The sequence below is a fragment of the Propithecus coquereli genome, unplaced genomic scaffold (assembly GCF_000956105.1).
Source record: "Propithecus coquereli isolate 6110/MARCELLA unplaced genomic scaffold, Pcoq_1.0 Scaffold459, whole genome shotgun sequence".
Taxonomy (NCBI): Eukaryota; Metazoa; Chordata; class Mammalia; order Primates; family Indriidae; genus Propithecus; species Propithecus coquereli.
The window spans coordinates 1070579-1135713 of NW_012150385.1; the positions used below are offsets into that span (position 1 = coordinate 1070579).

General features: G+C 51.2%; 1 protein-coding gene across 1 annotated transcript; it reads right to left on the reverse strand.

The window, feature by feature from the left end:
* Positions 1 to 6784: 6784 nt before the first annotated feature.
* On the reverse strand, positions 6785 to 55106 carry ACSS1 (acyl-CoA synthetase short-chain family member 1). Its single transcript, XM_012655065.1, has 14 exons — positions 54733 to 55106; positions 44656 to 44752; positions 28981 to 29180; positions 21780 to 21955; positions 21237 to 21389; positions 20082 to 20229; positions 18639 to 18776; positions 14386 to 14478; positions 13170 to 13282; positions 12697 to 12823; positions 11851 to 11978; positions 11639 to 11702; positions 8356 to 8474; positions 6785 to 7139 (listed from the first exon to the last, which is right to left on the reverse strand). The coding sequence occupies exons 1-14, from the start codon at positions 55070 to 55072 to the stop codon at positions 6960 to 6962; spliced, it is 2076 nt and encodes a 691-aa protein (XP_012510519.1). The 5' UTR covers positions 55073 to 55106; the 3' UTR covers positions 6785 to 6959.
* Positions 55107 to 65135: the final 10029 nt, after the last annotated feature.

Sequence of the window (65135 nt, forward strand, 5' to 3'; positions counted from 1 at the left end):
CTTAACTGTAGCACCAAGCCCATTTCATTGGAGCTATTTGTATTTCATGCCCAGTGTTAAAGCCTACCGAAGGAAAATAGCTAGGAACACATCCATAAGAAAAATAATAATAAAAGATGGATTTATAGAACTTGCTTCAGCGTAGGAATGCACCAGAGCAGCTATGAGGCTCCTCAAAATTGGGAAGTTATGGAAAGGTCCTCTTGGGGTTTGGGGCTGGAGTTAGTCATAGATATCTTGGTGGGGATTAGTCAGAATTTGTAAATGGGAAGAGTCGCTAGAGGAGCTAGTGGTCTTATCTCTGGAACATGAGTCCATGCAGTCACTGGAGTTCTGCTGGTGGTCTTATCTTGAAGCACATGGGTTTGCATGAGCTGGTGTTAAAATGGCCTGAATTTAGGTCATTTGTGTTGCACAGCATGGTTTTTGTATAGTTCTTCTGTTTTCTAGTCATGCTGAAGTCCACTTTGCTTGTTATATTTTGTTTCAGTTCTTGGTCCTCCCACGCCACCCTCCAACCCAGCTGCCAACCAGGTCGACATCTTTTTCTCATCATGCCAAAACCAGCTGTTGGCAGAGGAATAGGACCACTAGATTGGTTAGATCAGGTTTCTCAGCACTATGGACACTTTGGACTAGATAATTCCTCATTAGCAGGTAGAGGGCCACCTGTCCTGTGCATTGTAGAATTTTTAGCAGCATCCCTGGCCTCCACCCACTTAGCTGCCTGTAGTATCCCACCAGGTCGTGATAATCAAAAATGTCTCCAGATACTGTCAAATGTCCCCTGGGGGACAAAATGACCCCTGGTTGAGCACCACTGGGTAAGACCAACCAGAACCCGCCCTCCACCCTGGGACTGGATGAAGCCTGCTTCCATCGAGTGCCCACATGGAAGGCATTTACTTCAAAAAATAAGGACTCTGCCAGCACAAAAGAAAAGGCACATGGTGCTGGGCAGGCAGCCAACAGTGTGCCTCACAGCCAAAACTGGAAACAAACTCTATTTCTAGTCCACTACTTTTTTTTCCAATCCCATGTTGCTTCAGTTCTTTCCACAGAGATGGCCTGAAAGCCTGCCAGGTGCCCAGTGCTGTGACAAAACAAAGATGAAATAAGGTGATCCAGCCTGCACGGGCGTTATAATCTGGGAGAACTGTAAAGCACTTCTGCAGAAGAACCACAGTGTGCCTTGAGGGCAAGTGCCATCAGGTGGGAGTGGCCAGAGAAACTTCTCGCAGGAAGTGGCCTGTGCACATGGATAAGCAAAATTATAATGGGCGGGTTGGGGGCCCAGGGAAGAACAAGAAATAGACTAAGAGGAAAGATAGGGTGCCCAGGGATCGTTAAACAGGGATGTAATGATCAGGGGTAGGCTTCAAGGTTACTGAACTAGGATCTACAGAGCAGGATAAAAACAAGTCTACAAAAAATAACATTACAAAAACCAAAGACAAGGAGAAATATTAAGAGCAGCCAGAGGGAAAGTGGTATATTACCTTTAAATGACCATTCATCAGTTTGACAGCTGACTTCTCAACAGAAATAAGGGAAAACAGATACCACTGGGAAGGAAATCTTCGAAGTGCTTATAAATAAATAAAAAGGCAGGCTAGAGCTATTTACCCAGTGAAAATATCTTTCAAGAGCAACAGTGAAGTAGATATTTTCAGATAGACAAAAACTGAATGAATTCTTTTTTACTAGCAGACCTGCTCTAAAGGAAATTACAAAGACCCTTTCATGCAGTAGGTAGATGATTCCAGATGGAAACTTGGAGATGGAAAAGATAGATGGAAAGGAAAGAGATACAGCAGAATGATAAATACCAGAGTGGTTTAAAAACCAAAGTGCAACTATATTCTGTTTCAAAGAGACACATCAAAAAATGTAAGAATATAAAAAGATCAAAATTAAAGGGATAGAATAAATATTGCATGCACACACTAACATTCTACCCAGTGACTACAGAGTGTATTTCTTTTCCATCTCGCATGAGATCATTATAAAAATTGGTGATAGGCTGAGTCACACAGCAAGACTCAAAGGATTTCAGAGGACGGAAATAATAGAGTAAGGTTCTGACCACAGTGCAATAAGCTAAACACCTTTGACAAAACTGGAAATAACAAAAACTATACGTTTGGAAATTTTAAAAATATTCTTCTAAACAACCCATGAGCCAAAGAAGTCACAATGCCAAGTAGAAAAGCCAGACCTGCATTCCCAAAAGGGCAGATTGCCTCTCCCGACCTGCCCTGCCAGAGGTCAGCTGGGGGCAGGTTAGACAGCTAGCCTGTTTGCTTTGCGGCAGTTTCTTTGTGGAGTAGCAGAAGGGTATTGCGTCAATACCAAGCACGTACAGGAAAGGAGTTCTGCAAGTGGGAAAAAGAGGCAGCCTTGCCCAGAAGACCTGGGCAGCCCTGTTTGCTAATTGTTTCTGTGGTACCCGAGAGAGCACTGGCGAGCGCCCCACAGAGTAACTGTAAGGAAGCATCAAAGCGGGTGAGGAGACAGCCCGACAGTTTTTCACAGCGTCTTTGTTTTTCTTCCCATATATGTAGTTTGAGGGAGGCAGCTCGTCCTCAAAATTCTGTCAGGAATGTATGACGCAGGACAGTCCGGCATCCCTTTCTTTTTTTTCACACTCTCTGTACATTGTGAAGGAGGAAAGCTTTTAAATTTGTGCTGCTGTAACAAGGTATCATGGACAGGTGGCTCAAACCTCAGAAATGTATTTCTCACAATTCTGGAGGCTGGGAAGTCCAAAAGCAAGGTGCTGGCAAGTCCAGTGTCTGTTGAGGGCTCCCTTCCTGGAGTGCGAATGGCCATCTTCTCACTGTGTCCAGACATGGTGGAAAGCAGAGAGAGGAAGCAAGCTCTCTCCTGTTCTTTTATAAGGGCACTAATTCCATTCATGAGGGCTCCACCCTCAGGACCTAATCATCTCCCAAAGGCCCCACCTTCTAATACCATCCTGTTGGGGGTTAGGATTTCAGCATATGAATGTTGGGCGTGGTGGGGGACACAAACCTTCAGACCATAGCAGAATTTGTTTCTACCTACATATGCTAACGTGGATACAAACCATCTGGTATTCATAGACCCAGAAATGACATATTTATTTGGTTTAATCCTGTTATGCAGCAAAATTCCCAAAGAATGATGAAGAGAAAAGTTGTGTAACTCAGATTAGAGGACACTAAAACTCAAAATTGTCACACCTCCTTCCAAAAAAAAAAAAAAAAAATCACCGTCTCCAGGAAGACTTCCTCTTGGCCTGGATTTAGGCTTCTCATTTACCCTACTCAAGATAACCAATTCACAGAACTATTCAAAGTTCAACAGTATGTTACGTTACAAAGTAAAGGGCTGTCGATATTCATCAACAGCTCTCTCAGGAAGGGGCAGGACATGTGGCTGAGCACAGGGGTCAAAGGTGCAGGCTCTGCAGTCAGACAAGCTCCATCCAAATCCTGGCTCTGCCAGTTTTCCCACCTTTTCTGCGAAGTGGGGAGAACACGGTCTACCTCAGAAGGTGACGTGAGGGCGCAATGGAGTCATGCAATGTAGAACCTGCCACAGGGCCTTTTTTGTGCACGGTGCTCAGTAAATGTGAGAGCCTCTACCACTGTTCCCTGATGTGGGGTGTCCTGAGGGCAGGTGATGCCGTACGTGGACTCCCAGGCCTCAAGCCAACCTCACCACATTCTGTGACTTAATCTCCATTCTTCAGTTGGGCAGAGAAAATGGGGAGAGAATTTGGGATACCTTTTCTTCACCATAAATTAGTTGCTGTGGGTGAACCAGGGATGAACACACACTTGACATCAGCTTTGAGACAAATGTGTGCTGTCAATTCATGAATATTAGCCATGATTTCTTTTTAAAATTTTAATATTTAGTAGTGATGTATTTCCCTTTGGGAATTAATCATGCTGAAAAGCCCAATTTTCCCTTTGAGTATGACAACTTCTGTTTTAGCCACTTTAATAGGAGTTTATTGTTGGAAGGTACTGTGTACTGCTCCTTTTTGAATCTGAATATAATTTTCCTTCATGATTTGGGTCATTACAAATGTAATCTTTCACGCTGGCCTGGAGAGGCACTTAGCGTTCAGATAGGCCATCTCTGAATCCGGTCTGATGGCCCCGCTCCACTGTGGCTGTAGCTACCTGCTCTTCTCTCTGCTTCTGGCCCTACTGGGGGTCTTGGTCACAACAGAAAACCAAAAGCAAAAAGTGAAGCCTGGGGGCAGGGCATGCCCCTCTGGGCTCCATTTCTTCTATGCTCCTCTGTTCTCAGGCCCTCCCTGCAGTGGCCATCTCCTACCTTGTCCAGTAGATGGAGAATCATAGTCCTTTTCCCAAAGGTGTCTCTATGCTTCTCAGTGGCCCTGACAGTGTCCCTTGGCCAGGCCTGAACCTGTCACTTAAGCTGGGGACTAGGATGCCAGGAAGGACCGTCACACCCACCCTTGCAGCCAGGGGTGGGGTCGCTGACAAGAGGTGGGGAGGATGGTTTCCAAGAGAAATGAGGGTGGCTTTCCCAGAAGAGGGGAAGCAGGACAACCTGACTTGTTAAAATTACACATGGAACCCTGTCATGATGCCCTTCCCCTGGGGAACGGTGTACAGCTAAGATAGCAAATTCTGGTAAGACAGCAAATCCTGCTGTGAATTCCATCAGGATGCGGAGCTGCAAAAATGTGTCTTTTCCCAGTGAGTTGCTCTTTGTGCATTCAGAATCTATCTCAGATGGGCACCTGGGTTCCCCAGCCTTCCTCCCCTTCATCCCTGTGCTCACCCAAGTTAGTGGAACAAGATAACATTGCCCCCTGGGGACAGCCATGCCTGGATCCCACTTTGGAGGCAGCAGCTGGCCCCGAAGGAGTGGGTTCCACCTCTCGCAGCACCAGTTCAGTGTGTTCTCCTGGTAAAGACCAGCCCACAGCTAGGAAGAGGACGGCCTGGGGTCCGGCTGGGCTCCCCCGGCACATGGGCTGAGACCACCTGTGGCCACCTAGCAGGTGTTTGCTGCCTCGTGCTATCTGGCTCTAGACAGGCACGTCCACTGGACCTCTGTGTGGTGCTGGCAACGCCTTTATCTGTGCTGTCCAGTCTGGTAGCCACTGGCCATGTGTAGCGACTTGAGTATATGAAATGTGGCCACTGCACCCAAGGAACTGATTTTTAAATTAATTTAATTTATAGCTACATGGCCACATGTGGCTAGTGTGTTGGACAGTGTAGTAATCTAGACACAGGTAAGTTTACCAAATAACAGTCTGAGAACTGCTAGTGCACATTCCCTCCCTGCGAGAAGGCAGGTTTTCTCACGAACAGGCCCCTTCCAGTTTCGTCCCTAGGATTGTATTTAGCAAAAAAGAGTACTATTATTTGATCAAAAAAAAAAAATCACCACAAATAGAGTAAATGAACAAAATAAAGCTTTATTTGACCTCCCCTGCAGATCGTTCTGAGGCCCTGGACCATTGTTCAAGTTTCTATCAGCACTGGGGGACCTAAGCCATTTCGTAAATAGCGCCATAACTACAGTTGGCTAAGTCCGGGCCATGGCTCTTTGTTGTTAAGCCCATGACAAAGAACACTACTCAGTATGTGTGCGTGTTGCAGCCAATGCCACATCCCAGGTGTCACAGGTGTACTCACCTGGTCACCCAAGAGGCCAGCACAGCCCTGTCCCAGAGTTGGTGCTCAGTACCCCAGGCAGCCCTTGAACACCGACACGGCCGCGAGGCCGTGTGGGGTAACCTGCAGCAGAGAGGAGGAAGGCCTCTCCCTGCCCTCAAGCACCGAGCTTGCAGGGCCACCTACCCCTGTGGCCACACCACCAGCCCCCACATTTTTAGCTGAGAAGTAAGCACTTGGTGGCCTCACAGTTTATGTCCTCTTGTTCAGAGGACTTAAGGCACATTTAAAAAGAGAAAGAGACTGGATTCAGAGCTCCAAGTTTCATCGTTGGACCTCAATGGTTCTTACTGCCCCAACCACAGGATGAAGGATGGGCAGAGTTTCCAAGGACCCGGTTCTAGCCAAATTTGTGCTCTGGCAAGTCACCTGAGTTTTCACGGGCTTCCCTGAACGACCCCACCTACTGGAGTGTGTTAACTGCCCACCAAGAGGCACTGGGGGTAAAAATCTTTCCAGATCACAGCTTAAAGAAACAGAACATGACTGTAGTAGCTTCAGAACTAAAAGGTGAGCACGTTCACCCCATCACTTAGGAGTTAGCTCCATTACACAAGAGTCAGGCACGGGAGAAACAGACACCAGGAAAGAATGCTGCAGGCCTGGAAGTTCTCAAGACAGCTGTTTAGACAGAGGCACAAACATCTCCAGTTCAGATTTCCAAATACTCTAACAATAATTAAAAGTGCACTCTCTGATCCTCAACACGTTTCCCTGCAGTAGAGGCGAAAAAGGAGATTTTCCTAACGCCAAGTGTTACAAAGACCATGTATGAGTCAATCCATACGTTACACTGGAGTTCCTGCACATTAGACTTCTAAAATATAAAAGTATAAAAATAAAATCTCTGCCATTTGCATCTAGAAACATCTGGAGAAAACACGATTGCTTCTAGTTCTAAGTTATCTGAGCAGCGCACTTTACCAGGTGTCTCTTCTTCCTGTGCTGTCTCAAGAGGGTACAGAAACGGAGATGACCGTAACTTTTCATCCCAGGAAACCAAATTCAGGACAAGTGGAGCAACTCTAACCATGGCTGGCAGTGCCTCTTCATGGGCTGCGCTTCTGCGTCTCCAAGGGAAGGGAGAACGGGCTCTCGGCTCAATTTCACATTAGGGCGGTGTGGGTTACTGCTGGGCCAGCGCGCTTCTGGGACACAGGACGAAGCCAAACCTCAAAGCCACCTCTGAGAAGGACAGGCCGGGGCATGGCGCTCAGTCTCTCTGAGAGCCCAGGCGGAGGCACCTTGTTACTTTGCGGCGGCCTGCTTGTCTTTGCACTTCTGATAGGCACTCTGGATCTCTGTGATGACGCTCGGGTCCTCCAGGGTGGTGGTGTCCCCCAGGTCCTGAGCTTCACTAGTGATTATCTTCTTCAGGAGCCGCCGCATGACTTTTCCAGACCGGGTTTTTGGAAGACGTTTCACCACCTGGCAAGGAACAGACACAGCATTAGTGTGGGGTGGCACCCGTGTGGACTGTGCTGAGGCAGGGACGGCTCTGCTCCAGGATGACGTCCCTCACTGGGGACTACATAGTGGCTGACATGGAGGCCCCACCCCAAGAATGGTGGGGGTCTGTGGCCTCTGGCTTTATCCTTCTACAATCTGGACCTAAAGCTGGAATCAACCCAGAGGGCAGGACCAACCACGAGTCAGGGACGTTGCTGAACCTTCCGTCGGCCAGGGTCCGCGCCGCCAGGTTCACCCCATGCTGACACCTCTGCCTGTCCCATCAGCTATACCACGTGCAGGTGCCCAGGTAGCAACAGGTCCAAGCACGTGCCATGGCACCTCATCTCCATCCCCTGGCCTGGGACTTAGTTGGTTTTGTCTTACATAAGAGGTGAGAGCAACTTAAGAGAAAAATTTTGTCTTACTTGGTGTTCGCAAATTTAACACTTCCACCAACCATGGCCCATTCAGTGCAAATGGCAATGCGCTGGTTCAGAGCTGTGTCTGTGATCTTTGATAGTGACTCTGTCTTTTGAAATAGTTCAGTTCATCTAAGGGGAGTGCGGGTCTCCTAAAGCTCTGGTCAGCAGGCAACAGTGTGAACTTGTACAATCCCAAGTGAAGCTGGGGCCCCTCCTGCCTCAGAGGACCACCAAACCCAGGACTCGCTGTGGGAAATGTTAACAAAGGAAGGAATAAAAAAGCCAAAGGTGCTGCAATGGTGGCCCAACCCTCTCCCAGAACTGACACCCTCAGAGGGGGGTCTGGGGGTCTCCCACACTGGTACCAGGAATGTGCTCAGAAACCACATGGGGGCTAGAGAACTCTAGTACTTCCCATGTGTCTCTAGTTAAAATCCCTAATTTTCTGCACCACCCAGCCTGTCCCTGTAACTAGCCTCCATGTGCCAAAGTATGAGAGCATCTAATCTGGCCTAGAACCACCTTCCAAACAGGCCAGTGGTGTCAGCTTTTGGTGCCCCATCTCCCATCCTCTCTGCCCCTCTCTCCAACACATGGTGACCCCCCATCCTCACCTGCCACCCAGGAAAAACCAAACAGCTGATGTCAGTTTTGATGTCGATGGGGAAAGAGCAATATGCCCATCAAAGATCTCTGCCATGTGATAATCGTGGGAGGCGGGGAAGGCGGCTTACGGAGGGCTGCTCAGTCCCACCTGCAGGGCCACTCACCAGGACCTGGTCAGGCACGGCGTACTTGGCGATCTTGGTCGCTACTGCCGACTTCAGCTCCTTCACCACCGTGTCTGAGTCGCTGGTGTCATCTTTTAACACGATGAAAGCAAACGCAGCTGGAAGGAAAGCAGAGGTTTGGGATGGGTCAGACCACAAAGCATCTCCCAAGGCAGAGTGTTGTGCACAAATTGCCATAAAGGAAAAGGGTTTTTAATCATGTTAGTGACATTGCAGCAGCTGGTTTCTTTGGCCGCAGCCCCAAAAATGCACTTCCGTTTTGTGCAAAATGGAAGCAATTCTAACAGCTCCACAAGTGTCCCTGGTGGGTGGTCGATATGGTTGAGGGGTTGGCACAGCACCTCTGGTGCTGACTGGCCACGTGTGGCCTGAACACAAGACTGCCCCTGTTTCCTCATCTGTGAAATCACCCAAAATGTGGGCTGACAGGAGACATACGTGAGACAGTGCACAGACACGCGGCCGGTGGGCACCAGCCGCACAGGCGCGTGTGTCCAAGGCAGTAGCCACAAGCCACGGCGACTATTTAAATTAAATTAAACTGCAGCTCCTCAGCTACATGAGCCACGTTTCAAGTGCTGCTCAACCCCACAGCGGCCAGCGGCTGCTGTGTCAGAGTAGAGTTCTGTTGGCCGGTCCACATTTTAGCACAAGTACCCTGGTGTTCCAGAAAGGGCTTATGGTGTGTCCTGCTGTGACACAGGGATCTCATTTATCGTTCTCCACGTGAGCAGTCACTTGTCCCTGCACCATTTCTGACCGCCGGCCCCTCCCCACTGGCCTGTAGCGCACACGGATTCTGCGTACCTGCAGCTCTCCGAGCGTCCGTCTGCACCAGTTCCACCCACCTTCACTCACCCGTCCACAGGCACACGTTGCCTAGCACACGGTGCAGCTTCCTCAGTGGTCATGCTCTCCCTCTACCCCGACCCCTCCAGCACGACAGCTCCTCGGGGGCAGGGACTTTTGTCTATTTTACTCATTGCTGTGTCTCCGGCACCTAGAACCGTGCCTGGAACACAGTTGGTGCTCAACAAATGTCTGTTAAATTCATCAATGGATGATTGTTTCCTGAACAAGCTATAAAGACCTATAGCTTTTGCCTAAAAAGTTCTCCCCTCCAGTGTCCACCCGGAAAACTCCTATGTATCCCTCAAAACCCAGTTCAGCCACTTTCCACTCTGTGAAGCCTTTCCTAGTTACAAATCTAGCTATGGCACGTGCTGTGTGGGAACGGTTGTCAGTGCCCCCACTGCCACCTCGCCAGGCTGTGGGGTGTCTGAGAGAAAGAACCACATTTCTCTCTTTGGTAGTTGAGATGGGATCAGAAGTGGGCCTGGACTGTTGAGTTCTGAGAGCAGAGGAGGGAGGAAACCCTCCACGTGGGAGGAGGAGCGGTTAAGAGCCAGGAGAGGCACATGAGGCCCAGATGTTGGAGACAAGAAAGACAGAGCCTGGCCAGAGGCGCCAGAGGCTCACTGGGTCCAAGAGGCAGGGGCTCCCCTTACTCGGATCTAACGCAGAACAGAGAGGGAGCGCGGCCAAATGCACAACAGCACTTCCACGCAGCTTTAGGGCTAACCGAGAACTGTAATGGGATACTCATGAATTACAAGTGAATAGATGCTCAAATTTGTTAGAAATCAGGAAAATGCACATCATCCTACCCATGATGGACAAATTTTCCCCACCAGCCTGGCAGACGGTAAGAGGCCCGGCGATACCAGACTTGCTTAGGTTGCAGGGAGAACTGCTGAGAGCGGCCGACGGGAGCGGGAACGGCCTGAGGCCTCTGGGAGCACTGGTGTCCACTGCCCTGCGGTCAGCACCCTCACCTCTCAGGAGACCCCAGAGAGCCCTATGCACACAGAGCGCATCCTGGGCAGCACTGCCCACAGCAGACCACATCCCAACACGCCCCACCCCAACCTGAGGCTGCCCTGCAGAACACAGTCATGGTGATGTCCCTCGCATTCTGTTTAAAGTTCACTTACCAGTGCGCCTTCCTTGATCTTGCACTTATTTCCTGGGGTTGATCCAGGGGCTGACAAGCCCCCAGACAGGGTGAAACATGCCTGGGGTCACAGGCCCCAGCCCCAGGCCCTGAGCAGGAGGCACCGGCTTGGCCACAGGCTCAGACACAGGCAGGGCTTCCAAACCCGACCAGAGCTGTGAGACACAGAGGTCCCCAACGGAGGGGCCCAGACTCCTCCCAGTGCGAGATGCCTTCAGGGGGACACTAAGTCATCCCCAGTCACAGGTGAGGAACTGCTCCTATGTCCACCCTCTTCGGATCCTCCTGATCTTGTCCAGACACCCCCGAGGGACACTGGCCCCTAACAGCTCTCCCACACCCCAGCCTCCTGTTACGTGGCCGGCGGCCCCACCGGCACACCCTTTTTCAGGGCAACTGAAAATTCAGTTTTTAAAGCAGTTAAATTCTAAACTTGACAATGGGTCAATTTAAAGAAAGTGTTTGAGTAAATAATGGAATAGTGGCACAGACATGGCAGGGCGGCAGGTGACATCTGGGACACAGGATGTTCCTGGCAGCAGGAGGGCAGGCCCAATCCCATGTTGCTGGCAGCAGAAGGGTAGGTCCAACCCCAGGCCACCAGCAGGGCAGAAGAGGCCAGGCTGCCCGGCAGCACCCTTGCCTAGGGTCAGCGAAAAAGTGTGTCTAGGTCACGCCAGGCCAGCATGGTGGCTGTGGACCTGGCATTGCAACGCTTGGGTGCTCCTGCCCTTTCCCAGACCCAGCAGTGAGACACTGGTGGACTTTGGAACAAAGGGTGTCCATTGTAAGGAAGACCATTCCAATCACTCGTTCTGCATCCCCGGCATGTCGCTGAGCAACGGGAATCACAGGGCACACTGGTATGCAGGTGTGACGGCTTAGGTGCTATGACCCAGCCTGTGAGCAGGGAGGACACGTGTGCGGCTGGACATTTTGTTATAAACTCTCTGTAACAGGGCTGGACGGTGTCCCAGCCAGATGCACCCTGGACAGAGGAAGACACTCCCAGGCTCAGCTGGTGCCAAATGGGTCATGACTACTTGCGGGTGAGTGTCCTTAGTAGAGCCAGGGCATCTCAGAAACCTGACCTGACACATGTGCTGCTCAGCCTCCTACCCAAAATTTCCGCTTGAGAGAACCAACAGCTTGACCCATAGAAATTCCCAGCATCCCGCCTGCTCTCTGGAGTCTGTCCCTGGGCCTGGGATCAGGAAGCAGACAGGTGCTCCTCTCTTGGACGCTCACCTTCTCCTTTGATTTCGTGGGGGTAGCCGATGACGGCGGTTTCCGGCACTGCAGGGTGGTTAGCCTATGCATGACAGAGAACAAAAAGGCAAAACGTGGCAGGCTCCGGGGGTACTGGAGGTGACTCAGGGCAGGGATGCCCACCCCCAGCTGACCCCCACAGACGCATCACAGAAAAGTGGGGCAAAGGAGAAGGCCTGGCCTGTGCTCACCATGGCATCCTCGATCTCTGCTGTCCCCAGCCGGTGGCCACTGATGTTGATGACATCGTCCATCCTCCCTGTGATCTGGTAATAGCCACCCTCGGTTCGGTAAGCCCCATCTCCAGTGAAGTAATAGCCTGCACCACGGCGGGAAATTCAACACTGGAAACTCTGAGCCCAGACTCCCAGGCCCTGTCCTTCCATGAGGGACACATGGGACCCACGACCCTCCTCGCTCTCAGCACCCACTCAATTCCTGGCTGGGGTTCCCCTGCAGCTCCCAATGGAGACGCTTCTCTACAGAGCACTATCTGGCTACATTCTAGCGGTTCCAAGACAACAGAAGACATCAAGATGGTGAGCAGAAGGTACAAGCCCCACATTCGAGACACTCAAAAGTGAGTCTTATCTACTGGCTTCAGACTGAAAACTGCCAGTTCTAACAAGGCAGAGGAGACGGCGTCTACGTAAACTTCCAGCCAACGACACAAAGCAGACCGGGAAAAATAAAAGTGAACTGGAAGAACTCCCAGCCTTCGTGACAGCTGTCCAAGGTGGCTTTGTGGCCCTTCCTTCCTAACAGCTAACAGGACGCCCAGCTGGGCCGGGCGCTGTGCTGAAGAGCTTCACCCTCATGCCCATGCCCCAAGGAGGGCGCCAAGGTGGGACGAGCTCCCACGTCAGAGACAAGGAGAGTCAAGGAGGGGTAGGGAGAGGGAGGGGAGCCGGAGGCAGACTCGGGCCTCCACAGTGCCACACTGCACTCACAGCTGCCGGAAAGTTGGAAACATTTTCTGAGAATGTGATTCCAGCAGTCAAGGAAAAGGCTGAGAGGATCCATGCTAGCCCGCTCACCTGGATATGCCTTGAAGTAGGCGTCCACGAATCTCTGGTGGTCACCATAGATGGTCCTGGCCATGCCTGGCCAGGCCTGGGAGATGCACAGGGCCCCAGAGACATTGCCGCCCTGCACGACATTTCCCTACGGAGCAGGGAGACATGTGAGCGAAGGGGCAGGTTCTGGGTAAGAATAGTCATTCTCCAAACTGCTTGACCTGAGGCCGGAAAGCAAGCAGCTGTGCCCTGAACTGAACTGTCTATGCCTTTGCCCTTGGGGAGGAGCCTCTCGAGGGCTCTTGCGGAGGGCCCTGGGCTCACCCCACACCAGCATGTTGCTCAAGGTGTTTCTCTGAGAGAGGCTGTGGGGAATGCTCGTGAGGACGCCACCGGGCCTCCCTCCAGGCCCCAGGGAGAGGGGCAGGGAGGGAGCAGGATGAGCATGCAGGGCCCGTGCAGGGAGCACCCCCTGTGAGGCCTGTGGCACACACCTCCTCATCCATGAGGACTGGGACGATGCCAAAGAAGGGCCTCATCGCCATGGCAGGGAGGATTTCCGCCCCTTCTTCGGAGGGCCGCGGTGCGATGCAGATGCCGCCGGTTTCTGTGGGGAGGATGAGGAGGAAACACTGATTGGCCTAGGAGCTAGTTACACGTTCATCCAGCCCTGCCGTCAGAGGGCACTGGCACCCTCCCAGAGTGGCCTGGGGGGGACTGTCCCTGTCTGGGGCACAAGGACCTTTGTCTGAGGCAAACCAGACGTGGGTCCTGTCCCCTCCACTGCAGAAACAAGAGGCGCCCATGGCAGGTTCAGTCCCAGAAGCTCTGGTGTCCCACAGTATGTGGAGGCAGCCCCTCGCAGTGTCGGGCCCTTGCTTGAGTGGGAAAGAGCAGAGTCCGCCCACTTACACAGGCACGTGCAGAAAAGAACTGCCCTGAGCCAGTGCCCATTCGACAGGGACCCGACGACGCAAAGACAGGCCCTCGCACACTGCCGCCGCGTTCTCTCCAGCATGCGCCTCTCCCGGCCTGTAGCACGCACATGTCTCGTGGGGCTCGGCTGTAGGGACTCCATCCTGTGCCTTCCCAAACAGACGGGAACTGCACCATCAGAACATCTCGCTTTCTGGCTTTTGTAAGGCTGAGACCTCAGACAGTTACATTTATTATACCACTGGTGGTCTCTTGCCCTAAACATCCTAGTTAGTCACATACCCAAGAGAAGGGGAGACAAACCCAAACAAAATGTTACAGAAAAAATTCCTTTCCCACTAAAATTTAAACTTAGGCTCATGGTCCCTTAGAAAATAGGGTCTGTCCTCATCAGATGCACCTGTGTCAGAAAGGGTCCCCTAAACAGGGAAGCGAACACCAAGCTCCTCCTGCATGCCAGCCCTTGAGCAACACGCCATAGCTGTAGCACCTCATTTCACCCTCTCCCAGACCCCGCAGGGGAACATTCCCACCTCACAAAGGAGGAAACCAAGGCTCACAGAAGTCGTGACACATCGTCTGACAGCTGGCAGTGGCAGCCAGGTGACCTTGGCACTCTCTCGCTCCAGATACCAGGTTTACTGCAGCCTCATGCCAACACGAGTGTATTCACTCGCACTTGCTGCTGAGAGCTCAGACCCCAGGCCCAGCCTCACACTCAACCCTCCGCACGTTCCCCAGGCATGTCTTGACTCCTCCCGCAGACGTTCTCACCTGTCTGCCACCAGGTGTCCACCAGCGTACATCTGCTGTCACCCACCACCCTGTAGAGCCACTCCCAGGCCTCGTAGTTGATGGGTTCTCCCACTGACATCACACAGGAAAGAAAAAAGATGTTAACAGACTTCAAATAAACCTGAAACAAAAGGAACAGATCTTAAGGGGAAAACATCTCTAAGATTTTTCTCAAGGACACACAAGGAGACCTGAAAGTGCAGTGAGACACACCATATTTACGGTCATCAAAGAAATACAAATCACAATAAGGTATTCTCACCATTAGGTGACCAAAAATCAAACAGTGGGCAAGAATGAAAAAAAGGATTTCATATACACAGTAGGAGTATAATTTGGTACACCAATTTGGGGGAGCAATTTGGATGCTTCTGTTAATATTTATAAGTAGATACACCCAATACAACTACTTTGGACAAGTGTTCAAGGCAGAATCTACTAAAGCCAAACATATGTTTACCTTGTTACCCAAAAATATGACTCCTGACATACACTCCACAGAAATGAGGCAGATACCACGGAAAGCAGACACGCACAAGGATGCTCACAGCTGCCCTGTTCGTGATGGCCAGAAACTACACACATCCCTCAAGAGTGGAATGGGCAAACGAATCATGCTGTGCTCATGCAATGGAATCCGCAGAGCAATGAAGAAAGCAAACCCCTGCTACCACAGCAGCACAGATGAGTCTCAGTCATGACACAGAGCAAGGGAAGCACATGCCGTGTGACCCCATCCATGAAGCAGTCCATGGTGAAGGAGGTCACAGGGGTCATGGCTGGGGTGACTGACTGGGAGGGGCGTGAGGGAGCCTCTGGGGACTGGCATTTCTACAGCTTGATCTGGTGGTGGCATTACATGTATGTAAATGTTCCTCAAGGTGAGTGCTTGACATTTGTACATTTTAGCATATTTTCTACCTTATTGAAAGGAAAAAGACGTGCTTATGTCCTAGGACTCTACATCCCAACTTCTCAGTGTGTACCCTAATGACAAACACACAGAGGGCTGGCATTCAGCCGGAACTCACCAGTGTAGACATACTGTTGCCAAAACAGTGAAATACTCTCGTGCTGGTGGCCTCTTGCTCAGGACCACTCACAATCCTACGCCTTTCCTACGCAGGGGCCTCCCGTGTCTGTGCTGCGTGGCCAGGGCTGTCACGCAGGTGGCTCAGTGTTTTGTGTGTTGCCCTGCACCTGTGAATCCATGAAGGGGCAAGACACCCACTGCAGCACTGGTGGACACGCTGCCAAAGAGCCGACAGCCACACATCCAACCTCAGGGACACGTCTACACAAACCAGGGAAATCCCCACAGTAAGGTATGAGCGAGTTTTCAAAAACCAGGGCTGATACATATGGAAAACTGCAGATTGTTGACTCAAAAGAAACATTACAGGATAATAGCACAGCGTGGTAACTTTCACTTGAAATCAAACATCTCTGAATAGACCCGTACCTAGCAAAGGAACATAACTGCATAGAAGAGGCCGGACGGTGTAGGAGCAATTAGGGTCCCCTGGAGTGGCCAAGGGGATGTCAGCTGGAATCGCGATGTCCTTATTCTTTTTACGACAAGGATGTATCTATGTGTTACTCATGAAATTGAAGGTTTAAAAACCTTGTCTGGGAATGACAAATCCTGTCTTGAGTGAGCTGGATTCTGACGACTGGTAGGACTAAACCAAGGCAGCGTACCAGAGCCTGGTGTGCGGTGAGGGCTGATCCAGCAGCCTGGAATCGGCCTGAGCTGCGGTCCTGTGGTAACAGACTAGTCAGGGCATGAGGCACGCTGATCCCCAGCACCGCTCCGCACCCACGTGTGAGATGTCTCGGGGCTCCACACCTGCCAGCCAGCGCCGTGTACTGGTAACAGTGAGACCGGTGATTTGCACCTGGTCTCCCACAGGGCTCTGCGGTTGGCGCTGGCCGTGCAGTTATAATGTCCCTATAGACCCGCTAACGATGCAAAACCCAGCTGAGCCTCTGTCTGGGGCTGGCTATCGGTTCAGAGGCATTCTGTGCACACATCAGTGGTCCCTGATCTAAGACAGACATGCATCTGGCCAAAGACCTTCCACAGGGAGGACAACAGGAGCCTGCACATGGTCTCTAGGGACCCCTGGGTGAGGAAGCAGCAGGGACGCACAACCCTACTCCAATGCAGTCACCAGAGCACATCCTTTCTGGAAATACACTTGTCATTGGACCCTGTGAGTTTCCTTAGCAACCAAATCCCGTGAGTACATCTGGAAAATCAAATCTCGCCCTTCACCCCTGTCCTCACCTAACTCCAGGTGACCTTGCAGATAACACCTGGAGGACCTGGGAGAGTTTCCATGGCCCTGGCCACCCCCATTTGTTCCTGGTCCCTGAACACAGTGTGGCCCGGAGTGCAAGGGCAGATCACTGTCCCCTGAGCCTGGCAGGGCAGTCAGAAACACAGGGGCCTTGCCATCCACGGCTCCAACATGCAGAGAGAGGCCTCAGACTCACCACCTGCTGTGGTGTGGACGTTCATCCCCTGAAATCTCATGTGGAAACCTGCCACTGCAACAGTATTCAGAGGTCATTAGGCCACAAGGGCTCCCCCTCATGGGTGGGATTAGTGCTGTTGTAAAAGGGGTGAGTTTGGTCCCCTCTTGCTCTGTCTCACCCTCTCTTTGCCCTTGTGCCATGGAATGATGCAGCAAGAAGGCCCTTGCCAGATGCCGAGCGACACCTTGACATTGGACTTCCCAGCCTCCAGAAGTTCACTACAAATGCCCAGTCTCAAATGCCGTTACAGCAGCACAAAACGGACTAAGACACCACCTTCTAGAAAGGAGCCCAGTGCCCTGGCTGAGCGGTCAAGGGCAGTGAGCCACTGCAGGCGGGAGAAGTGGTGCGGACCAGAGCCCCAAGACGCAATGGGGTGCTGGGGGTGGGGGCAGAGGTGAGTGAGGTTTACCGACTCTGGGGCCAGGCACTGGGCTCAACATAGGGCCCCCTACCTACTCGCTGAGTGACCTGGGTAAATCCGTTGACCTCCCTGTGCCTCAGTTTCCTCCTCTGTGATGTGGGGGCAACATTAGTGCTTAGCTCACAGGGTTGATGTGAAGACACAGGCATTTAGTAAATATTAGCTCTTATTAATGGTATTCAAACCCCTCCCCTTTTTTTAATCTAGAAAGTTCTTTGAGAAACAGAGAAGGTTTTTACTGTTAAGGCAAAAGTAAGAGGCCAAGAGGAGAAGGCGAGTCTCTGGGTGTCCCCATGTGCGGGGGCTCTCCCACTGATCCTCACTTCCACGCCTGCACCTTAATTCATGGCTACACGCAGATCCTCTGTGTCGTCCTCACCACCCCACAGGCCTGGTCCCAGCCCATCTCACGCTTGGGAGCAAGTGGTGGGCTGTGCGGGGCACGGCCGCAGCAGTGCTGCTTCTCAGCCCGCACCTGGACAGCCTTGCGATTGGTCACCCACTAGTAACGAAGCACACGCTCACCGCGCCCCCTTTCCTAAGGATGCATTAGGCAGAAACGGTCACCACCCTGCATGCTTCCCCTGTGGAAAAACACCAAGCAGGTGGTGCATTCTCCCAAGGAGCATGGAGGAGCCCCCACCCTTCTGTTCCCTGCTGACCACACACGATGTGTGTTAAGGCAGAAATGAAACATGGCAGGGAAAGGAGAGAGACAAACAGCAGCCCACGGAGCCCAGCCCCTCCCAGCAGGGGCCCGAAGAACATGTACATTCCACTCCCACCCTCACCTTTCCAAAACACTTCCACGTGACTTGGCACTATCTATCGAAATTACAGAACCTTTGAACTCTCTGCCTGGAGATGTCTACAGGAAGAGCTATGCACAAGTGCAGGATGGTGTTTATAACAAACCAGGGAAAAACCAGAACATCAGCAATGGGGGAATGTGTAGTAAGTTACAGCTACACAGTTAAATCCCACACAGCCATTGAACAAATGACTTGGCCCTGAACCTACCGAGTTGGGAAGTACTCACAATAAAGGTTAAGCTACAGAACGTGGGCACAGAAACACTGGCACAGAAAACATCTAGAATGATGTTCCCCTGACTGGTAACAGCTGCTGGCTCCAGGGTGGGGTTTACAGGTGGGAACATCTGCTTTCTACCAGCCCAGGTCTGGCGTTGTGTGAATTCTCCACCATGTACACGTGCTGGCCGACCACGGCAGGCATACCTCCTCCTGCCGCAGAGCGGGCCGCTCACCTGACCCCAGGGTCCGCAGGGAGGAGCGATCGTACTTCTTCACCCAGGCATCGCCGTATTTCAGCAACAGCCGGACAGCCGTCGGGGCACCATAGAACTGGTTGATCTTTAATCTCTGCACCGTCTCCCAATACCGACCTATGAAAAGGCCCAAATTCACTGTCAGCGGCAAAGCCCACCAACATGATCTACCTCAGACTTATCTGGAGATAAGCCAGGAGTTCCTGAGCGCTGGGTGTGTGCAGACATCTGTCCGTGTTCATAGAAAGGGGCTCCACCTGTCAGTGAAAGATGGAAGGTAGCCCCTGGCGCGGGGTTTCTGATGGCAGCTCTCCGCCCAGCGCTCCCCCAATCCATAGGCATCAGCACATTTGGGAGCAGTCTTCACCTGGCTTTGGATGACTGCATCTACATGGTGTGACCCACATGACCTAGCGAGGAATTAGTTCGGAGGGATATTACTGAATTTAAAAAATAACCCATGTGGCATTAACATTGAACTTTCACTCAAGTCACATTTAAACAACCTCTAAAGTGCTAATTGGTGCTTCCCCTGGTGACAGTGTCACCACCACTGTGCATGTCCCATGGAGCAGGGCCACATGCCCAGCATGCCTAGCCTTGATTCCCATAAACCCCCACACCTCACACCATTCCCTCTGCACAGGATGCTGACTTCCCCGTTGCTGAAGTGGTAGCTGAGACCACACCCGAGCTGTGGCCCTTAACTCCTAGCTTTGCCCCCACACCTTCTTCCTCAAGCACATCTAGCCACCAAATGGATGGATGGGGCAAGGGGAGGTGACCATGAAGCTCAGGCACAATTGTCAGTGATGTGGAATGCTCTAGCAAGAGCCCTTGGGCAGAGCCACTGTCATTCAATTACATTGAAACAAATATTTGGGAACACTGTGCTGTGTGGGATGAAGATGCCAAGGGAACAAGACATGCCCCTGTCCTCAGAATGATCTCAATTTAATGGAGGTGGCTCCAGGCCACACACAATGTGGTCCGGGGGGACAGCCCCAGAGGCGCAGGCAGCAGGGCTGGGGAAGTGGAGCAGGTGGGCGGCTGGCCCTGGCTTCAAGGAAAGGCTGGATCTGGTCAGGTGGCTCTATGGGTGAGACAGACAATGCTAAGGTGATGGCCCAAGGCAGGCAGCTTCAGTTAGAGGGACAGGAATGCTGGAAGAGGACAGGAATGCTTGAGATGTCTCCTGGCTCCAGGTCGGATTCCCTACTACTGCTCGTCTGACCTTCCTGCGGACGTGGCACCCCCCAGTCCACCCAGTAGCCGCAGCGTCAACTCAGCATCCAGTCAATGGACCACAAGAACCACACCCTCCCCAGAGCCCAGGCCGCCACCCTCCTGTGAACCTCTCAAGCCTCAATCTCCCTCCCCGACACCCAGCACAGGGTCCCAAACATGGTCCTGGGTCCTCACCAGCATCAGGGTAAACCGGTGTACTCTCAAAAAGGACGCTGGTAGCTCCGTTGCACAGGGGTCCGTACACCACATAGCTGTGTCCTGTGATCCAGCCGATGTCGGCCACACAGCCAAAGATGTCGCCTGGCTTGTGGTCAAACACAAGCTGTAGACACAGGAGGGAGTTGTGAGGAGCCTGTCCTCACGCCCCGCCACGCTCCCACACCTCACTAGGAAATGGGCAGGCATGTGTAGCCACCAGCAGCGGGGTGAGTGCGTGTGCCGCGGGGGCTTCATGCCACACGCTGCAGCGGAAAGGCAGGATGAACCAGACAAGAGAACGTGTGCTGGACGAGCCCACGGAGGGAAGCTCACAACCAGACACAGCCAATCTACACAAGGGAGCTCAAGCTGGGGTGAGCCTGCAAGGGGCAGGCAGAGCTTTCTGGGGCTGAAGACATGCAGGTGGGAAGTCACAGAGGTACATCGGAGGGAAACTTCATCTAGTTGTATGTTTAAGATATGGGCACTTTTCTGCATTACCTAATGCCACAATTAAAAAAAAAAAATCCCTTAAAAACTACAAAAAAAAAAAAGCCAAAAAGGGCAAGAATTGCATCAAACGTCATTAGCTTCAAAGAGCATGAGAAGAGAGACATCTGCATCTCCTGCATTCTTGCCACAGGGTCCAACCTGAGCCTGATTCCATCTCAGAATCCAACACAGCCTGTTAGCAGGAAACACAGAGGACAGGGGGACAACTGACTTGAGCCAGGACATGGGATACCAGGGACAAACAGCCAGACACTACAACAGCCAGGGTTAAGGCAATGAAAGGGAGGGAGGGGGCCCATAGGTTAAAAAAGACTTAACAGACATCGAAAATATTTTAACGTGCAACAGTAAGCTGTGACGTCCAAGGATGCACAGTTGAGTGACAAAACTATTAAAAAAAACAAAACTAAACAAGACAGGACGTGGAGGTGGGGGCTGTGGCCAGACAGCCACAGAGGGGGCTTCCGAGAGGCTGTGGCATTCCAATTCTTGACCAAAGTGGCATCTGCCTCATAATAACTCATTAAGCCATTCATTTGATTTGGGTGGTTTTCTGTATCTGCCCTGCCCCTGCCCAGAGCCCCATGGTGGCATGGCACCACCAACAGGATAGCGCACCTTGTGAGTCATGGCGGCATACAGCAGGTAGCCCGCCTGGGTGTGGACGAGCCCCTTGGGCATCCCGGTGCTCCCCGAAGTGTACAGCATGAAGAGCACGTCCTCACTGCCCATGCTCTCTGGGGCGCACACAGGGGCCTCTTTGTCCATTTCCTGGAAGCAAGAAACAAACGGCCCATCCAGGGCACTGAGCCTCCCCTCTTCAATCCCCAAACCCTGGGGACACCACTCCCCTAGCTGTTGCAGGATTCAACACACAGGATTCAGAGTTCGCCTTCTCTGGCCTGCCCACGTTCAATTCCAAATGTGGAAAAGATATCAAGGGATGGACACAATCGTTTGTTACATTAAGTGTCCCAATATTCTTGTGGTATTTGAGTTCTATCTTCCCAATCAGGACTTAAGCTTGTCAAATATCACAAGGGAACCCTGGGCACCTCTAGGGAACCCAGATTGAGAATCACAATACAACATGCCCCAGACCCAATTCACCTAATAATAATCTCTCTTTTTCAAACCGTACAAACGAGGTACAAAACCCACCTGCTCAAGAGGTATGTCCCGATCCCCCATGTAGACCCTGTTGTCCGTCCTTTGAGCCACCAGGACGTAACGGACGGAGGGGCAGCTCTTCACGGCTTCATCCACGATCCTCTTCAGTTCCAACACACGCCCTCCCCGCAGTGCTTGGTTGAAGGTGATGACCACCTTGCACTTGGCTGACAGAGACAACACATTTCTGATCAGTTTCCTCCCCATCTGACCCTCACACCTCGGACTTACAGCTGCATGTTCCAGGCCTAAGAGTGTGATAGAGAAAGTCCAATCTGGAGTAAAAGAGCCAACAATAAAAGTGAGGGTCTACCTGCTTTGCAGCCCTTGTGTGCTGTGCAGAAGCACCAGGCCTTTCCCCAGCTCTGAGGATAACGGGAGATAAATTACTTGGCTCAACTCTCCCTCCTGGGGCCAGCAGCACAAAGACAATTTCCCAGCCAAACTGCTACCTTTCCCTCCCATCTCCCGGGAGCCTTCCACAGGCGAGGGGCTATCACACCACCCACAGCAACCACAGTGGCAGAACAACACCAAGAAGCAGAGACCAAGAAAGCTGGACAACCAGAGGCCAAGCCCCAACAGTCCCATGTAGCCAGGCCCTTCCAGGGTGAGCTGTGTGGGCCAACAACCTTCACTATCCGGAGATCAGTGCATGCCCCAGGGGACACCCAGGAGCCACCTGCCTCATCCTAACCTTCAGGAAAGGGCACCCTGGCTCCATGCCGGCTCTTCAATGACCAGCCCAGGGTGGTCAAGCTGGGGGACCTGAGCTTCCGCGGCTAACCGTGGGTGAGGCCCAGAGCAGGGAATGAGGGGCACATACACACTGGACCTCAGGGCCACAGGCAAAGGGGCTACTGCCCACACTGTGCCCTAATGTGGATGACCCAGAGGGGTCAAGGCTATGGGGATTTTCAGAGTCAGCCTCCGGGAAGTGCCTGGGACAGATATCCAGCTGTAGCACTGAGTGGCAGGGCCTCACTCATGTCCCTTGGGCCTTTCAATCATTCTGCACCAAGAGCCTCTTCCAGAGCCATGGGAAGAGGTGCTGGAGTATTACCCAGAGGCTCTCAAGAGTCGGGGTATAAATACTCCTACTCCCTGCCCCTCGTGTGCAGTCACCTGAGCAGGTGTGCTACACTATCGCCCAGGTTCTCTGTGGACTAAGTTCTGGTCACTTCCTGTGGCCTCACTCCCCACTGCCCTCCAGAGCTTCCAAGATCATGCTCATCAGGGTCTCTCTGGGGTGGCCCTAACTAAGGCACCAGTCTCCCTCAGCCAGTCTCAAAGCACTTTTGAGCAACATGCCTACACTCCTTCTTCCTCTTAAGAGCCCCAGCGATGTCACGGCCTTGAGGGCCCCAGCACAGGCCTTTGCAGCTGGAGCACCAGCAGGGCCACAGAGATACCCTAGACCTGTCCAGGCACAGCCATCCCTGCCTGGGACATCAAGGACATCCCCAGGGGCCCTGGCCACACACACTCTTTGCCCTTCAGGACTTAGAGAAACCAAGTCAGTCGGGTGAAGCCCATCAGAGGCTCGCCAGGCCTCCATGCCCCCACTGGGTTTGGTCCCAGTGAGCTCCCTGCGGTCAAGGAAGGGGGATGATCCAGCAGGTAGAAATGAACCTTCCTCAAGGGGAGGAGATACAAAGGAAGCTCACAGGGGTCAGGACCCACCACAGAAAAAGCAGTGATCCCAGCATCATGTGCAACATGATGAAATCGCCTTACACAGGGGGCAGCGCCTTCCCCATCTCCATGGCACACACCTTGCTCCTGGCGCACATCTGTCCAAGGCCTCCCCACCCAAGAGGTTCTCCAGGGCAGGCCCCCAGGAGGTACTCTGGGAGCATCCAAGCACCATGAGCACATCTTACCCACTGGTGTCCTCCAAGGCTAGGCGACAGCATGGACGCAGGCAGGAACTGCGTGCCACTGCGCCTGGGAGGATATGATCTTCCCTCCCTGGTTTTGAGCAGGTACCAACATCTGAGTTTGTTTTCTGTTGCTTCCGTAATAAATGACCACAAACTCAGAGGCTCAGAGCACCTATCTTTAGCTCACAGTTCTGTAGTCCAGGTGGGCTCAGCAGGGGTTTCTTCCTGGAGTCTCACATGGCCAAAATTGAGGTGTCAGAGGGCTGGGCCCCATCTGGAGTTCTGGGGGAGCTGGTGGGTGGCCGAACTCAGGCCCACGAGACTGCAGGACCAAGGTCCTCCTTCCCTTGCTGTCAGCCAGTGCCGCTCTCAGCATCTAGAGTCACCGCTCCTGGTTTGTGGTCCCCTCTATCTTCAAAGCCAGCCACAGTGGGTCAAGTCCTTCCCATGCTTTGCATCTCTCTGACCTCCCCTTCTGCCTCATGTCCTCGTCTCCAGTCAGAGAAAGTTCTGTGCTTTTAAGGGCTATGTGATTAGATGGGGCCCACCTGGATGTCCAGGCTCCGCTCACCATTTTAAGGTCCATCTCTTTTCATCTGCAGAGTCCTTTCACCATGCAAGGCAACAGCCCACAGGTTCCAGGGGATTCGGGCATGGCCATCTGAGGGGGTCATTACCTGCCCCGAGAACATCTCTCAAAGCCACTCTCCTGACCTCTACCCTCCCCACCATGCCTCCCTCTCTCTCCACTCCTCACTCAGCCTAAAGCAAGAGGGAAGACAAAAGGAGGGTAGACGGTCAGAGCCCAGCAGCCAGGTCAGGGCTGGAATCCTGCAACAGCACATACTCACTGAGGTGGCCGCCAGCTCACAGTGACAGCCTGACGGTCATGTCCACACTGAAGGCAGCTGCACATTCTTTCACCTGCTCTCATGAAGCAGTGGGATCCAGGTCCCCTCCTCCTGAATGTGGAATGGCCAGGGACTGGTGTGACCAATGCAGCTTAGCAAAAGTGATGCTCTGGGTATTCTGGGCCTGGGCTTTAGGACAACTGGCAGTTTCTACTTCTTTCTCTTGGAACCATGAGCCACCACGCAACAGCCTGCCTGCAGGAGGCAGCCTTGCTGTAAGGAAGCCCAAGTTAGCTATATGGAGAAGCCACGTGAAGAGAGAGAGATGCCTCTCTAAGCCAGCCCTCAACCATTCAAGTCAACCCAGCTAAGGTCCCAGACGCCAGGGAGCAGCGAACAGCCATGCCCCTGTGCCCATCTGATTCCTGCCCCACAGAATCATGAAATATAATGATATAATTTACTGTTTTTAGCTGTTGTTTTATGCACTGAGTTTTGGAGTAGTTTTGTTACACAGCAACAGATACCCCAAACGGCCCCTCATTGACCCAAGAGGACACAGACCCCATCTCAACAGAGTCTTGCCCCCAGCAACTTGGCACCTGAAGAGTTGCAGATGGAGGCTGAAGGGTGTCAGGGCAAAGTCCTCTTCATGACCAAGTCTTAGAGATGCATTACACGTGTGTCCCTGCTGAGGTCCTCAGAGCTGGCCCAGCCCCTCCCAGGGCCTGGCTGTTTAGGAGCCCTGAGGTTCTGGGAGCTGCCGCAGCAACCAGCTACTAAACCCCATATGCCTGAGTCACCCAGAGTTAACTGCTGTTGCTTGTTTCAAAGAATCTTAACAGAAACACCTGGTAACCACGGCCATGCCAGCAAGAGAGAAGAGGGGCAGCCTAGAGTAATGCTAAAAGCATGAACGCAGAATGCCTGCGTTCAAATCCTGGCTCTCTCACCTACTAGCTCTGTGACCTTGGATGAGTCACTTAACCTCTCTGTACCTCAGTTTCCTCATCTTAACAAGGGAATGGTAACTTCCCAACAAAGAAAAGATCAGAACTAGATGGCTTCACTGGTGAATTCTACCAAACATTGGAAGAAGAATTAACATCAATTCCTTTGAAACTCTTGCAAAAAAATTAAAGGAGAAGATTCAAATTCATTTTATGAGGCCAGCAATTACCCTGATACTAAAGTCAGACAAAGATACTACAAGAAAAGAAAACTACAAACCAAAATCTTTTATACACAATGATGCAAAAATCCTCAACAAAATGCTAGCAAATTGTATCCAGCAGCACGTTAACAAGATCACACACTATGACAAAGTGGATTTACCCCAGGAAGCAAGGGTAGTTCAACATGCAAAATTCCATCACCATAATACACCATACTAACAGAATGAAGGGGAAAAAGTACATCTCAACTGGTGCAGAAAAAGTATTTAACAAAATTCAACACCCTTTCATGATAAAAACACTTAACAAACTAGGAATAGAAGGGAACTTAACCTGATCAAGGGCATCTATGAAAGTCCATAGCTAAAGTCATACTCAATGATGAAAGACTGATGCTTTCTCCCTAAGATCAGGGATGAGACAAGGATGCCCACTTTTACCACTGCAATTCAACATTGTTACAGAAGTTCTAGCCAGAGCAATTAGGCAAGAAAAAGAAATTGAAAGCATCCAAATTGAAAAGGAAGAAGCAAAACTATCTTTACTCACAGATGACATGACCTAATGCATACAAAATCTTAAGTGAACCACAAAAAAACCCTATTAAAACTAATAAATCATCCATCAAATTTGTAGGACCACCATGCAAAAATTAGTTGTATTTCTCTACACTAGCGATGAACAATTTGCAAAAGAAATGAAGAAAACAATTCCATTTACAAAAGCTTCAAAAAGAATGAAATATTTAGGAATAAATTTCAGGACATGTGAGACTTGTACACTAAATACTATAAAACACCACTGAAAGAAATTTCTGCAAGACCTAAATACATGGAAAGATATTCCATGTTCATGGATTAATATTAATATGGTAATATCATCCAAATTTTCTAAAGATTCAATGCAATCAAAATCCCAGCTGCCTGTTTTATTTTTTGAAGAATAGAAAAGCCCATCCTAAAATTCACATGAAAATGCAAGGGACCCAGAACAGCCAAAACAATCTTGAAAAAAGAGAACAAAGCTGGAAGACTCACACTTCTCCATTTCAAAACGTACTACAAAAGCTAGTGTCAAAACAGTTTGGCACTGAGGTGAGAGTAGACATACAGATAAACATATAGATAAATGGAACAGAATAGAGAGCACAGAAATAAGCCCTTACACATGTGGTCAAAGTATTTTCAACAAAGATGCCAAGATACTCAATGGGAGACTATTCAAAGTTGTTTCTTCAACAAATGGTGCTGGGACCACTGGGTATCCACAGGACAAGGAATGAAACTGGACCCTTACGTCACACACTATACAAAAATTAACTGGAAATGTATAATGTCAAAGACTAAATGTAATTTTTAAAAGCTAAAATTATAAAATCCTTAGAAGAAAATATAGGAGCAAATCTTCACAACATTGGATTTGGCAGTGCTTTCTCAAACAATACAGCAAAAGCACAGGAAATGAAAGAAAAAGTAGATAAATTGGACTTCATCAAAATTTAAAACTTTTGTGCACACAGGATACTACAGAGAAAGTGAAAAAACAATGTACAGAATGGGAGAAAATATCTGCAAATCATATATCTAGTAAAGTTCTAATTTTCAGAATATATAAGGAACTCTTACCTCTCATCAATGAAAAGGCAAACAACCAATCAAAAAATGAACAAAGAGCTTTAGTAGATACCTTTACAAAGAAAACGTACAAATGGCCAACAAGCACATTAAAGATGTTCAAGGATATTAGTCATTAGGGAAATGCAAATCAAAACCACAATAAGATACCACTTCATTCTCAATATGATAGCTGTAATTTTTTTTTAAATGAAAAATCACAAGTGCCGATGAGAATGCAGAGAAACTGGAGCCCTCATACTTTGCTAGTGGGAATGTAAAATGGTGCAACTCCTTTAAAAAACAGTTTTGCAGTTCCTCAGTAAGTTAAACATGGAATTGTCACATGAGCCAGCAATTCCACTTCTTAGGTATATACCAAAAAAATTGAAAGTGAGCGTCCCTGTAATAGCACCTCTACTTACAATAGCCAAAATGTGAAAATAACCCAAATGGCCATCAACTGATTAATGGGTAAACAAAATACAGCATATCCATGTAGTGCAATATTATTCAGCTATAAAAAATTAAGTGCTGATATATGGCACAACACGGATGAATGGGGAATGTCTGCTTAATGGGTATAAGGCATCCATCAGGGGTGATGAAAAAGTTCTGGAACTAGATAGTCATGATGGTTGCAAAACATTGTGAATGTACTTAATGCCACTGAACTATACACTTTAAAATGGTTACAGTGGTACCCTTAAAAGGGGGAGAGGAATAATATGAGTATTATCTCTCATAATACTTATAAGGACTAAAGCAAATTAAAGGAGATACAACCTTTGCAAAGTGCTTAGAACAGTGTCTGGCACACAGTAGATGTTACAAGGGTTTAAAGAGAGGAAGAGAGAGAAGGCATGGCAGCCTCAACCCTTCAAAGTGGAGGGAGAAACCCTGAAAGGGAGAGGAAGGGCTTTCTAGCCTTTTTTTCAGAGGGTGCTCACCAGGGGTCTGAGAACTCAGCCCATTAGCTGCTTACCACCCACAGGCAGTCTTCTATGAGACACAAGACCTCTCAATGGCCTCCAGAACCTGGCGCCTTCCTTGGGAAGCCAGTTCAGGGGGCTCTCTCTAGGAAAGAGTAGGAAGCTCTCTCTGCACGGATATGGGACCATCCACCAATAAGACACTTGGCCCTCTGGCATCAGCAAAAGCAAGAAGAGACTACCGTTCTACACACTGTCCAGGAGACACTGACCCGCCTGCAGACACAAATCCTTAAAGATATACCACACGTTCCCTTCACCTGACGCCAGGCCCCTGAAGATGGTCAACCTCTTAATTCCTCATAATAGAAGGATTCCAACTGCTAACCTATGGAACCTTCCATTCACCTCCAGCCTCATCACACCCTGCACACTCCTTTCCTCCTGCACTGCACCATGCCAGCCTCCTCCCTACCAGTTGGCCTGGACCTCTGCTGTTCCCTCCACCTAGAACCCTCCCCTCCCCTTTTTCACCTGGCTAAGTCCAATGCACTCAGATCTCAGCCCACAGAATAAACGTTCATTCAGCCACATGCCTGTCCCTAGTAGCATCTGTCATTTGTCTGTGTGACTTTTAATGTCTGTCTCCACTCTGACGGTCTCCACCCTAACGGCCAGGCCCCCAGCAACAAGGACCAGGGGACTCCCAGGTTCCTCCCTCCCCCATCCCCTGCTCACCATCATTGATTCTGCCAGCCAAGGACTGTGCACTGAAGCCAGCAAAGATGACTGTGTGGACAGCTCCGATCCTAGCACAGGCCAGCATTGATGCCACAGCCAGTGGGGACACAGGCATGTAGATGGCCACACGGTCCCCTCGGCGGATTCCATGCCTCTTCAGCGTGTTGGCCAGGCGGCATGTGGTCTCCAGCAGCTCCCTGCGGTACAGGGAAGAGAAGGCCATCAGAGACGGGGGAGGGCCAAAACGCAGAATAGTTTGGGGTGAACAATTCTGGAAACTGCATGTGCTGTACACCTAGCCCAGAGCAGGGAGGATAACAGACATTTGAATACTTGTTGCGTGGAAAGTTCTTTTGCAGAAAGAAATGTTTTTAACAGTTGTAGATTGGTATTGACAGAGATTCACTGTCACACTGCTCAGGTTATATGGCTGTACTGTGTCCATTTAGAGCAGGGTTTCAGAGAAACCACTCGTATTCGAAGCACCAGGTCATCGTATTCCCACAACCTCACAAAACGTTCACCACCGAAAGACAAATCTCAAAAGTAACACATTTAGTGGGGAAAGGGTAGGCCCAGTTTTCTGAACAAACACAGGCGAGAATCCCAGGCCCAGGTAGGACAGACCCCAACTCTTGGAAGCCACAGTGAATCCAGAGGAAAGGCGACAGCCGGGACAGCCACCTTCCTGCAGCCCCGAGGCAGCACTGGCGGGTAGAGCAAACACCCCAAGTTTCTCCCCAGGCTGAATGGACTCAGGGAACAGAAGGCAGGGTGCCCGCAGCTGCGGCCAGCCGCCCACACCCAAATCCACAACCACGTGGCATGGGCGTGGCCACCCCACTCACCACACTCGGACCTATCGCGAGGTTTGGTCCCCCAATCAGAGTGCAGCATCCCTCTGGGCAAGCTGATTGGCTTGGCGTTGACACATGATCCAACCCAGCCCAATCAGAGCTAATGATACTCAACTCTGAGAAAGCCCGAAGAACACAAGAGCTGCCCAGTTGTCCCTTTGGGGCTGGAAGTGGTGACAGTGGAGGCAATGCCAAGGTTGTTTGGCTGAATCCGGACTTAACAATTGCATTATCCAGTCATTTTCCCACGTTTGCTGTACGTGGTTTGATCTTCACTGTTTGCAATAAAAAGAACTAATACAGAACATAACAGTAGGGGAAACCAAGGCTCCTTCCCTGTGGGTTGGGGCGGGCCACCAGCCGGGCTCCACTGCCGGCTGCATTGCTCCAGGAGGCCCCACCAGGGCAGCCCTGCCCCGCAGGCGGCCAGCAATCAGACCCTCCTTTGCGCTCCTTGCTCTCGGCAAGGCCCCTTACAAGTGTGTTTGCATAGTTCCTCTGTGATCAAAGGGTAGTGAAGGAAAGAGCTCCCAAGAACAGCGAAGCTCAGCTAGAGGCCGCCCAAGAAACCACAGTGGAACGAAAATGAGCTCAGTTAGAGGCTGCCCAAGAAACCACAGTGGAATGAAAATGAACGATCCCCATCTCAGGCAGGGACCTCAAGAAGGCCTTTGTTTCTTCTCAGAGCCATTCTGCAAAAGAGACGAGTTGAGAACCAAATCACAAGTTCAGCCTGCAGTTCGCCCCGCCGCCAGAGACTCCTGCCCAGGCTGGCCCCAGCGTGCCTCTTCTGCTGGATTTCATCTTTTTTCCTTAAAGCTTTCAGAAGGAGGGGACAAAGGCGCCACCCTCACCCGTCGCTAAATTTAGGATAAAACAAAGAACTCCCTCTGACAGCCCCTAACACCAAACTCTAGAATCCAGGGCCGTATCTTTAAAAAATATTAATGAGAAGCAGGACGCACCAGAGCCTTTGCTGAAGATTCAGTAGGTATTCTCTTTCCTATTAGATGGAAACTCCCAGAAATCTTTGTTTGAAATCATTTTCTAAAATGACAAAAACTACCTAACTTCCATGAATTCCTAAGATGTTAAAAATCCCATTCTAGCCCATGGGGGTAAGTGGGGTGTTGGCATTGGACAAAGGAAGTGAGAGAGAAAGGGTTCTCCAGGAGCACAGCTCTGACTGGGGAAAAGGAGGCACGTGTGAAGGTGTGCAGGGCTTTGAGCACCTCCACTTGCTGGTATGGTCACTGAGGGTAGCAGGGAGAGCTTCCTGGACAAGTTGGCTGTGGGTAGGAGGATTGAGGCAGAAGGGAATGAGTGGGTTTTCTCTACGAGAGGAGAAGTCGCCCAGCCATTGGAACTGGACAGCTGAACTACAGCCTTGAGAGAGGGTCTAGAGACCAGGCCAAGGCTGACCATGTGTTCCCTGGAAGACCAAGGGTCCTCATCCAAGGGGCCTGGATCATGTGCCCAAGAGCTGGAGCAGGGTCTGGTGGGTCCCACACTCTTGCTGCTAAGTCCATAGGAGAGGCTTCTGATAAAGAATTTCATCCAGGTAAATCTCAGAGCTTGATCCCCTTCCTATTTACTCTGTCAAGGCCATAAACCTTGAGGTGGAAGGGATCTTCCAAGGTCAGGCAGTGCAGCCTCCCTGGGGTTCTGGAGTCGGCTGCCACATTCCAGCCCATAGCAGTCCTGCCACTGCTTAAACGTCACACTGCCAGAGGTCATCCATGGGGCTGCCTCTTTATTTGTCATTTAATAGGGAAAGAGTCTACCTAAAATTGGACCAAGATTTGCAGATCTTCAAATTCCACCCCTTAGTCCTAGCTCAGCCCTTTAAAGTGCCCAGAATAAATCTAGTTTGTCATTCAATGACAGCTCTTCAAATTCCCAAATACTCTCCCCATCCCCCCACCCCATCCTCTTTGAAGCCTTTCCCAGATTACCAAACGGACCCCCACATTCCCATGGTATCTGCCCAGAGCAGAATATGGGTATCCAGACCCTTGACCTCAACTCTATATTTAATCATGTAAATTAAGAGCATATTAATTTTTAAATACCTGACACAGGTGGCTCAAATTCAACATGAGGTCACTAACACAAGTGTTTTTTATAAAAACAGACATTCTATTTATCCATATCTCAATTTCTACCTATGTTTCCAGCTAACCCACTATTTTTTAAACTTGGATTTTTCATTTTAAACTCTCATTTTTCATTTACAATCTTCTTAAGACTTGTACAGTTGGAAAATATGGTCAGGAAACCTAGGTCCTCAAATCATTGAAAAATAAATGTTGTGCAAGTGATTCTGTCACTCCAAATACTCAGGAACGGTTCAAACACATGTTTTTAGATATTCATGACTTCTCAAAGACGTCCACAAACCAAAAGGCTACTGTTTCTGCATCAATAAGAAAATGCAGCCACTCAGTGAGGAGAGCTTTGAGCTGTAGCTGCAGAAAACACTGGCTTCCTCATTGCCTGCAGAATCTTACTTAGTAGCCCAGGGGACTTCCCAAAGCATGGGAACCTGCAGCTTTCTGAGTCATTAAATGATTTAGAGTTTTAAGTCCAAAGAGAAATATAACACTTCTTGTTCAGATACTAAGCAGAGTATTTAAGTTTGTCTGCAATGTTGACTCTTACAATGCTAAGCTTTCAGTGTGGATGTATGCAAATGAAGCACACAAAAACACAAATTTGGCCTTGTATTCCTGGTGCTTAATCCAGTAAAATGTTGCTGACTGGCCTTGAGGGAAGAAAGAAAACCTTCTATAGCCAACTCTTAACATCAGCGGAGAATAACTTTTATCTGATGCTAAAGATACAATTTAACCGCAAGCATTTGTAACCAACATGATACCTAAACTCAGATGATATAAATGGACCCCCTGCCCTCTAGCCTCAGAATTTAAGATTAGTCCAAAACAGGAAACAGCTGGAAACAGAGTTCAGAGAAAAGAGAGGAAGAAATAATACGCTACTATTTATTCATCTACCAATCAAAGCTGCTTTTTCATGGTTAATATTTGAAAATACTTTTCCCTCCTAGACATTTCCCAATGAGAGCTCAAGGAAGTAAGATGGTCATCTGTGTGTGTTGTGTTTAAGAAATAAATTGAGAATGCATGATTTCCTTGTGTCCTACAATGCCTCTGGCTCTTAGTGTTCATGAAGTACACACTAGCTAACAGACTTACCTTCCTTGACGTCCGTCTGCACTACTAGAGTGCAAGGTCTACTTGGGCAGAGATTTGGGTTTTGTTTATTGCCTTCCTAGCATCTAAACTAAGCCTACCTCATAAAAGATACTCCATAAGTATTTGTTGAGCTAATTGGCACAGCAGGTAAGTGTGAAATGAGAAGCCAGCAGGCACAGGGCAGCTAGAGCCCATGTTCTCAACTGAGCAAGGCCCACTCTGCAGACACCTTGCATCCTCCTGCCCCTGAGAGGGGCCAATGCTGCTGTCACCTGTGTCACACTGGCATGAAAATGTTCTGCACTTTTGAGAAGCAAATGGGTAGGACCACCTCCTCTGATAAACCAGCTCACAGATACTTTTCATTTTCTTCTGCCAATAAAGGAAGTAAACCCAGATAATCATGTCAATAGGTGAAGGCCTGTGAGAGACACAAAGCATTTCATGACACGGTCACTTCCGCCTCCAAGCTCATGTGTGATGAGGGTGTCAGCTCCAAGTTCTAGATGCAGAGCTTGAAATGACACTCCTATGCTGTCTCTAGAGTTTTGTATTTTCTTCAGTGTACTGTTTCTGGAAGGTAGAGGTGGTGAGAGAAGAAAGGGTCAGCTTTAGGGAAGGGACACATGGCGAGACAGACCCCTGCTCATACAGAAAGAGTGTGGAGGGCCACATGGCACAGACAGAACCAGGCCTGGGGAACAGACTCCTTCCCTCCTGGCAGGCTCCTCTGATGAAGACATAACATTACTATAGCCACTAAATCTGATTTAATAGTAATGAAATTTGCTCACTCTGCAACTTACTACCACTGAGGGAAGCCCAAGAAATCGGCTGGATAGACCCATAAACCAAGTCTGAAACTCCTCACATGTCACTATTGGATTTTATGATCATGACCTTTAGCAAAGAGAAGCTGCAGTGAAAATATAAGCAGAAAACCCACTTAAACACAAAACTCCCAAAGCTGCTAGTTGCCAGACACAGTGAGGGTTCCCAGGGGACAGGAGCTGGGTTGCCAGTGGTGATGCCAGGCCAATCAGTAAACTTTGGATCACTAGAGCTGTGTGTTTTCTAAATTTCTTACAGAAAATAAATATATTTTCCCTAAGGTTTTGCTACACTCCATGGAAAGTACTGAACTTGAGAGAGTTTATCACCCAGGAGAGTCTCACTGGAGGCCAAACAAGGACTGATCAGAGAGACGGTTCCTACCCAGCACCCCACACTCCTGGGGCCCCGATTGTCTCATCTGTGAAATGGCACAATAGACCCCACTACCAAGGTGGTTGTGGAGATCAAATACGAACTTCCAGAAACCTCTAAAGGCAGTCTGTAAACAGCAGCCATAATGACTACAGGAAATGACAGGATGAGAAATGGGAAAAAGAGGATTAGTCAACACTGACGGTTCCTTAAGAGAGGTGGTCACCTCAAGTGCCTCCTCGGGAGGGAGAATGCAAAATGCCAGTTTGCCTCGTGTAAGCCGCAGTATCTGTGTCACCAGTTCAGGGAGAATGTACCTCAGAGGTATGTGCAGATGCCTTGCATGAAGCCCTAACCTGCACAGCCCACCTGCTCTGTGCTCTCGAGGCAGGTCCTGATGGCAGAAGCAGGTTTGAGAAGGACGCAGATTCACCCACCGTCGGGGTTGCTGCCTGCCTGGAGGCTCTGGACACTTGGCCTGGGACCTGTGGGTCTAAGAGGCCAGAGGGAAGGCAGGCCCACCCCATGTGCTCTGCACAACCCACCCGTCACCCACTGTGTCACCCTGCTGTCTCCACCAGCTGCCCCACCCTCTCCAGCCGGCTTGCCCCACACTGTGAGCACAGGGAGCCTCCTCCTCAGGCCAGCCATGGCCACCACCACCCCCGCCTCCCGCCTCCTACCTCCTCAGCATCAAGGGGACTGGTTCCCTCCCTGAGCCCCTCCTCCTGCCTACCTTCTCCCCACCGCCCATTCATAGCTCCTTCCCATGGAATGACAACAGTAGCAGCTATTGAGCGAGGTCCAGCACCCAGCACCGTTCTGAATTCTTCACATAAAGAACCCATTTAACTCTCACAATGGCAGCCATGGGCTCCGAGCGGTCACTCCCTTCTTCATTTTCCAGATGAGGAAACCCAAGGCACAGAGAGGTTAAGCCACTTTCTCAAGGCTTTCTCAACTGTGTAGGTCAGGGTAGGATTCAAACCCAGGCCTGGGCTCCGGGGGCCTTGCTCTTACCCAGTTTCTCTGTGTCAGAACGACTCCTTTTCTATGGTAAGGATTCCCAAACTTCATAATTTTTGCCATCTGCCAGCTACCACTATTTATGTAACATTTTTCTTGGGTTAGTTTACTTTTTAAATATGAATTTATTTTAAGAATGAACCAAAGGCTCTGATCCTGAGGCTGACTCTGTTCAAAAGGGAAGATGGCAACACCAGTGCTAAAAGCGTGTTCGCCCTCCGGGGTTAAATGGATCCCGAGGAGAACAGGGGAGAGGGTGGGTAAGGGAGGCGCTTTCCTTCGTAATTCAGTAATACAGCAGTCAGGACAACCTGTACCAGGGGACAGTCTCCTCAGGTATGTCCAAGTTTCTTCTCCTCTGATGGGAGCCCAGCATGCAGTCAGCCTCTGAAGAAACCCTTGAAGCATCTTAGTAACAGGTCACACTCAGGACAAGCTCTGTCCTAGTTCCTAATAAACACCTGGTTTCCCCTTGGACCTCAGCACTTGGCCCGAGCCCTGTCTCCGGAAAAGAAGTTCTTTTCCTTCCAGACACAAAGCTCAGCTCCCAGCACTGAGGGAAGCGGGTGCCAATGCGTGAAGAGCCACGGAGGCTCCTGCAGGCCGGCAGCCCAGGCAAGGGCACGCTGGTGGACTCCAGCCCTGGAAGCCAGCCTCGCAAACAGCTGGTGCCCTGGCAGAACATTCACCACTGGCTGGACAGACTTGTTTACCTCCCAGGGAAAGCCACAGAAGTGAGTCCTTTTCCTGGTGGAATTTGGAAAAGGATGTGGGTTTTAACCTTCTAAAAGCATTCACTTTTCCCTGTGGTTAAAAAAAAAAAGTCACAGGATGTTTTTGAGGTTGTGCTCCAGGTCTACACATCCCATGTGCCATTTGTTTTGTCTCTCTAGATTACTCTACACAGAAACAACAAAATGCAGGGCCACTAACTTCACACAGAAAGTTCCAGACCCTAGATACAAGTTGGAGGTCATTCTATCTCTCATGCTTTCCTGTGAGTCCATAGAACATTCCAAATTAACACCTGGAGGAGAATAAGCCCTGGAGGGAAGGTTTGCTCCGGACAGGGTCACACGGTGGGGACCCAGAGGCCCCAGCCTGCAGAAGCATAAAACTCTTAAGAAGAGCAGGAGGCTCCTGCAGCCCTGTGTTGGGCTGGCAAATGTTTAACGACCAGTTTTCTTAGGAAAAAAGCCCTGATTGATAGCATTTACCAGTTATCATGGTGCAAATATTTCCACTGTGGCTGATTTCAGGCTACCATTATGACTCACTGGATGAGGCTTCAGGACAATAAGTTCACAGTGGCTCTGAGGAGCCCACTGGACACCGGCCCCAGCCCCAGGGACTGCAGCACCAATGCTCACGCCCACCCGCCCAAGGCAGCCTGCTCCTCCCTCCTTGTAGCCACATCCCCAAAACTGCCTGTAACCCTGACAGAGGCTGCCCTTAAAGTTCACTTGAACTGATTTTTCCTTTCATAAAAACAATAATTGTTGATAATTTATTTCCTTCCTTTTAATAACTCCATTTAATAATAATTCTAATTAAAATTTAAATAGCTAATTTGGAAGGAGGGGAGGAGCAAGCTCGGGCCTCTTTTTCATTCCACCCATGTTACGGCCACTTCTGGGCCTCAGTACCTCTGGGCCTGGCTTTAAGACGGCATCGAGGGTCACTGCAAGCTCAGGGGTTGGACTTCCATATACTACAGTGCTCTCCTGGGCATGGGGTGAAGGGCAGAGAGCACAGTCACATCCTCTCCCTGGGCAGCCCTTGTCCCAGGGCCACTGCACGTGGCTCTGCAGCTCATGCCAGCTCAAAGGCACTAGCCCAAGGACACTGGCATCCATGCCAGGCCGTGCACCCATTCGGACAGGGTGCCCTTCTGCAAGTCCGCAAAAGTGTCCCCTTTTGCACCAGTGAAAACCGTGCCAAAAAGCTCTTGCAAAACTTTAGACTGGAAAACTGTGCCACAATTTAGTCATCAAGTCCAGAAAACTAATAGGTTTATAATGTGAGAGAGAAGACTGTCCTTTTTGAACATGGCTGGCCTGCGATGAATCCCCACCTGGAGGAGCCCACCCTGGCTGGAATCCTAAGTTACGGGGTAAAGATCAGAGCCTACTAGTTATAACCCTGCACAGCCATGGTGGCCAAAGGCCTTTGCATACAGGAATGATTCTGAGGCTTCTGTCACCTGTATGAGGAGGAAGGCTCACCAGGCCGCATCCAGTGGCCTGGGATCTGGGAAGCTACAGGTGACTGCTCACGCTGTAGCAGGCAACTGCCCAGGCATCAACCCCAGTGGGGCTGCAAACACACCCCCTTCCCCATGACTGCACTGGACCTGCCTGTGGTTGCCATGGCGTCTTCTCACTTGGCATCCATACCAGCCTCCCTAGGGTGCATCCTCCACTTGAGACACCTTTGCATCTGGGGTTCTGCATGAGAACCAGCTTGCATTACTTAGCTGCACACAGGAGAGGATGCAAGGTGTGCCGCTGCTTTGCTGTTGCTCAGTGTGGCTGGGAGACGCTGGGTTCTTCTGGAGCAGTCCCACTAGCTGTGAGGGTGCAGCCAAACCAGCAATACGGTGGCTTCCTGACCCCAGGACCAAAGCCACAGCAGTGTGTTTGGAAACTCAACAGTGGCAGTGGGGTCTCTGGAGTCCCTTCTGATTATGCCAGAGGAGGGTGCTGAGGGTCCACCCAGAGGCTGCTCGTCCTGCCTTCCATAGCGTTGTAGGCACCCTGCCTAAATGCCCTTTCTGCTTAAAAGAGCGGCAGTAACTTCCCTTTTCTGCAACTGAATCCTGACAGATACATTTCCGATGGGGCACACAGCCACATTACCAAGGATGCATTTCAAATACAGATTCCCGGGGCCCACTCAGAGATCCTGACTCAGCAGGGCCCAAGCAGGGCCTGGGCACTGAACTGTTAGAAACCCTCCCCTGGGGACGCCGAGGCACAGCCTGTGTCTGGAAGTCACTGCTTTAGATTCCAGCCAGAGATACACATGGCTGAAGCTGCCTGGCCGATTTCTCTGGCCCGTCTAGAGACCACAAGGAAGCCCTGAACATATTTGCATCTGGTAAGATTCTATGTGACCTCTTCTAAATTCCATGTCCACGTTGCCTCATTACCTTGGTCAGGGCTTTTGTCTCCCAAAGCCTTCCTCCACGGAGAACCGGCAGGGAAAATGGGACTGTGTCGGCCCAAACAGGGGACAAAGGAACCCATAGTATCTGCCAATAGCCCAGAAACCTCTCTCCAGGCTTCTCAGAGGAGTTTGGCTGGACTTGTTGATGGGAAATTCTCAACCTCCTCACCCAGCCCGACCCCCTACTGTGACTGCATTCAGATGAGGTCAAGACAGCCGTGGGTGGAGGGATCAGGAGAAGAATGAAGGGGAGGCCCCCGTTCCAAGGAGCAGCCAGCACTGAGCTGTCACCCCATCCCCTGGCACCAATGACTCCACAGCCTTCGGCCCCACCTCCTGCAGCCAAAGTGCAACCCTCCATGAGGGGGCTTGAAGCCCCCTGGCACCAACAAGCCCCCTCCCCAGCTGGCATCAGTGCCTAATGAGTGTCTGCTCATCCTCTGGGGCCCGCAGACACGTGGGAGACATGGCCCTGGTCAGTGATGGTCAGCGACAGTGCATACAGCCCACCGAGATGATGTTTACTTAGAGGTTTGTGGAGGTCGGGAAGCCTGGGCTACAGCGAGGCAGGGTCCCTGCACACCTGCACCTCCTCCCTCTGATGGCACCTGACATCAGATTCCTCAATACCCCACTGAGCCAATTCCGGCCTTTCCAGCTGTGTGAACTCCCTAATTCCTGAAGGTCTCTGGGCGTCAGGGTCCTGGGCTTTAAAACCGAGGGTGACCAAGAATATGAACTGAGATCATCGGTGTCAGATCCTGCCCAGAGAGCTGGGGGTGAGGGCAGCAAGGCCAGAGACTGGACACAGAGGAGACACCACGTGGCTTCAGGAGGACAGGGGGCTGGCACAGGAACCCCCATCCAGCCCTGCATGCAGGCTGGTTACAGGGAACCAGGAGCTCTGGTGCCCAGTCAGGTCTGACCACCCTCACCCCACAGCCCCCAGCCCAGGGCTGCACTGGGCACCGGCCACAGGGCATGCTCGCTTCTGTCTGGGCTTTGGTTTTCATTCCATGTGTTGAACACCAAGTCTAACCCATGGTGATGCCTTCGCTCTGTGTCTGCCTAGCACGCAGGAGGAAGTGGAGGCGGAGGACAAGGGAACAGAAATGCAGCGCCCTGGGGGGAGGGCAGGGGGCGAGTGGGAGACAAGCCAGGCCAGAAACTTCCACCCACCGGCCTCTGTGCTGGCCGAACTGTCCTGATACGAACTGGTCACCACCAGGCCACGGGATGCCACAGCGCAGCCCACAGCAAAGCTGCAAGTCAGGCTTAGCTGCTGTCGAGCTAAGCCTGCTGCTCACAAAGGCCTGTCATCTCCACGCAGCAGCCAGCACCAGAGGTGGCACCACAGGCCTGTCCTTCCCCCTGGGGAGGCCTCCCCGCCCCCACTCCAAGCTTGCCCCTCCCCTCAGCCAGCTGCTCCTCGCTCCCCATCAGCCCTTGTGTGGCAGAAGGGGGCTCACAAATGCGAGGCTCCAGCTCCAAGGGAGGCGTTTGCTCACTGTGTGCTCCTGGGATTAAGCCTCTGTCACACTTTGCCCCAGAGAATGCTCAGAAAAGTCCCCATCAAAGAGATCTCCACGGACACAAAGACAAACTCGCTCAGCGTGGGCTGCTCGCTGCAGTCTGAAGATACGGCCATTCTAACGTGAAATTCCAAGACCCTTAGCTTGCCCAAAAGAATGACAGAGGAACATAAGCGCTCATATATAGAAAGACTTAAAACATTTCCCAGCTACAACATCTGGAGCCCAAGTCTTAAGGAGAGGTAGATTCTGGCTGAAAACCAGCATGTTCCAAGTAACCCGGGGTTTCTACCCCATTCCGGCTCCCGGGCACCAACTGCAGACCAGGTGTTGTAGCCTGAGCCACTCGGAGGGCTGCCCAGGGCTCCCTCCCCTCAGGTGGGCGCTGGGCAGCCCTGGGCCTGGACCCCCACAGGGCCCCTCCTCATCCCTGCTCCTCGGGGTCAGCCCAGCTGTTTCCCCCACAGGATCACCTGTCAGCCTCCTGGCAGTTAGTGCCCCCCCAACTGCCCTGATACTTTAACAGAGGAGTTTCCTCACTAAGGTATTAATTTGGGGGGAGCAGAAGAACAAGGTGCAAGGATCAGGCTCTCAGGATATGGGGCAGGGGTGCATTTTAGCTGCCACACTTGTCCCCCCAAGGTGACATCCTACTGAGTGTCATGGCCCCTGGAAACGCCACCCCACCCCTCCTGGACCCAGCAGCCACAGGGCCGCCCAGTGCCCTGCTCTTCTTCACTCTGAAATCTCTGCTGACCTTGCTTCACCTGCAGCTGAAACAGACCCTCATCCTTCCAGACACCGTTCCGGGCTTTCGCCCCTTGCATCCCTCTCAACACTCCATAGCACAGAGGAGAAGCGTGACTCCATTTTGCAGCTGAGCAAATCCTTCCTCTAGGTCCACAGCCAGGGGCCAGAGCAGCACGGAGCACGGCCTCCCTCCTCCACCATGTCTGCAGTGACCCTGCAGTGAGCTCACCCACCGGTCCCCATTCCTGCCTTCACCAGGTTTCCCCTCTTCTGCCTCTCAAAACTCAACTCTCCCTAAGCCTTCTCCTACCAGGTATCTATGGTGGGACTTCCCGCTTCCCATTGTCCCCCAGGGACCAGCCACTTCTGTGATCTTCATAAGTGCCAAGTAAAGACACCAAGGCCAAGGGCAGAAACAAACCTCCCAGGGAGGTGGCTCCCTCTTCCCAGATAAAGGGCCACGCCCATCTTGCACTTCCCTGAGGGCCTCCACACCAGGCTCCAGGCTGTATAGACTCAATAAGGCCCCGTGCTGGCCCAGCACGCCCACCTGGGGAGAAAGCCTTCTCTCCCCAATCCCCGGCACCCACCAAGGGGCTCTAAAGTGGGCAGGGTCAGGGGAGGCCTAACATCCCTTCTGCTCCTCTGGATAGGGGTTTCTCACTATGCACAACTCCACCCAATAAGAAGGCCAGGACGAAACAGCCACAGAAATCACCCCCTCCAGGAGTAGTTTCCACAGTGGAGACTGCAGTCAGCTCCCCAGGAGGGCACGTGATGCCTGTCCTTGCTGCTTCCTCACTGCATGCTGGGGGGCCCAGCTCTGTGCCACCCCACTGCATGCAGCCCTGCAGTGTTGGAGCAAGGCTGGGGCATCTCTCCTCTCTCTTACAGACAAGGACGCTGAGGCCCATAGTGACAGGCCTGAGGCTGAGGCCACAGGGCTGGCCAGAGCTAAAACCTGGTCTTCTGGCTTAATTAAGATGCTCTCGTTTGGCTCAGTTCAAGTTCAGACCCCTCTGCAGAGATCCTTGGACAGGAGATGTGCTTGGTTCAGAGCCTTGGCAGACACCCTCAGCCTGGTACCCACAGCCTGCTCTCTCCTCTGTTTGGGGCTCACCCCATGGGCTGAGAGCATCTGGGACAAGCTCAGGGCCTCCAGCTGCTCCCCATGCCCTGGGTCCATCCCCAGCCTGGAAATCTCTGGCCCAGACTCCCAGGCTCCAGGCAGGGAGAGGCACCCCAGGATCTGGGCAGGCGAGGTCTTGAAGCCTCATTAATCTGCTGAGGCCCACCACCATCTTCCGGAAAGACAGGAATTTGCTCCTCCGCGTGCCCACCCCCAAGGGTCTCTAGAATCTGCCCACTTGAACTAAGGTATGAAAGACAATCTTCTAAAATAGGCACCTGCTGGAGAAGCTCACGTGGACAGTCAGAGGGAGCTGCTGCCCAGGATGCTGTCTGGCCACACAGCCTCAGGGGCCCCAGATTATCTGCACCCATCTCTCACCCTCCAGAGTCCCTGCCCTGCCCAGGGCTTGCCGGCCCACTGGTTCACTAGGGAGGAACAGTTGCCTTAGGTGGCTCTGGGCAGAGGAAGGCTGGAAATGGAGCTGTGGCCCTGGCCTCGGGTCACAGACTGCCCTCTTCCTGGGAGATGGGCACAGACATCCCAGGCTGAACCCCTGCAAGGCCAAGGGCTCTTGCCCCTTCACCTCCCAGTGGGGAGTGAGCACCGCACTTACGAAGGAGGCAGCTGGACAAAACCACAGTTGAAGAGGTTCTCCTCCTTCCAGAGTCCCGCAGCCAGCACCGGCACGAGGTCCAGCCTCACTGCCCAGTTATGATGCCTAACACAACACTGGAATCTGATAAGTAATGAACAGTAGCTACGGCACAATCATCACAATCCCTCCTCTCCTTGTGCCAACACTCTAGAGTCATTTCAGTTATGATAATCACCCCCATTGTACAGCTGGGCAAATCATGCCCTGGGAGATCACGTGCTTCCCAAGGTCACCAGCCAGGAGGATGGCGCCCAACCAGAATGTGCCTCCTTCTGCTGACCCGGCGCCGTGAAGACCTGAGGAAGTGCAGGCTGCAAATCCACCACGCACAGGGCAAAGGCTGCCAGCGCCGTCCCAGGGGTGCAGCTGCCCCTACTGACCAGCCACCTGTGAGGCTGAGAGTCGGGAGTTTCTTTCTCCAGGTCACCGGAGACTCTCCTGGGGTCTTGTTGACATACAGACTTCCTGGCCGCTCGCAAGCATCCTGGTACCCAGGAAACTGCGTTGGCATCAGCATCCCAACCTTTGTCAGTCCATAGGGTTTAACTGTGGGTCTGGACTTTGATCTTCCAGCTGTGACTGTCCTGAGGTACCCTGGGTGCCACTACAGGAGGTGCCTGGGAAGGAAAGCACTTTGCTTGGTGGCAGTGTGTGTGTCTGCTGGCAGGACAACCAGTGCCAGGGTCTGGGGGGCTTTCTTGGAGAGGAGAAGAAGAAAACCTCATGTCAAAACCTAAAATGACCAGGAAAATAACCTAAGTCCCTCAAATACTAGCTGTATGTACACTTTTCACTCAAACACCGAGCAGAAATATTCACCTGGTCTCAAGCCTGGCTAAGGTCTGCAAAACCATTTTGGACTATGTCTGTTTACTTTTAGAAAAAGAGAATAATAAATACTTTGCTGTACTTATAAATCTGTCTCTGGCCCAGGGCTGCTTTGGTGCACTGGCTGCAGGCCTGAGAACTCCCGCGTGGCTTGCATGTGACCGCACGTCTCAGCAGGCTGGCCCGTGCCCAGCTCTCACACGGCCTGAGGCTGCTTCACACTAACTCAGTGTGCACACGGCGGCGTCCAGCCCAGGGGCCGCCGCACACGGTCTGCCTGCCATGGGGTCCAGGCACACCTGAGACAGTGAGGGAAGGGAATTAGCCCTTGGGGAGCACCAGGACTGGACGTGCTCACTGTTGGGCCTCCGGGTGTCCAGGTAGCTCCTCAGGGTTTTCATCTTTTACTGAAGAACCACCCCCAAGGCAGCAGCCCCCAGTTTCTTTCCAGAGGTTTGTTCACGCACAGACGGAGGTGTGCCAGCGATAGGGAAGCAGCTGAACGCCTAGTGAACTCAATCAGCCACTTGATGACCTGAGTGGCTGGGGGTAGACGGAGAGATGTGGCAATAAAGCACATAGCTGGGGACATCGTGGGCCTGACATATCCAGGTAAGGGAAGTTGAGCCCTAAGTGAAGGGCGCTTTAATGGAGAACCAACAATCCTGCACTGAGTGACCCCAGAGCCTCTGAGCAAAGCCATCCGTCCCCTGCGGGAAGCAGCTCTGGGAAGGCCCGTCTAAGCCCCGCAGCGAATGCACAGTGTCCAGAAGGGTGCTTGGCACATGCGATCTGCTTAAGGAATCAAAGAATAGAAATATCAGCTTTTAATAAAAACTATTCAAAGACAATTGTATTTATTGTCCCACTCTCATAAGGGTGCTGAGAGGCAGGCTGAGTGGACTGGGATGGTTTTATTATTCCAGTACGTATTTTGTTCAGCTTGTGTAGTGTTTACTTTTCCTGGGATGAGAGAACATTTCCAAAGCTGAAACACGCTCCTTGGTACTCAGACAATCCCTCCCCCGGAGCCAGACACAGGCACGGGAGACTGGGCCAAACGCCTCCTCTATACCTTGGACATCATGACGTTTGTTTCAAAAGCCCCAGTTCCTTCTATGGGAATCTAAAGACATTAAGTGCTGCCAAGTGAACGCGAAGGCCGGGCCTCCTCCCAAGCTGGGGGATCCTGCCTGCTGCTAACTGGCCCAGCAAGGGTGTTTGGTGTGTTGTCCCAGCAAACAGACGGAGTGGCCCAGGTTGCCTGCTGGGCACTGAGACCCCACCAGGGAACACACAGTACCTGTAGGTGATCCTCACTTCGGTTCCAGGTTCGTCTCGTTCCCAGATCAAAGCCACACTCTCAGGGGACTTCTGGACATGCTGATCCAAGCAGTTGACTGTACAAAAACAGGTTTTGCAGACGTTACAATTGGCGCTTTCAGAGTGAGAATACAGTTAGGAGGTGGGGGGTTTCTAGTTTGCTGAGGAGCCTTGCTCTGCACCCGCTGAGAGGGACTCTACCCTTATCCAAGGAGAGGGTTCTGCCTCTTTGCCAGCAGAAGAGTGATTGTCAGAGCTGCGAAAACAAAGATGGTCACTGCACAAGCACGGTCCCAAAGGTACGAGGTGATCTCCCGCCAATATTCTGAAGTGCCAGTGGTCCCAGCCCTGGCTGCACGTTGGCCTCCCCTTGGCAACCCCTGGCCACCACCCCCCTGTGGGCCCTGGGCTTTCAAAGCTCCTGGATGGCTCTGATGTGTGGCCAGGGCGGGCACCACAGCAGAGCTGCTGGAAAGAGCACAGTGCAAACACGATGCTCCCGCTGCAGTGCACGGCTGCTGCGCCTGCTCCCCGGTACCCAGGGGATCTGCCCCAGGGTGGAGGTGCAAGCCCAGATTAGGGGCCGAGTCCCCTCTCATGTGTTTGACCAGCACCCTAGAAACCCGCCTCTGCTCCAAGAAGTGACTCAACAATAGGGAAATGCCATCCTGGTTTTCCAGAAGCCTCTGCTCCCCTGCCCTCCATTACTCAAGCTCAGATCACATGACTGTCCGCAGAAACAGAAGGTCAGTTCTGCCATTTACTGTAAACCTGGAGATTATTGGGTTGTGTGCATTGACACCCTGCTCGGTATTCACTGATCTCAAAGGTGCCTGACTCTGGCTGGCAAATGCACAGTCCTTCCCCACCCCAAAGCCAGGTGATCACGACTCAGTTTCCCACAGCGGGGCCCCAGGTGTGTGGAGAAAGTGAGTCCTGTGAATAGCTTTGGGGTCAGCAGCCACCCCACCTGGTCTCTCAGGGTCACCCCAGTGTCCCATATATAAATTATACCCCCAAACATTTGATAAATGAAGATAGATGCCAGGGAAAAAATTACTAATACTAGTAACTGATAGAGGAAAGTTCTTTGAACTACTAGAAAAATAGAAGAGAAGAAATGCCAAAAAAGTAGAAGAGAAGAAAACCAAGAAGACAAACCAAGAAGAAGGGGCTCAGTGGCAGACCTGGATTTACACAACAAATCCACCATCAGTGTGAATGTGTGAGTGTGTGTGCACGCACACGTGTACACATGCACACATGTAAACCCCACACGAAGCCCTCTCCAGGGTCTCCAGTGACGTTTGCAGCCACAGCCCACAGGTGCCCAGGCTCCGTGACCTCACTACCGTCAAGCAGGTGGCAGGCTGGTAGCTCTCTTCCAGCACAACATGGTTTATTACTTTAAAAACACTAGAATCTCCATCCCATCCGCTGGAAGCCCTCCCCATTTTCCCAAATGCTTTTCTGGGTGACAGGGGGTCTTTTAGGAGCACAGGGGAGAGGGCATATAAATCCCGCAATGGTTTGTTCAACCAGTCTCCTGGGCGCCACTTCTGCTCCAGGCACCCTGCGGAGTGCAAAGGGAAATGCAGGGACAGACGCTCAGCCCCTGCCGAGGGTGCAGGGGACAGAAGCAACTAAGAAACGAGAAAGTAACCCAAAAAGCACAAGGTAGCCTGCGGCAGGCATCGTGACCAAACAGGAGCACAGAGCTGAATCTACCCTGAGAAGGCAAACCCAAGGAAGAGCCACCGGACACTGAAACAATAATGACCACAAGCGTCTCCATGTAGACAGTGCCCGCTGTGGGCCAGAAGAAGGGACCATCGGTATCTCCTCTTAACAAATGGGAAAAGAGAGGCCCAGAGAGGTTAAGCAGCCTGCCCAAGGCCACACAGTGGCAGAGCTGGATTCAACGCAGGCAGATCAGCTCCAGAGTCTATGCCGACACCCTGCCCTCCACTCCAGCCTGTAACAGTCCAGCCAGGCAGTGAAGACTGCTCTAAGAACAGGTGGGAGAAGGATGAGCCCTGCCAGCAAGGCAAGGACAATTCAGGTAGGTGAGAGGAACAAGGAAACTATGACGGAGATGGAAAAACAGCAAGGCTGCCAGGGAGAAGGTTAGTGGCTGGAGTAGCAAACATTAGGCAGCCTGGTCCACAGGCTGAGTTCAGCTTAGAGTCAGATGTGCAGAGTCTCTGACCGGCGCGTGTATGTATGTGTGAGCATGCTACTTCAGTCCAATATTTTAAGATCAAGAGTTTTCACACTAAAACCATGGATTTCTGGCTTCTGAACACTCAGCAGAGAGGCCGCCTCTCAGTGGTGGCCCTGTCCCCTAGTTGCTGGTCTGTCCCCTCCAGTGACTCTGGGGAGGTTATGACAAGCCTGGCAAGGCCCGGCAGAGGAGGGACACTGCAGAGAGACTCGGAGGAGGACCACATATGGGGAGGGACATGCAGAAGCGGGCCCAGCAGGAGGAGGGTGCTGCTGGTTTATGCACAGGAGCCTGCTTCAGCCCTGGGCTGCTCCAGCCTTCGCCTGGGAGCTGGTCACAAATCCTGGTACTGGTACAAATCCTTAGCCCCACCCAGACCTGCTGAGTTACACCCTGCCTCATAAGAAGTCCCCAGTGTGTGCCTACGCTGGCATCTGGGAAGCTCTGCTCTGACACGCTCTCTGCACTCTGAATTTGACCTGGAGTCACAGTGAAGAGAGGCCTGACCGGGTGTAAATTAGCGAACAGCCTGAGTGCTCCTGTGACCTGCCCAAGTCCCCAGCAGGAGGCAGCAGGAAGGGATCAAACCTGTTTCACACCACACCCAGGGTTCATCTCATCACACGGCCTGCTCCCACGGCAGCCGGGCACCTTCTCACCCAGGGTGACTGCCCAACTTCCAACTGAGACCCTCACAGCCTCGGAGCCCCGCAGGGGATCCTGTGCCTGTTTTATGGCAAGCAGGCAGGCAGAGCTGAGGAAGGTGAGGGGGAGCCCTGCCACAGGATGGATGGCACCCCCGGTGCAGCTGGGTGGCCGGCGAGATCAGCTGCATGTCCATCTCTTCCAGGGCTGGCAGGTCCTCATGGAGCCCATGTGCAGTGTCCTCCAGGTGTCTCTGACGCAGAGAAGGTGCTCAAAAAGTGGCCACCACGGCCCATGTAATCTACCTCTCCCCACTGGCCATGCCAACTCTGGCGAGCTCCTTCTGCCCCAGGGCCTTTCACTGGTTTCTGCCTGCCTGGGTTGCTGTCCTCTCTGCCCACCCATGCTGCAGGTCTCAGCCTGAGTTTCTTACTCTCTCACTGAGCACCTCCCTTCCTGTGAACCCTGAGCCTCCCTCCAACTCTGCCCAAGATGTTTAGTGCTTGCGGCCCTCCTTTGGGCAGGGGCCGAGTATCTGTTCACACCTGTATACAGCCAGCCTAACCCAGAGCACAGAGCTGAGGAAGTGCCAAGCTCTGGACCATGGACAGAAGGCCACATCCTTGAGCTGGAGGGGCACACTGGGGTCTAACCGGCACCAGGTTGTCCCCCCAGCCCTAGGGAGGAAACAGACCTCTTTTTGTCTTTGTGGCTTTGTCCCTCAAGTAGATGTTTTCTCTTTGACCTAAAGTGGAGCTCCTCAACCTTAAGTGGCCTCAGGACAACCCCTCCCAAGGGCTTGTGAACAAGCAGAGGGCGAGGCCCACCCCAGTCTGATTGAACATTTGCATTTCAAACAAGGTCCTAGGACCACACTCTGACAGACGTGTGTACATGTGTCCACATGCACATCTACTTCTATGTACATTCCAGAAGGTCTTCTTCTTCCTTTTGGGCTGGGTAATTACACATACTTAACAGCCCTGTGGGATATCTGGCCACAGCCTCACTGGCTGGCAGCCTGAGGTCACAGTTAAAAATCCAAGGTCTAGAGTTCGGCCCCTATCCTACTCACCAACCCTACAATACACACGTTATTTAATCCAGATCTCAGTTTCCTAACTCCAGATCTCAGTTTCCTAATCCATGGGTGGGCGTATGATCCCAGATTCTGGGTGTGATGGTAAAAATGAGGTGTCATTTGAGACTTTCCTGTTGTGGGTTCAGATTGTGTTGCCAGGGGCAACGCAATACCCTCACCTGTGCTCACAGCCACTGCCACCATGGTCGATGCTCAGGTGGCTGAAGCACCTAGAGAAAGCACAGTGTGGGGTCTGGGAGGGACAGTGGCCCTAAAATGCCATGTATATGTTGGCCTTTAGCACATATTTTTGGTTCCTGCTATTGCATCAATTGCAGGAACAAAAAGAAGGAAGAGTGGGAGAGAGGAAAGGAGAGAAGGCAAGAGGAGTAGTACGGAAGGGAGGGAGGAAGAAAGGGAAGAAGAAAAGGAAATTAAAAAGAAAAAACCTTCTGTCCAAAGAACCGGGCAGTGGGACAAGAAAATTCCACGTCCAAGCATTTCCAAGAAGAGTTGGGCAAGGGCCCGGTACAATATAAGGTGAAGCTCAAACCCCGCCTCCTATTTTAAGCCTTTTCCAAATTTCCCAGCACACAATGACCAATGACCTATAGTTCCACCTCTCAGTGGCCCACACCATTTAACCCTTCCCTATTCTGCCTGGGCCCCACTCTGGGACACAGTACTAACTATGCCCCCATCTGGGCCACAAGGTCGCTGAGGGCAGGAACCATGTGCCTGAGATTCCTTTATCATGCTGTTCCCCGGCAGCTACAAAGACCTTAAGCAAGTTACCCCAGTGTGGATTTCTTCGTTTGCTGATTTATGGTCCATCTCTTCATTACAATGCAAGCATTTTTTGGATTACTCGTATATGAGTTGGAATCTTTATTTCCACATCTGTGCAATGGAACCACCAGCCCCTCCACACTGGTGCCGTGAGGATGGGATGAGCCATTGGGAGCAGGGCGTGGCTCAGCCCGTGCTCCATCCCTCCCCCTGGAGTCCAGGTGTGTGCCCAGGGCCTAACACAGCCTACAGGCGGTTAGCTAATGCCTGTGGGTGGGCCATGGGTTTTTGCTTTTGTTAAAAAAAAAAAATAGAACTCCCAGAGCATTTGCGTTTCCATTACAAAGATGACACACACTAATGTAGGAATTTTCAAGAACTCTTCTTGGCCATTTAAATACATCCCTTACCCTCACACACCCCAACTTTAAGTGAAGCCAGCATACAGAAATCCAATTTTAATCAAAATAAACTAGGGAGTTAATATTCACAAAAGGGTTTTCTTTAAATAGTAATCCTCCCTGGTACATTTTAAGATATTACATCAGTCACAAAAATTGTATTTGCCAACTTTCCAGAGCACCTGCTATTTCAAGTAAGTCATGCCTCTGATGACTGCAGAGAATCCAGACACTGCTCTGGGGGGCCCCCCTCTCGAGACTGGGGGTCATGTCTTCATTTAGAGTTCCTTGAAACATTGCAGAAAAGCTACTTGACTCGCTGAGAGAAAAATGAGCGAAGGCGTGCAGTAACTTGCCGCATCAGGGTCGCTGCTGTCTGAGTTACGGAGGCAGGTCACAGAGAGGAGAGAGTGACAGTAAAATGGCTTCTATTCCTGCAATTAATGTTCTGAAAAGCATCCAAGAAATCTCTCAGTGCTCAATGCTTGGTTCAAAATAGGTTTTTTACACTCTTGCTTGAGTAAGACTACACACACTTAAAAAAAATCACTCAAAATGTGGGGTTTAGATAATAGAGCTTAGTTGTGAATTGTGAAAGCAACACGTGTCATTATCCTCCAGTTCTGCATTTGCAACTTCCTGACAGCTTGAGTTTCTATGCCACAGGGCAAAAACATCTGACAAAGAGAGCCAAATTTCAAAGGTGGGCAAGAATCTCTCTTAGAATTCGGCTTTCCAAAGAACGTTCTGCAAAGCAGTTGTACACAAATGCAATAGAGGCAAGTCACCTGAGGGAGTGGAGACTCTACCTGCCCTGCCCAGTGGGCCCCTGACACCATAACCCCACCTGGCGATCAGAGCTCCGGAACTGGCAGGATCCTGTGATGCTCTGAGAGCCTTCTCGGCCACCTGCACACCTTCCTAAGCCTGCTCCCCACCGATCCCAGGCTGATCAGATGCAAATCCATGTGGTCCATGTCAGATGAAGCACAGCTCTCTTAATAGCACACTGCTGAAGGCCAAGTTCAAAGTCACAGCCTCCTCACATGCTTCATTAATAAATAACAAGTGGCCAGTGATTGGGAGCCTGTAATGTGCTAAGGAAAGTGCTGAGTGCTTTACAAGTGTTTTCCCATTTAATTCTAATGACAGCTGTGGGATGGGTGTGCCCATACTCCCACTGATAAGAAAACAGGTTCAGTCAGGTAACCCTCCCTCCCCAGGGCAGAGGAAGCCTAATAGCTTCTGTGTTGGTCTCTTGGACCTCTGGTTGCAGGACATTTCCTGGGCCCAGCCATCACGCTATGAGAAGCCCTGTGAGGGGCTTTGGGCCACAGTTCCAGCTGAGCCCAGCCTGCAAATGGTCCCAACCCAGGCCACGGACTTGGGAGTGAGAAGCGGACAGATGACTCCAAGCTCAGACATCAGGGAGCAGAAGCGGTAAATAAAATGTACAGGAGGCCACTGGTGTGGACTCAGCTCCTGCACCAGGCTCCCCTGACCAAACCGAAAGGATGTGCTGAAGGCCCGATGCCACCAAGACACAGCTAAGTTGTTTATCTGATCTTCCGAGAGCTCAGGAGAGTGAGACCATAGCCAAACCCTCAAACATGCCAGTTTAGCTGGCGTGCTAAGGCAGTTCCTTCTGCTTTAACCTTTACAAGGTGAGTGACTCCGAAAAAACCAATCTGCTTTTTGTTCTCTGTGTCTGTCTTCTTCAGTCCTTTTCCATTTATAAAACCAGCCTCCTCTGCTCAGCCCATCAAACACTCATCCTGTTTTATGGAATGAGGTGTTGCCGGGATTACAGAATTGTAAATAACGTCAATTAAGATCTTTAAACCAGAGTCACCTCCATCAGGCCCTGTCCAAAGTCCTGACCCACAAGGCCCGTGAGTGTGCTAAAATGACTGCTATCTCGCACTGTTGAGCTTGGGCTGGTTTGATATGCAACAACAGCGACTAGAACAGCATTTTGTTCCACACTCTCTTTGTTTTACAGATGAGGAAGCAAGAAATCAAACGAAGTTGCGATTCTAAAGACACACCTGGAACCACTAAACTGTACTGCACCACCCACACACCACTGTTTGTTTGTTTGTTTAATAGAGCCATCTCCGGCACACTAATCCAGATTTTGCCTGTTTTAGAAGTACCTTCATCTGCCCTGATTTGCGGTGTACAGGTCAGTGGTTCTGAAACCTGAGTGTGCACCTGGAGCACCTGGAGGGCTTGTTGAACATAGGTGGGCCCCACCCCCAGGGCTTCTGATTCCAGATGTCTAGGATGAGCCCCACAACTGGTTTCTAAAAAGTTTCCAGGTAACAATGATGATGCTGGTCCATGGACTACACTGCAAGGGCCGCTGGTATATGTTAGGTTTGTTCCAGGTGGGAACTTGAAAAGTATGTATAGGACGGAATGCAGGACAGAATGCGGTTAATGGAAAACTTAGGCTTGTAAAACAATAGCCACAGGAGTCTAGAGGGTCCCCAGAGGTTGTAAAATCTAACAGATAGCTGCAGATGCTAGCATTCCTATCCCCTCTGATAAGGACGGAACCATCCCCCTCCCTTATCTCTGCAGGATGAGACGGATGCAGAGGTCCCAGAAATTGGTTGTTTAAAAATTTTATTGCAGCAGCTGTTCTGGCCCAGGTACTCACCCCCTCACACACAAACGAACCCTTGATAAAACTCAAGGCTTTCCCTTCCCTCAGGATGGACGCTTTTTTGGCCCCCACCCATCTGCACACAGATGCTCAAATAAATGGCATTTTGTTACACAAGAGGCTTTGTGTGTCTCCCTCTCTGCTCCAGACCTAACTGTATAGATATTCCTGAAGGGGTAATGGGAGTTTCAAGAGTGATGCTCCTTTGGAACAAGCCACCGTCATGCTGACTTTATCACACACAACAGACAGATCAGGCCAAAACACCGCCATCCATCCCATAACTTTGTTGGGGGCTCCCAGGGCAGTCGTGGCCTGGTCTGGCCCTTTTTCATACTGTCACCTCTGTGGTTTGCAGACACTGGGGAAGAGCAGAGACAGTGCTGACAGATGGGGGGGTAGGGGGCATGCACATTCAAGGTGAGGAAGCTGCTGAAAGCTGCTTTTCTACGAGTCAGTTTTCGGAAGCTCATTTTCTGGCTAAGGTAGCCATAAGGCTGAATCTTCAGGAGCAATGAGTGAAGGGAAAGGAGGCAGAAGAACTGCTTGCTGAGCACACCTCAACCTTGACCTCGTGAGGCCCACAAGGTCCTTGCTGTGTGCCCCGGGAGGCCCGCCCCACTGTCTTATCTGAGAGTGAGGCTGCAACCCTGCACCAGCCAGCTACGGCCTTGGCCTCTCCCAAAGGAGCTGCACACTTTCTGTCTCTGTCCTTTAGCAAGCTGCACTAGTCCCCTTCAAGGGCACATTCCACCAACCCTGCAGATGAAGGGTTTGGTGCTTTTTTTCCAATTAGTTCAAGGACACTTGCCGCTGACTCAATTTTAAAGAAAACACATCTAGTAAGTGACTCATTTTAATTAAACCAGCAAAGTGATATACAATACGAAAAAAAATTTTTGGTCCAAAGTTCCTTTAAGTTTCTTTGTTTGAAAAACAACTGCAAGATACTACCTATAATTTTATGGCATTTCTGAAGGTAACAAACTAAAATTGCTAATGCTTATTGATCACTAATTAGGGCTGGACCGGCTCCATGCCTTCCAGCACAGTCCTCACAGCCAGCCTAACAGCGGAGAGTAATTGCTGCAGTTTAAAACTGAGGAGACTGAGGCTCAGAGAGGAGAGTAGCCAGGACAATGGGCAGGGTGTCACAGAGAGGCCACCTCCAAGCTCCGGCCTTGGGAAGGGGCATAACGCTGCGTGAAAGACCTTCAGGTCCTTTTTTTAAACAACCTCCAAACTCCCCCGAACCGGTTGTGACCTCCCAGACCACAGCCCCTCAGATCCGCCCAGGCTGCTAGGCCCCTCCCCAGGCCCACCCCAAGTGTGGCCGCTGCCTGCAGTTCCTGGGCCTTACCCCCAGCCGCCTAGTCAGCACTTTACTTAGATTGGGGCCAGGGCTCAGTGTAAGTTCCCCAACCCCAAATCTTAACTGAACAGCAGCGGATTCAGGCCCAGCAGATTACAGACGGACGGTTGGTCGGCTGCTGGGGCGGGTTTCCTGGCCTCTCAAGCCCCACCAGTCTAAAGTAGTCCGTGAGTCTGTGGGGCAGTTCCCTGAGGCTGAGAACAGGAGGCCTGCTGTTACTTCCTTCCCGTGCACTAGCCCCAACAGCAAGGAGGTCACGGATTCCAGCTGCTGGGCCGGATTTTCTCCTCCCCAAGCCACCCGCCACGACTCCTTTTGTTTACGTGGGTTCGTCCCCAGGCGGATCCCCCGCAGAGCAGCTGGTAGTGACAACCGTCACCCGCTTTCGGTTTTTCCCTCCAGCCCCGAGTACCGGAACGAGAAAGTCCTGACTCCTGGGCTCCCGGGTGTCGCCCGCTAGTCCCCGCAGGCTGGCGCCCCGCGGCGCTGTGCACCCCGGTAATTAAACTTTGGAGACAGCGGACCGAGGGGCGGTGCTGGGGCAAGGCCAGCAGCTGGGCATCTCAAACTGCCGCCGGGTCTCTGCGGGCGCCGGCCCGAGCTGGGAACGTGCATTCGGGGCGCCAGAGTGCAGCAGGCCCGGGGCTGGAGCCTCTGGGGTCCGGTGGGTGCGTGTCGGAAGTGACTCGGAGCCACGGTTTAGAGTAGCGCAGAATACTGCAGGAGGGGTCCTGGAGGGCTCTGCCAAGACGCTGCTGTGATCAGCCTTGCCCCGGACGGCTGCTGCTGGCGGGAGACTCTTTGAGTCCCCTCATTTGAGTCCCCTCAGGACGCGTGAGTTGGGGGCATCCTGGATGCCCCGAAGCCCACTCACCAGAGACGTTTAACTGGCCTCCCAGGAACCAGCCGATCTTGCCATTGCTGAAGTCGCAGTCCCAGACAGTGTGGTAGGGGGTGTCCCACACGAGCGTGTCCCGCGCCAGGGGCCCCCAGAAGGCGGCCGGCTCCCGGGCTGCCTGCGCGCTCAGCGCGGGGTACAAGCCAGGCTGCGCGGCGGCGGCGGCGGCAGCGGCGGCGGGGGCGCTGCCCGAGAGCCCCGAGGCCCCCCGGCGAGGCGCGCCCATCCCTCGCAGCGGCCGCACTGGCTGCCCCGAGCGCCCGCGTAGGCTGCCGAGCAGTCGCCCGACGCCGCGGCCCAGACTGCGCGCCGCCATCTAGCCCGACGCCCCAAGGCAGTCTGTGCGTCCCCAACCTGTGCTGAGAGAGGGGGGCGCCCCTTACAGTATCTGCGGGCCCCGCCCCCGCTCCGCCCTCCGGCCACCACCCACTGCTCTGGGGCCCGTTCCAGGTCTGGAGCCCGCCCCGTCCCCACCCCTTCTTCTCCCGCCATGGAGTAGGAGACCGCGAAGGAAGAGGGGAGAGGCCTGGGGAAGGGGCGCAAGGGAGCGCGGGGAGAGCGGGGTCCGGGCCTTGGCGGGGCCGTGATGCGCTCCGCTGCTCTGCCTTCCCGCCCTGGCGCTCCTTGGCGTCGGGCTGTTTTGGTTTCAGTTTGTGCGCTCTTCTTCAAGCCCCCGCAGCTGCGCCAAGCTGGCAAGAGCAGAGCCACATGCGTCCTGGGACGCGAGCTCAGGGCCTGGGGCGCGGGGCCCTCTGGGATGGGAAGGAGCCGGCACAGAACGTAAGGGACTGGTGGAGCCAAGCGCACAGACGGGCCTGAGGGCCAGAGGTCAGCTCAGCATCTCGGAGGCAGAAGCCAAGGTTTTAATCCCTTTATACGCTCTGGAAAGCAACGCTCCGCCCCCGCCCCCACCCCCCACCGCACGCTAAATGGGCTGGCGGTGGGCGGGGGGGACCTCAAGCCTGGGACTGTGGAGGCCTTCGTCCACAGGGGGGATAGTTTATCAGGGAAACAAACGTTGCCTCTAAATACTTGGCTGATTTGGGGCGATGTGGACTTTCTCCAATTGCTCTAGCATCTGTGACCTGGGTTCAAACCCTGGCATTTCTAGTTCTGGGCAAGTTCTTGGGCAAGTTCCTTAACTTCTCCGTGCCTCATTTTCCTTTTTTGGAAAACTGGAATAATGCTTCCTTCTCTGGAGGTGCCATAAAGAATACATTAGATAATTGTAAAACGTCTACCCCTGAGTTGGTGCATAATAAGTTCAATAATGGAAATGGTGTTTTTGCTGTTGTGGAGCCAGGAAGGATAAAAGGAAACTGATATGAAACTGGTCTCTACCAGGTACTTAAATATTTCAACAGCCAAGAAGTAAACACATGATAAAGTAAACACAGGGGAAGAGAGATTTTGGAAAACTGGTTTGTTGAGTTCTTTGCATGGGAAAGAGCATTCCTTCTTGCTAGATGTGAGGTGTGCAGAAGAGCCTCCCTTCCCCTTTGGAGGAGCCCCTGCCAGTGCCAGCCAGCCAACTGGCCCCCCACAGGTGTGGAATGCTGCTTCCTGCCAGAGAATGGAAGATTGTGAGGCTGGAAAAACAGTGACAATCACCAGCACTATATGTGCCCTGAACAGTGCCAAGCACTTGACTTGCATTTTCTAATTTAAAAGTTATCTAGTGCTATCAACCTCTGCCAATTGTCAACCTCCTGGTGGAACAAATGAGGAAACTGAGCCCAAAAAGATGAACCGACTTATTAAAGAGCTAACTTTTGGCTAACGGAGAGCAGACTAGTACCCAGTGCCCCTAACTATGCCATTTGGCCTAAATTCCCATTTTTAATAGCATATATAAAATTGCAAATAGAGAAAGATCCTGTGGCAGGTGGTCCCAAAGATGGCCACCAACATTCGACCCTCATGTGTATGTGGTGTCTCACCGCTCCACCAAGAGAAGGAACCTGGCTGGCCTTACCGCTTGGACAAATAGAACCTGGTGGAAGGGCTGCTCTGACAGTTCTGGGTCTAGGGCCTGAGGGGCCCCATAGCTCCAGCTCCTCCTCTTTTGGAACCCAGCTGCCACCCTGTGCAGAAGCTGGGCTAGCTTTCTGGAAGGAGAGACCCACGAAGAGAACTGAGCTACCCCAGCCCACAGCCAGGGCCAACTCCCAGACAGGAGTGAGGCTGTGGTGCAAGGTGCCCCAGCAAGGCAGCCTCATGAGTGATCCCAGACAACACCTGGGGTGCAAAACAACCCCCCAGTCAACTCACAGAATCATGAGAAGAAATAAACTGGTATTTAAGCCACTAAATGTTGGGATGGTTTGTTAGCTGCAGGTAATGGATAAAATAACTGGGACAAAAAAATGCATGGCTCTCCAGTGACTCACTGGCCTCTGCCTCTCAGCCCCTTTTACTGAGAGCTTTCCATATTCTTGCCCTCCAGGAGTCACAGTGTCCAAGGGCTCAGTCCTCAAACCTCCCCTCTTCTACCCCTTAGGAGATAGCAGCCAGCTCTCTATTCTCTGACTCTGAAATTGAGTTTTCTAGCCTGGATCTCACCTCCAAATTGCAGCCCTGTATTCAAATGTCAAACTCACATCTCAAGTATCATGTCCTGGGGGTTCTTCCATGTCGGTCAATGGAAATGATATTTGCTTGCTTGAACATATACCCTTGTCACCCTAGACGCCTCTTCTTACACCCCACATGCAATCTGTCAGCAAATCCTGGAGGCTCACCTTCAGAATATCTGAAGCAAAGGACTCTTTCCTCATCACCACCCTCTCCCTTCCCCAGCCAAACCACACCCATCTCTTTTTTAGATTATTTGGCAAGCTTCTAATTGCTTTCCCTCTCACCTTCTACAGCCTAAGCAGCAGCCAGTGCACTCCCTTTGAAACAAAAGTCAGACGAAGTTGCTGTGTGACTTGGAGCAATCAAAGGCTCTCCAGTTCCCTCAAAGTAAAGGCCAAATCCTTACTCTGGCCCACAAGGCCACACCCTCACTACTTATAGTGTGGTGGGTGGGCCAGCAGCATTGGCATCACCTGGGCACTTTGTAGAAATGCAGAATGTCAGGCCCCATCTCAGACCTGCCACATTAGAATCTGCATTTTAATAAGTCCCCAGGGAACCTGTGCGCACATTCAAGTTTGGGCAGCACCGCCGTACCTGATCCAGCCTCACCCCCCGAGGTCCCCGTCTTCCCCTGCTCTCTCCTCACTCACCAGCTCCAGCCATACTGGCCTCTGATTGTCCCTCCAGAGGCCAGGTGTGCTCCTGCCTCAAGACCTTTGCCCAAGCCACCCCTTCTGCCTGGACTGCTCTGCCCAAATGCTCACATAGATGCCCCTCACTTCTTTCAGGGCTCATCAAACATCCCTTTATCCAGGAGGCCTTGTCTGTCACCTACATGAAGTTACACTTCCACCCCTCATTGCCCTAGTCCCAGGGAGTCCTGAGCTCTTATATATTAGCTCTTGGTTTATTTCCTCTCTCCTTCTGCCAGGAGGGAGCTCTGGACAGCAGAGGACCCAGCTGCTTTGCTCATGACTGTATCCCCGGCACCTGGAACCATCCCCATGGGGAGTGCATGGGTGATGTCTCCCTCTTTTTACTACCTTCATTTTCTACATTTCGATTCTATTACAATGAAAAAAGTACATAGAATTAACTCTATTTAAAACATCGTGTTTCCTGCCAGTTGGATCAGAAGTGGTTGTGTGCACATAAAACACTTCAGAACCAACCAGACGGTGCAGAGTTGCACTTCCTGCTGCCCAAGTTACCCAAGAGACAACGTGGAGACCTTCCTTCTGAGGGTTGCGGCCAAGGCCAAGGTCATCCCTGCTGCTCCGACCCCCCTGGCAGCCAGTAGTCAAGTCTCCTAGAACCAGTACAAAGTTGAGCTCCACCCTACCCCCCACCACTCTCCTCCTCCACACGGCTGCTTCCCATGGGGCCTTCAGAGGTTTGGTGGGGACAGCAGGCTGTCCTGGCAGCGCTAGTCCCATTTCCTCCCCCCAAAGCCCCTGGCTTCAACTTGAAGAGTCCTCTGACATTGAGCATGCGCAGCATGTTGGCAGGCGCAGGCGCAGGCGCAGGAAGCGCTTGAGGAGTTTTGGTGGAAATCCAGGCCTTAACTTCTATCTCAGGACTGATGCTGACGTCGGAGACCATAGTATAGCCACGATTACTGACCCTCACAACCTGCAGAGATAGATGCTCTTGTCCTCACTTTGCGTCATGAAAAAACAAGCCCAGGGAGGACAGAAGCTCACCCGAGGCCACGCAGCTGGCAGGTAGGAGCCACAGCTTTCTGCCTCCAGAGCTGCTTAATTTAGTATCTTTAAGGGGATAGTCCACTAACACCGCCTCGCGGTTTGCCCTCATAGTTCCTGCCACCCCTGCTACTCGGAGAGGCCGGCACCGGACGCCCTGAGAAACAGTCCTGTTGGTAGAGTCCCCACCCGTCCACTGTGACGTCAGCGCTGCCCTCCGCTGCCTCTTCTCCCCTCCGTCCCTTCCTCTTCCTGTACGCTTCCTCCTCTCCCGTCGCCCCCACCCCACACCCACCCCAGCCCCCCCTCAACCCTCACCCCTCTCCTTTTTTTCCACGATGCTCAATACCTGCGGTACCTCGATACCTGCGGGCTCCTCCTGTCTGCGCAGCCCGGAGCTGAGGGCTGTCAGCCGGACAGCTCGGCCCGGTTACAGTCCCTGCGCCCAACTAGGTCACAATGGGAAGGGGGCGAGGGGGAGCCAGACACCAGTTCAAAAAGCTGAAAGCAAAACAAAACAAAACACCCGGAACAAGAGCTCTAAAGAGGACCGGAGGAAGGAGAGACCCGAAAGCTGGGAGTCTAGGAGTGGCTGCATGAGGTGACAGGGCTCCGGTTTCCTGCGCTCGCATGAGCTCAGAGATGGCCGGGCGGGGGCTGTGTGCAAGTCCATCGGGGCCGCGGCGGTGGTCTCACGGCCTCACTGCTGCAGCTGCCGCGCACCACGCTGTGGGCGTGCAGATCGCCCCACTCTGCCCGGTTAACCCAACAACGCACAGCAAAGCAGGGGACGAGCGAGGTGGACCCTCCAAGAGCAGGGAAGACTTAAGTGGAAGCCCAACCCTATAGGCGAACCTGCTTCCCAGAGCTGCGGGCGCCCCAGCTCCGAACCTCCGCTCTGCACCATCCTGGGGGCGGTGCGGGGCGCAGAGCAGCTAGGCTCCGCAGTGGGGTGCGCTCCCACTCATCTGCTGACTCAGTTCCAGCAGCACCGATTCCCAGTAACTCGTAATAACTCGCTCTGGCCCTACAGAGGCACGAAAGGCCGGGGACAACATCCATCCTCAAACCCACAGAAGAGACTTCCCAGGGGACCCTCGCAGCCCACAGCGGTCAAGCAAGCTACCATGAGAGCCACTGACACCCGGAGATACCAATCCCTTACTTGCCAGGCCTGCAGAGGCAAAGGGGGTGGGGGGTGGGCCACAGCAAGACCCTCAACTTCCCCCCGCCCGCCGTTCCCCCAGTTCTGAGCTGCTCTCCTAAGGGACTCCCCCCGCTGTGGCGGCAGCACCTCTGCCATGACAGCACTCTCAGTGGTGCTCCAGAGCTCATCCTCTGCTACCACGCGGACACGAGAAGGTCACTCCGAGGGCAAAGCTGTAAGAACTTTGAGCCGTGGCCACCGTGCTGCCCGTGTATAAAAACTGGTTTCCTCCGTCATAAAGCCGCAGAGGAAGCCGAGTGTACATACCAGCTGGGGACCCCAAAGGATGTGTACTTATTGCTCAGGAGCTAATATCAGCAAGTTTCTTACAGCACAGATGATTGAGAAATTGTAAAGCTGGCCAACACTGCCACCTGGCGATGAAAGTGTACGTGTAACTCTGAAGCTACTTTCTATCCTGTCTAAGCAGTGTAATGTTTGTAATATTCTGCAGCAGTCCCCAACATTTTTGGCACCAGCGACCGGTTTCATGGAAGACAATTTTTCCACAGAGGGGGTCTCGGGCTGGGGGGAGGTGGAGCTAGGCGGTGATGCCAGCGATGGGGAGCGGCTGTAAATACAAATAAAGCTTCGCACCAGCCCGCTGCTCACCTCCTGCTGTGCTGCCCAGTTCCTAACAGGCCACAGGCCAGTAGCAATCTGTGGAGGTGGGGGATTGTGGATCACAGTTCTACAGGACAAGTTAACTAAAAGAACATAGTGCGAAGCAGCATTTCCTTAATAATGAGGGCCTTTGGGAAAGTCTTGATTGATTGATTGATCTACACAAACTGACTATGGCCAGGATGATATGACAATCCTGAACTCAAGGAACCCATGCTCTGATTAAGGAGACTGGAAATCTATAACAGATGGCAGAGATGAATATTCAGTCAAGGTGGTAGACAGGGTACATGAAATTTATTAATAAGTAAATAGATTTATTTAAAAGTCTGATAAACATGAAGCCCTTGGTTGAAGAGAAATTCTGAGGTGGAGGCCCTGGCAGATGGCAGGCAAAACAGGATGGAACCAAAGGAAAAAAAATATACCTCAAAATGTATGCAGACTTTGGAAGTGGCTTGACAGGGCAGATGTGAACAGAAGGAAGGGCTCTGAGGAAAGCGTCAGGTTCTTTGGTTGGGAATTAGGAGAAAGTAAGGGTAGAGGAAAGAAAAGCCTTGCAAAACTTCTTGTTTTGGATGGGGGAGTGATATATTAATAAATGCCAGGTAACTTTAGATATTAATAGAAACACGTTTAATTATCTATGTTTAAATTTTATATATAATTATTAGAAAACTAAAAAGAATGTAACTTCCAAACAATTGGTCAAAGAAATGCAACAGAAGTTGATCATAACCTGTCATAAGATTAGAGTGAAAAATAAAATAAAATAAAAATTTTAAAAATTTGGTCAATAAAAAACAGGAATGGGTAGGGTGGAGATGGCAAGTTGGAAAATATAAAATAAGATCATGAGAAATGTTCAAACATCATATCAGGAATTGCTATGAATTAATTGAATTTCCGCATTAAATGGAAATTATATCACAGGGTCAAAAGGACAGAAAATCTGGAAAAGAGAATGGAAGACGTGGGACATGCAAAACACACACACACACACACACACACGTGGAATTTCAGAAGGAAAGAATGGGGAGAAGCAATATTCAATGAATTAAAACCTGCAAAATTTCCAGATTTAATGAAAGATGATACTTAGGTTCAGAAAGTACACAAATTCCAAGCAAGTTAAAAAAAATATAGCAGCACCTATACACATCATAGCAAAACTGTCAAAAACCAAAGACAAACAGCAAGTCTTAAAAACAGTCAGAGAGAAGACAGATTACCTACACAGGAATGGTAATTAGACTTTACAGCTGATAGTTGAGTAATATCTTCAAAGTATTTCAGGAAAATAATTGTCAACCTTGAATAGCATCATTAGTGTCATTTTTTAAGGACAAAATACATTTTCAGACAAACAAAAACTAATAGTTTTCCACCTTAGACCCTCACTGAAGAGTTACTTTAGTGAAAGTAAAATTACCCCAAATAAAGGTCTGCAATGGAAGAAGGACAACGAGCAAGGAAATTGTCACCCTCGGGGGTAAGTCTAAACAAACATCAGTGATATGAAATTACAGCAATAATGCCTGCTTTGTGGGGTTAAGGAAACAAGATAGAGGCAAAATCCTAAACAACACGAGCATGGAAAATGATGAAGGAATCAAAAGTAGCATGCTATAATTCTTTTAATGTTCAGGATAGTGTTAAGTTTAAATTTATTATGCATATTTGATTAACCACGAGTAAAAGCAGAATATATAATTTCTAGTCTACTAGGGGTGAAATCGAATAAGAAAACTCTGAGTAGTCTGAAAGACGAGAATAAAGGAGAAACAAATTTAAAAGAAACAAAGAAAAGGTAGAAAAAATGTAAATACATACAAAAATTAAAGTCATGAAAATAAATTTTAAAATGTCAACAATTATAATTGATGTAAATGGAGTAGATTCTTTGCTTAAAGGCAAAGATTAATGGAATGGATTTTTAAAAGCCCCAACTAGGCCAGGCGCGGTGGCTCACACCTGTAATCCTAGCACTCTGGGAAGCCGAGGCGGGCGGATTCCCTTGAGCTCAGGAGTTCGAGACCAGCCTGAGCAAGAGTGAGACCCCGTCTCTGCCAAAAACAGAAGAACTAGCCAGGCATGGTGGCACATGCCTGTAGTCCCAGCTACTCAGGAGGCTGAGGCAGTAGGATTGCTTGAGCTCAGGAGTCTGAGGTTGCTGTGAGCTAGGCTGAGGCCATGGCACTCACTCTAGGCCAGGCAACAAAGTGAGACTCTGTCTCAAAAAAAAAAAAAAAAAAAAAGTCCCAACTATATACTCTTCAAAAGATGTACCTAAAGTTAAAACATATTTGAGAATGTTGACAATGAAAGGATGAAAAATATTTACCAAATAAATATGAATTAAATATCAGATGAAATGCATTGTAAGAAAAGAGGTAAAGAGGGAAACTATAATACATATGATAAATGTTCACCAGGAAGATCTAGGAATTCTTAACTTGCATACACCTTAATAACTCCAAAAATATGAGCAAAAATTGACAGAAATACATGGAGAAACTGACAAACTGACCCTCACAATATTTTCAAGCCAGGTATACACACCGTTAAAACAATCTTTTAAAAATTGGCATAGTGACTGTATATCATTTGGATTCACAAACGTGGTGATTTGATTGGATTCAAACTTTGTTTACAAAATTGAATTCAGTAAAACCAGTTTGTCTGTGCAGATAGGATTTTAGGTCATATTGGTACTTTCCGATTCTGTGATACTTTCTGCCATGGCTAGGATTGTTGTCCTCCCACCCCTCCCCATACCCCACCCAGGCTTTGCCTGAGACCAGGCTTGTGGGCAGGTGTCTTGGCTTGGGAGGGGATCCAGGAAGGAGTAGGGGGGCAGAATAGCATGAGATGGGAAGGAGGGAATGCCCAGCAAAGGTTCCTTCTCCAGTCTGTCACGTCGAGAGGAAACAGGGCTGGGTCCCACCAAGACCTTCACTTTGCTGTGTAGAATGACTGCAGGGTTCTCCATCATAGGGTTGGAAGAGCAGCATTTATCACAGGGATTCTTCCCAGTGGCCACGAGTGGCCTTGCATGCTTGGACTTCCCAGCAGAAGTCTTTCTGCATCACACAGGTGGAAGTGCCAGGCAGGATCCCATAGCATGCACACCGCAGTCAGGGAAGCCCCAGGGCAGGAAGACCAGTTGCTGCAGCAATGGCTAAAGTAAAAGATATTCAAGAAGATGTGATTCTTGACAGAGTGTCCCAATCAGAAATTTCTTAAGGATTCTTCATTGTATTACTTGGTAAAATGAAAGGACCCCGGCCCCCTGCACGTGTGCACACACACACACTCCCTTGCAATATCGGGCTTACATTGGTAATTGTTATGGAATCCCTGGCCCTCCAGGGCTTCCCTACACATGACGTGAAAAGAGATCTCACAGTCTCCCCACCTCCCACACTCAACTGCATCCCTAATTCTTTTGCTCAGGATTGAATGAAACTTTAGTCATTGCCCAAAATTGACTGTGTGTTAAAGAGGGAAATAGAAAAGAGGTAGTGTGACTGGTCAAAGGATACAAAATTTCAATTCCATGTGAGGAATGAGTTCAAGAGATGTATTGTACAACATGATGATAACATGCATGCTTGAGAATCTCTGAGAGTAGACTTTAAGTGTTCACATCACAAAAAAAATTATAAGTATGTGAAGTAATACTATGTTAATTAGCTCGATTAAGCCATTCCACAATGTATACATATTTCAAAACATCATGTTGTACACCTGCGGTCCCCAATCCCCGGCTGTGGACCAGGACCCTGACCGGGACCCACAGCAGGAGGTATTACAGGTATTTATCTGTATTTACAGCTGCTCCCCATACCCGAATCACCACCTGAGCTCCGCCTCCCCCGCTCACCCGTCCTTGGAAAAATTGTCTTCCATGAAACCGGTCCCTGGTGCCAAAATGTTGGGGACTGCCGATGTAGGTGATCTTCAGGGGAAAGGAGTGAAAGAGAAGTCCTAAAATGTCATCATGAGACGGCAAATTCTGCAGTGGTGGGAAGGGTGCATAACAGGACAATTATGTGAACAAAGACATTTCAAAGGCTGGATTGAGATCAGTGGTCAAAGAAGAGACAAACTCTTTGATTTAGAGGACGTACGAGGGTAGAAAAACAGAAATTTCGGCCCAGCGCGGTGCCTTGCCCCTGTAATCCTAGCTCTCTGGGAGGCCGAGGCGGGCGGATCGTTTGAGCTCAGGAGTTTGAGACCAGCCTGAGCAAGAGCGAGACCCC

What these genes read in the sequence shown, in the direction of transcription:
- ACSS1 (XM_012655065.1), bottom strand. Translation starts at nt 55,072, where the DNA reads ATGGCGGCGCGCAGTCTGGGCCGCGGCGTCGGGCGACTGCTCGGCAGC. An exon ending in ATGCCGCCATGACTCACAAG is followed by an intron (nt 20,230 to 21,236) that starts GTGCGCTATCCT and finishes CTGTGTCTACAG; the next exon opens with CTTGTGTTTGACCACAAGCC. An exon ending in CAGAGATCGAGGATGCCATG is followed by an intron (nt 11,703 to 11,850) that starts GTGAGCACAGGC and finishes TGTCATGCATAG; the next exon opens with GCTAACCACCCTGCAGTGCC.